Here is a 70,817-nt window from a genome sequence, read left to right as displayed (position 1 = left end):
ATGCAGTGAAGATTGACATCTGTATGCTTCTTGAGTTTACAAATCTCATTATCAGAACGAAGCTTTCAGATGCCTATGGCCTTGTAACAAAGGTACTTTCAGAAGTCAGAAAATTGGTTTTTGTTCCCTATAAAATATTGAAACACCCCAATAAAGTAGTAATCAAATGAAAGCAACTTCTTTTGACATACTATATCACACAAATATGTTATGAAATTCTCAGTTTTGAAAAGAGAGTAATTCTTACTTTACTAGGGATGTCTTTGATGGTATAACTTGCAATATATAACCAAGTTTTTTGCTGGTAGTGCCTGCCAATTGCACGAAAACTACTGGATACAAATGATGAAGTTATCTTAAGCTCTTATGACAGATACTGGTCCTCCCTGTATGAGCTTTATTCTCAGGTAACACTTTGCTACCCCACTTCAGGCTTTATCGTCAGCTATGCTTTCCCCCTCTTTATCTTTGATTATGAGATTTTTTTATATGCAGATCCTGAACTCTACAGTGGACCCATCTGGAAGAATTTCTCGTGAGTCAACTGCCTGCCTTGCTCTGATGTTGTCTCGGGTTATCTCTGGGTTGAAAGCAAGTATGTCATCTGAAGGCACAAAGGCTGTTGATGAAAGTCTCCTTAAGATTATTGATCACGCAAGGAGGTCACAGTTGCTGGAGCTCTTATGTGAATGTCTGATAACCTCGGGTTCAGACATAATATCAGGTTCTACGAACATGGTACCTGCTGCTTGTGAGGCATGCAAGGCTATTTGGTATCTAGCTCATGCTGTTGACATGTCCATTAGTGCACACCATTTTTCATTTCCTTTAGCTACCGCATGGCGACAAATTCACTATACGCAAGAGCAAGGTTCAATGGCAGATTCAGACTCTACCAATCTGATAAACATATTTGTCAAATCATTTCTGGCCTCACGACCAATGCAGGTTGCAGTTTACCACTGCTTGCATAATGGTCTAGAATCAGCTATTCATGCTTGTCTTCAGGTAACTTTCAGATGCTGGTTGACTATGAATCTATACGTTTTCTCAACACCTTTCTTCTCCATGGTGGTGCATATTTTTTGTAGGCCTTGTGAAAATTTAAGATAAAATAGAAGTGTGCATTTATTTTAAAGAAATCCATTCATCACGCTGCATTTGGCACAAATGCATTTGGCATGGTTGATTGAGCATCCTTTTGCACCAAGAACTGTTAGGAGCAGTGTTCCACAAGGCGCTATTCCGCGCTTGCCTAGGCGTTCTTATGCGCTAGGTGGTGGGGTACCGTCGGGCCTAGGGAGTAGGGGGTAGGTAGTACCCTAGGCCGCGCCCATGCTTTGGCAGTGAAAGGCGGATGGGATGGGACGTCAGGCGGCAGCGCCGGAGGCTGGGACGAGTTTGCCCGCGGTGGCGGCGGAGTTCGGAGGCGGGGATGGCTGGCGGCAGAGGAGGAGGAGGAGGCTGGGATGTCAGCCCGCGGTGGCAGCAGAGGCGGAAAGTAAGGTGGGGCTATTGAGACTCTGGCTTGGGCTGCTTCGAAAGTCCTTCTATCCAACTTTAAGCCCACTGGTCCCCTGTTTTTTCTTTACTTTTGAGGTATATATATGTGAATGGCACCCCTAGATTACAACCTTGAAAAGCCTAAGCTCTAGATGGTGGGTCACCGCCTAGAGAGCGCCTAGCGCCTTTTCTAACCTTGGTTCATTGAGAATCTTTATTATCTTATACATTCATACTGTAAGTTGTTACTTCCCAGTTGGATATGTAATAAATTATGGAATCAACAGTTGATCCGATTAGATTTCATGAGGGGTAGCATTGGCACAGGTAACTTGCTGAAGTAACTCCTTGGAGTTGAAATCTTGGTCTGGGGTCAATATTGTGATAGCCTCAACCTAGTATTATAACTTATAAAGCATGCCACTTATAGTTAGTTGCATTGTCAGCAGCAACATTATGAAAAATCCCATTTCAGAATTTCTTTGGACAGATTAATTGGTGACCGAACAAATTACTAACATTGAACATTTCACACTCTTCAGTTTGCATGCCACATTACTGCAATTCGTTTTCCACTGCCATAAATTTGGAATTATAGTGTTTTTTCTTAGTGATTTTACATCTACTGTATTGATTCTTAATGCATCTAAATTGCTTTTCAGCTTATCTCAAGGGCCTGTCTGCAGAATGTTTCTTTCTGTGCCATCATTTGTCGTCCATGGAATTTACCATCTGATGTTGATGCAGTAGAATATGGTGGAGATGGAACAATTGTGTCTGACACGTTTTCGTTATTGTCACTGTGTGAATCATATTTTAATAAGGAATCTAAGCAGAATAGCAATCAGAAATGCAAGCTATCCAACCCTCATGCTTTGGTAGTGCACTGCTGCCTTGCATTAGCAGCAATAGCTGCATGTCTCAAGTCAGAGGGGGGGTTTTCAGCATCAGTTATCCTAACAAGCTCCCAGAAAAAACAGCGGTCCCGGCTCTCAGTTCTTGCACAGCTCTCATCAGTTGATGATACAGTCAAGAGTTGCCTGCAGCCACACTGTGCATCTGCAATGCTCGCGCTTTCGTCACTTGTTTCGCTTGAAAACAGAGGTCAGACCAGATCTTCTCTTTGTGAAACTGCCCTTGCTTTGTTTCCTCGTATGGCAACACTGCACACGCTGCTGAAGCTGTGGCTATCTGATGGAAGTGAAGCACTTTGTCGATATAATGCTGGCCTTCTAAATCTTTTCGGACTCCGTGATGGAAGTATTGGGATGTTAGAGACGAGATTGAAATGGGGTGGGCCATTGGCCATTGAACAAGCTTGCTCAGTTGGCATCCCACAGATCCTAATCCGCTTGCTTACAGATGGTTTCTCAAAAGAGACATCTGACAGGAAAGGTGGTTCAACGAACCGCAGTGGGTTGTCTCCTCTGGGAGTTGTCTGGACTCTCTCTGCTTTATCTCAATGCCTTCCTGGTGGAGTTTTCCGTGAAGTTCTGTATAGAAGGGAGCAGTTAAAGCTCTTAACTGAGCTGTTGTCTGATATACACCTCAAGGCATTGGCAGCCTGGACGGGTCTTGGTGGTGGGAAGAGGGGAGTTCGAGAGCTGATAAACGCAGTTGTTGATATCTTGGCATTTCCATTTGTTGCAGTGCAGAGTTCTCCAAACATGCCATCAGCATCTGCATCCATCAATAGTGGCTTCCTGCTTAACGTTGCATCGCCTGGTGGACGAATCGGTACCGAGAACAAGGAAATGCTCAAAACTATTGAGCAAAACATGCCTCAGTACATTCAAGTTCTGCTGGAGGTCTGATTAGTTGGCTCTACTTTTTCCTGTTTATCAGTGAACAATTCCATGATTTGCTCTCTTCTTCAGGTTGGTATTCCCGGATGTATGCTTCGCTCTCTTGACTATGTTGACATGGAAGATCTAGCTAGGCCCTTGGCCATTGTAGCCAAAATGGCAGGCTACCGACCACTTGCTTTGCAGCTTCTTAAAGAAGGGCTTCTAGATCCTAGTAGAGTAGCAGGATTACTCGAGGGTCCTGTTGCAAAGGAGACTCTGCTTGATTTCCTTATGATTGTTTCTGACCTTGCTCGGATGTCAAAGGTTTGTCATTTCTTGGCATCTCTGCAATTTTCTTGGATGTCTAGGAAAGATGTTATACTGCGATGATGAATTGGATTTACAAACTAATATATGATGATTGTGCCAGGATTTTTATGCACCCATTGATAAAGCTGGACTTGTTGGATTTCTGAAGAACTACTTGTCTAATGACGATCCTGATATAAGAGCAAAAGCTTGCAGTGCCATTGGCAACATGTGTCGCCACAGCTCCTACTTTTATAGTCCACTTGTAAGGAAGTATAAATATATTTTTATGTTTTTGCAGACTGAAATCGTATGCCAGTGGTATTAACTTTGCTGTTGTCTGGCAACAGGCAGCAAATAAGGTGATCCAGCTTGTGGTTGACAGATGTTCTGATCCTGACAAACGCACACGGAAGTTTGCATGTTTTGCTGTAAGTTTGTTAAAATGCCTATAAAAGAGTTTAACTTATTTATCCAGTTTCAAGAGGAGAGCCAGACTGACTGAGCTACTTGTTTAATTCTTGCCATGTCAGGTTGGCAATGCTGCTTATCATAATGACATGCTGTATGAAGAACTAAGGCGGTCCATACCTCAGCTCACTACGTTACTTCTTGGTCCTGAGGAGGATAAAACCAAAGGCAATGCTGCAGGCGCGCTCAGTAATCTAGTGAGGAACTCTGACATACTTTGTGAAGACATTGTCTCCCAAGGCGCAATTCAGGTTTGTCAAGTCTTACCTATTGCTCACTTTCATGTTCAATAAAACTCTGTATCGAGTGGCTTCTAATCCAACTCTGGTTCAATAAAACTGTCGAATGAAAAATGGATGGACGGCCATAAGCCAATGGAAGAACTTGGTCAAGTCTTTGTTACATAACCCATAACCGAACTTATTTGTTTTGCAGGCACTGCTGAAGATGGTTGGCAGTTACTCTACGGTTGCCCTGAGCCCCAGTAGGCGTGACGCTCTTACTGAATCGCCACTAAGAATCGTGCTCTTTGCCCTGCGCAAGATGTGCGACCACGCCATCTGCAGGAACTTCCTCCGATCTTCAGAGCTCCTCCCAGTCATTGTTCACCTACGGCAGTCACCCGATCCAACAATTTCCGAGTATGCTTCTGCCATCGCGAGCAGGGCATGCCAGGCCTGACGGTTCATGTGTTGTACGAGACAGGGCATGATCATGCCACAGCGTCCCGAATCTACAGTCCATTTATAGTTGTTGGAGTCGTAATGCTGTCAGTATATGGTCTTACAGATCAAGCAAGCTACCAGATTGTGCATAAGACATTTTCCAACCTAGTCAGGTCAAGTCCTTGATTCACTGTTTGTTGTATATTAAGGCTTGTTGGACTGTCCGCATCTTGCTGACTCGAGCTAACCATCGATCAGTCCAGAACAGTGACAAATTCCCGTCGCCCAGGTGCACCACGATGGAGATCGGATCGGGTGAGGTTGCTTTTTGCAAGTGCTGCACCGGAAGCTGCTGCTGTCTTTTCTTTCTTTTCTTTTTTTTTGAAGGAAAGAAGCTTCTGCTGTCACTGCGTGTTTGCTGTTTTTTTTTTCTTTTTGATAGGCACTGCGTGGTTGCTGTTGCCATCTTCTTCATTAGCACTAGCAAAAGCAACATGAGCGTTAAGTACAGTAGGCTGGCTGGTGACTGGTGTTGATTTAGTGAGAAAAACACTACTGCTGATTGTCAGCAGAAAGTGTGACGGGTAGATGAGGAGAGAAGTTGAACTCAAGCCAAGCACGAAAACCTATGTACCTGCGGTGTCGGCAGATTGGAGAATGTTGATCGAAATGAGTTCCATGTTTCCAACAGGACACCAATTTACATTAAAGAATATTAATAGTGAATGCAAACTAAATGTTGGAAGAGATACAAATTCAAATAAAATATTCACTCGGCAAGCTATATCTAACCCGTGTGGTGTGATATGTAAAGGTACAGGTTACATTTTTGCAATGCGAATACACACAAATTTAGTGCTTCTTTGGAACCAGTTATTCACAACACACCCTACGCAAGGTTAGGATGTCCGATGTCTGGCATCCCAAGTCCCACCGGGATTGAAGTCTATGGCGTGAAGCAGGCAAGCGATCCAGCCAGTCACTTTGCCTTGTTTGACAGCCAGGATATCCCTCGAATCTGATCATCCATGGTTGGATAGATAGATTGATACGAGCAGTTGGCTTTGTGCTCCGACTGCCACAACGCGCAATTTCATGCCTCCATCTCTGGCACAACAAAACGACCTGTGCGAACAAAAGGACTTGACGAATAGTTTATTTCTCGAGAAAAAAAACTAGCAGTTTACAGAGCTGTTACCGTATCAAAGGAATGACACCAGAAATAAATTAAAATAAATAAATAAATAAACAACAACTCAGATAGGAATGCAAGTTCCTCGTGCATCCCTGGTGCTTTTGGATTGCACAAGTGGGGTATATTGGTTTACACTGCTTTCTTTTCTTTATTCGTAATACCACCTGGTTGAACTACCTCACTACAACCACCTAGCCAAAATTTCTTAAATTGAATGCCTTACGGGGCAAAAATAACATTGTCATCATGTCAATCAACTCCACTCCTCATCTTGGTTACAATGGTCTGCCTTCTGACGTCTTTGGTATTTAGCCCATCCCCAGGTCCTTGATCTTCATATGCTAGCTTGTTTCTGTCCCGGAGTCACTCTGGAAAGCTAAATCATATATTTCACTGTATGTGTCGACAAAATGAACTTCGAGACCTTCCTTCACATTAGAAGCAAGTTCGTCAAAGTCCCTTTTATTAGCTGACGGAAATATGAGTGTCTTGATTGCACTTCTCCTGGCAGCAATGGTCTTCTCTTTTACCTGACAGACATTTTTCTGTAAATAAGTGATATTTCCTTGTTTCATATACAGAGGACATTGGCTGGCTGGTTATACAACAACATAGCCTTTTTTCCCAAGCAAGTTGGGGTAGGCTAGAGATGAAACCCGAAAGAAATAAGTTCAAGGTTCAGGCACATTGATAGGGAAAAAAATGTAAAGCCAAGCTTGAGTAGGGAATACAGAGAAAACATACCCCACCGATTGGGAGGATTCTCCCAGTTAATGTGACTTCACCCGTCATTGCAAGGTCCTTCCTGACAGGATTTCCCATGGCTAAGGACAGCATTGATGTTATCATGGTGCATCCAGCACTAGGGCCATCCTTAGGGGTGGCCCCTGCAGGAACATGCAAGTGCAGCTTTGAGTTTGCAAAAAATTGATTATCCGGCTCTTTCTCCAGTAATATAGCCCTGCCAACTGTTTGGGCAATCTGAGCACTCTCTTTCATAACATCTCCAAGCTGCCCTGTGAGCACAAGGGCACCTTTCCCTTCCCCTTCCTCCACTCTTGTTGTTTCAATGTACAAAGTAGAACCGCCCATAGCAGTCCAAGCTAAACCCATGACCACTCCAACAGGAGTCTGTTCATATATACGCTCAGCCTGGAACACAGGCTTCCCAACAAAATCACCAAGGTTTGATGAATCAACCACAACCTTCTCAATTGCCTTGTCTCCTGCACCTTCTTTTGCTCCATCTGTGTCCTTGTCCTACAGAATACATGGATCAGTAACTTTCTTACAAGGTGACGCATAACATTGTAGTATGATATTGTTTCACGCTCTCCTGAGTCCAGAGCAATATAGATTATCTTATAGGTAAGTTAAGTGAGCTTGGGAAAATCACATTCATGGTTTTCAGAGCAAAGCAATGCATACACCCGTCTTCTCCCTCCCCAAGCTCCGAGCCATGGCGGTGGCCGGATCCTCCCTCCCTCTCCTCTCCTCTCCTCCCCTTCCTCTTCGCCTTCCCTCCTTCCATGCCAGCTCCTCGCGGCTCCGTCCGCGGATCTGCGGCGGCCAGCCCTCCACCCCCTTGTCCTCCCTCCTCCCGCGGCCCTTCCATGGCAGCGGCCCGATCCGGGCGCCACGGGCTCCGAGGTCCGTGCGGGCGGGCGGCTCGGAGGAGCAGGGCGCAACAGGTCGGCGTGGCGCAAGCGCAACGTTGCAGGGAAAGGAGCGAATGTCAAATCCATGCCCCGCGTCGGGCTTCCTCTCTCCGGGGACACGTGTCGCTCGGGGAACGCCCAGTTGCTCCCAGCCCACCCTCTCCACGGTGTATAGGAGTAAGAGTATTAACAGGGAACATAGCAGTACCAAGATAAGCATCAATATTTTGTTTGAAGAAAACATAGAACTACCTCAGATACACTGTCTGTTTTGGGTGCTTCAGTTGTATGCACTTCATGAACTACTGCTTCATTTGCTAAATTTACTTCATTAGCTTCCTCAGAGGCACGATTTATAATATTATTGGTGACAGAAGCATCTTCCATGGCAGAATCCTTCAAAATCTCATCTTTTGCTGCAGCAACATCACCACTACTAGTTTCCTCATTTGCTGTGACACTGAGAGCCTCCTGGTCTGGCTCATTTGATACCCCTTGACGAACAAGCTGCAGAGCTATCTGCAAAAGTAAAAAGTTTGTAAGGTATCTAAAAGGTCAGAGTATGACCATATTGGCGAGCAAAGAATATGGGTGTGTGCATCGACTCTAAAACTAGCAGTAACCTTTCATACAAATAACTTGAGATTGCATAACCATTACCAAAAATTAGCCAATGTCATCTCCCCAAAAAAAAACAGCCTTACATTTTTTTGTCAGGGGGAATATGCAATACATTTCTCCACAACAATATTTTCAAATCGTCTAGTCGAGTAGTCGGACCTAGTCGCCATGGGACCGATCAGACGACTAGTCGCGATTAGTCGTCGATCAGGCCGATTAGTCGAGCCTAGTCAGTCCTAGTCGTCTGTATAGTCGTCCTAAGTGTCCCATGACCAATATGATATATATGCTATATATTACTTAATATAAAGCAAGCATGAAGGCAACAATGATGGTCGATTTTTCACTTACTCGTGAGATATGATTTGTGAACTGTCCAGAACTCTGTATCCCTATCCCATAGTCCGTATCCAGAACTCTGGAGCAGGCGGATGGCTCGTGGTCTGGAGCTAGGAGCTGCTCTGTCTCTCATCTATATACCAAAAACCTAATGGGCCACCTCACCAGCCCACCACCGGCCGAGGCCCGTAACTCAAACAGCCCACAAAATAACCCTAAGTCTGATCGTTTTCTAACCTGATCGGTGCGACTAATCGCGACTAGTCGGCGATTAGTCGGACGACTAGAAAACTAGTCGCTCAGACCTACTCGGTGTCCCTTATCGAGGTCCCCGGACCGATAAGCCCGACTAATCGCGACTAATCGTGGATTAGTCGGACGACTAGATAACATTGCTCCACAATTCTAGTGTACCGAGGAATGCGGACAGAAAATAATGTTTAAGTGCATCAAAACTCAAGATGATGTCACAACTTTTGTTTTAAATTTACCATTGCTAGCAAATACTAATGCACAACAGTAGTAGCGAACACACTGGAAAATGCTACCAGATAATTCAAACAAGACAGGATTGTAGCTCTCCTTTTTGTAGAGCACTTAACCTTTCATTTCTTGATGTAAGGTAAAAATAACTGTCAGATAAGTATGTGGAACTTTAAGTCGTGCACCTTACGGTAAATTTTCTCAATCTGCTTTTGAAGGTTCCGCACCCCAGCTTCTCGGCAATAATTTTCAATAAGAGCAAGAAGAGCAGCATCTGTAACTTCAACCTGTACATGTTTGTGACTGAACCGTTAATTCAATATATTGATAATAAAGCAGAACCAGAATTAAAGAGTTTATTGGGACGCTTCACATATGGCTGATGAAACTATGTCATATAGGTTAGGTGATGCAAGCATATGGATATTATACAAACATCAAGTTTATAACATGTTGGCATTGTTTTTCCTAATCGAGTTTACAACAAAATTTCCCTTCCTTTTATGTTGTTTGGTTTGTTATTTACGAAAGTAATTCCAAAGTTCCTTTTAGAAACGAATGTTCTATAAATTAATGATTCTTTCTCATGCATATAATATTAAATGACAGGAATATTATAAGAGGGGTGGATACCTGTTCAGGCTTAATGCCACAAGCCTCTCTTGTATTCTTCTCTAGATAGTCCCGAGCAATATGCATCTTCTCATCAGTTATATATCCAGCTATTGCAATGATCTCCATCCTATCCAGCAATGGATTTGGTATCATCTCTATAACGTTTGCTGTGCAAACGAACAGAACCTAATTTTCATAAACAAAATTATAGAAGATGAGAAGAACATTACAAACAGAAAGTAGCATAAAGAAATAGTCAAGCGTAACTGAACACACTCCAAAAATAGCAATAATAGAAGATTGGAAATACAGCATAGTGTGAAAGCCAGGCATTCAAACTGAATCGAAGACCATCCTACTGTTACAAATCTCATTATATAGAATGGAACATAATACTAAGAATGTAGATTTGTTGATCACAACTTACTGTAGTACACTAGCACGTAGCACCATTGATGTGAATGATGTGATAGCACAATAACCAATAATGTGCATACCTAACGATTGTAACAAGCACCAAAAGAATGCAAGATTACGAGATGACGATGGCAACTATCAATCTGTTAATACTAAGCTTTGTAGTATATGCTTCGAGATAAAAATGTCACAGCAATTATTTTTTTTAAAATAACATGGAAAAAAGGTTAAATTGTGAAGCCACCCCACACAGATACAGTCAAACAGGCAAAATTCACGAGGGAACAAGGAACTAACCTTAGATAGGTCAATAGGAACATCGAGGTAGTGATCTAAGAAATTAACATTCTGCTCAGGGTCGAGAAGTTCCAACAATGCACTAGCTGGATCACCAGAATGCCCCCTCCCAAGCTGACAGCCAGACAAGTAACCAATTAGAATTCATGAAGCATGCACTCAATTGTCACATCGGCCAACAAAATAACTGTGGAAAGTGCATCCTGTGTCAAAGTATATCACAGGCCATGATGCAAGTATAAGACCATAAACAGTAGTTAGGAGTACCTTGTCAATCTCATCTATCAACACTAGAGGATTTGCTGTCCCGACTGATTTAAGACATTGCACCATCTTCCCTGGCATTGCACCAACATACGTTCGTCGATGGCCCTAAGATTGTTGACAAGTTACTTATACAACCACTGGATTTGTAGGAGATATAACAAATGCATATGTACAAGAAATATCAGGAATATTTGATGTATACCTTGATTTCTGCCACATCAGCCAAACCTCCAACAGAAAACCTATAGAACTGACGGTTTAGTGCACGTGCAATTGAACGACCAATACTGGTTTTACCAACTCCAGGAGGCCCAGAAAGACATATGATCTTGCCTGTTGTAAAAGAGGAACAGAGTTATAGCTAGAATAACTACAGATGGGCAGTGAGGAACAAGAAATCAAATTTAGCGAGCATAGTGTGTTACTGTTACAGCCCAGATGACCATGGGCCGCCTAGCCCAGCCCTAGTCTATGCAGCAAGAGGGAGGGGAGGAGGGGACCCAAGGGCCTCACACGTCTACAGTAATTAATTAGATTAAGAATTATCCCAAAAGGTCTATTTGTTAGGCAAGTATCTTGATAAGTTGGAAAGTAGAGGATCGTGTTTATAAGATCCCATCAATAGTTTATGTTGAGAGCCAAGTCGAACATCCTCTATAAAACCCCTTCCCTCCTGTACCCTTTATGGTTCAGGCAAGATAGAAGGGAAATCCCTCACTCTCTCTCCCCCTCCCTCCCTCCCCAGTCCCCACCATAGCCTGGGGCTGCACAGTTCTAGACTCCAGAGTAAAGTAGATTAACAAGTATGCCAATAAATCTAAGCCAAGTCAACATGTGACTACTTCCTCCATCCCAAAATGTAAGGGACTTTAGTTTTGTCCTAAGTGAAGCTTCTCTAACTTTGATCAAGTTTATAGGGAAAATATATATTAAAATCTACAATTCCAAATAAATGCACTATCAAGACATATTTCATGGTGGATGTAGATGCAATTTTTCTAGAAATTTGGTCAAAGGTAGACAAGCACATAACAGTTATGTGAATGATTACCCAAAAAAACAGTTATGTGAATGAAACAGAATTATGAAAACTCCACCATTTTTTTCATTGAGACACAGTTGAGGATGCATTAATGCAAACGGAACAATACTTAAACTTCTCTACAAGCTCAATACACAGATAAATCAGAAAATGGTGAGTATGTATCAAACCTTGTGAAGTCCCTCTTAACTTCCCGACTGCTATGAATTCCAGTATTCTCTCTTTAACATCACTCAAACCATAATGGTCCTCATCGAGAATTTTCTGAGCATGGTGGACATCGAAGTTTTCATCACTGCAACAGAACGATAAACACTAATGAGGCACAGGCATATGCAAGATTTCTCCTGAAGGAAAGGTAGATAAATACAAACCTATAATTTCCCCATGGCAATACTGTCAGCCAGTCCAAATAATTACGAGTTACGTTGAACTCACTAGAACTGGCTTCCAAAAGCTGCAGCTTGGTAAGCTCTTCTTCAATGACTTGAAGAACATGAGGAGGACACTTGTCCTTCTTTGATTCTATACGTTCTCTAAATTTTGCTGCAACGCATAAACAATAAGTCAATTTGAATGGTCCATGGCATTTGTGTAGCTATATGGATGATAAAAGCATAGTCAAAGCTCATAAGTATCATAGTCCGGAAACAAACCAGACAATGCTGTTTTGTCATCAGTCTCTAAACCCAGCTCCTGTATACATGACATAAGCAGAGTAAGGTGTTATTGGCCATCAGGCTTTTCATTAAAAAAAAACAGCATGGGCAGATTCTACTACAGTATTAATTTTGACCATCACAATGTAAGGAGCATAGGTAGCCGGATAGGAGCAGCAGAAAATAATGTAGGTACCTTCTTGATCGCCTTAAGTTGCTCGTTCAATAAGTAACGTCGCTGATCTCCACTAATCTTTTCTTCAATTGCTTTTGCTATGGATTGCTGAAACAGAAGCATATTAAATATCAATAAGATTAGACAAAACATGATAGCAAAGACTGGAGGACAACAAAATGAATTACCTGCAACTTACTAATCTCCATTTCCTTTTTTACTAACTCCAGAGTCAACTTCAAACGCTTATATACCTGTTCCAGATACGTAAAAGATGGATCAGAGAACCACCCAAAAAAAATGGATAAAGCAGATAATCAAATTCCAGCAACAGATGAGTAATTCCAAACTCTTGTGTATACTTAAGAAACTATAATGCATTCAGAAAGGATGTCATCTTCTGGTGTTACACCCAATGTTTCTTGTGTGGTTTTGGCCATTATAGAGGAGCTGTACCAGTGGTCCTTTGCCGGGGCTCGAGGAGTGTCACACCCCCTCGCCCAGGACCTTCATGCGGTCTAGGTGTTCTTTTTGGTAAGGTCCCACCCCTATGTCTATCTGTAATAGTCTATAGGCGTCCGTTGTAAGGGCACAATACAGGCCCATAACTGTATCACCTGGGGTTTCTACCCCTCCCTTTTCTTCTTAATATATTGATGCACAGTTCTCCTGCGCGTTCGAGAAAAAAGGATGTGATCTTCCAAGACAATGTAGATGACTGCCGTATTCCCAAATTCATTTTCTGCAACACTTCTCATGCTCTTTAGGTTGGTTTGGAACACAATAATCTTCTGCCAAATTTTATGACAATGTTGAATTGATATTTCCAAAGTTTATGACAAGTGATTTAGGAAGGCCGATGGCCCTGGGTGGACAAAACACACAAGGAAACATTTAAAAAGAGTGGAGTTTAAGCAAAATTTCTTACATCTAATTCCTCGAGCACCTCCTGGCAAAGCAACTTGTTGGCACCAGAGATAGCAGCACCAAAATCTGCTAACCTTGGGTAGTTGAAATCACCAATGTGCTGAAACAGAGAAATGGAGTTCAAAATTTACGGCTGTTATTAACACAAAATCCAATGGCATCCTCCAAAACAGAAATGCATATCGTCAAGGAAATTAAATTAACATATTGGTTGTATGATCGAGGATTTCTGTGGAAACTCTAAATGGACAGGTCGCTGGTTCTATTTTATTGGCAATTTGGAATTACTGGTAGGGTACATGTAACAGGCAGGCAAGAAAATCTACCTCTAACAGTCATATTCCAGTGACTTCAGCCTGGTACTTTAATACCCTGTCTATGATCCATTATCAGAAACAAAATAGTGTGGTTATATTACGCACGCAGCCTAATACTGGATCATTCTACAGTGCACCAAAACAAAGCACCAATTGCATGCAACAAGTTTGAAAAGTCATCTCATGTTGCAACACTTCCAACTTTCAAGCAAATGGTAAAAAAAATGCATACAAGGAAAAAAAAGTTGTAAGACCTGTGTGTAGGTTTGCACGTGATCCTTCCAAAGGGAACTTGTCCTTAGAACCTCCCGTAAAGTTGATATAACTTCGAATGAAGTAGCTTTTATAACATCATCATCCTTGTTGTAGGGCTTTTCCTGAAAAGCACAACTTAAATAAGACATTGCAAAATATATTCCAAACAAAACATGGAAATCCTACGCTGGGTTGGTTAGAGAGAGGAAAAAAAGACCTACATTGGGCTCATGGAGAAATCATGTTTAAATAAAATGTGGTAATTTACCACAAATAGCAGTATAGCACACAGTAGTATGAAATACTGAAGCAAGCATGAGCACAGGTGAACAGAAGTACCTTTAGATGATCAACTTTAACTGTTAGCGGATCCTCTTCAACCTACAATTTTTGGCATATTGGTGAAAACAAAATAACTTATACCCACATGAGTTGAATGGCATGCAATCTGAAGTATCTCACCATCTCCGTTATCCGTAAACGCCTGTGACCAAGTAGCACTACCTGATCCCCTTGAATGCTTGTAATCTACCAAAAAAAAGAAACTAATTACAGACCACATTTTTACAAGACTAGGGAAACATAATTCTTTGATGGGGGTATTTTAAAAATAGTCAAATTACCTGAGCAAGCGTCCCAACTTCATGAAGACGCTTAAGCAAATCTTCCCCTTTCAGATCATCAATGCTTTTCTCTGAATCTGAACCAGTCACAATATTAGGGTCAGTGCCTTCTTCATCTTTCACAAGAAAGGCACCAGCATAAGAAGCAGATCTTTTGCGATTTTCTATTAGGGCTTGCAAGAGCTTTTGGTCCTGAGGTATTTTCAAAGAAGAGGAAGACAACAAATCATTTTCAAGGGAAATGATGAAGCAATGCATTAAGAAAGACATGAAATTCATTTCACAAACTCCAGGTAGAGAAACATACCTTTACATAGATTGGCATGTAAAATCCAGGAAAGAGTGGTCGATGTGGAAGAGGTAATGCTACAACCTATTTGAACAAATGAGCATGACAGCGATAGAGGGTTATAACTGGTGGAATCACATCATTAGATCTCAACACGCATCAACTGTTCGCTTAAAAGATTTTTGTACTACCACTTTGAAGTTCAATATCGAGCTAAGAGGAAGTCATGAATATATTCACAATTCATCATTCCATCATGAAACACAAGACTAGAAAATACATGGAACGAAGACTAGGCCTGTTAGGCTCAGACCAAAGGAGCTCCGGTATTTATCCGGGTGCATTCAAGCTGTATCATAAATTTTAGCACAAAATTATAATCCGAAGTTTCTGCATGTCAAATTGAGTAACGGACCTGATATCGAATCAAGCACACTACTGAAGCTGCACCGAAATGCAATCTAGTAATAGCGTACTACTGATTCCACATTTGCAACAATTCCAGGCGAATGGCTGGTGCAAGCAACTAAGCAAGTGGACTCTAATCCAGACAAGCAGGGCGCGTACCGAGAGGCAGTCCTCGATCTGAGGGTTGGTGGGCACGATGGCGGAGGACGCCTTGCCGTCCGCCTCCCCCTCCGCAACGGTTCCATCCTCGGCCTTCGCCTCCGCCTCCGCCGCCGCCGCTTCGGTGTCGCTCGAGTTGGAGCAGAATCGCGCCCTCCTCCCCAGAAGCACCGAGCTGCGGCCGCCCCTCAGCGTCCCCAGAACCCTGAGCAGCGGGGACCTGAGCTCCGCCGCCGCCGCCACGGCCGGTGCGGCGGCGAACCGCGCCGGGAAGATGGCGGAGGCAGCCGCCGCCGCGCGCAGCATGTTGATGCGGGAGGTTTGGCAGCGTGATTCTAGGGTTTTCCGATGGGCAGCAGCAATGAGAAGTTTCGGATTATTTTGGTTTGGGGAGGAAGAAAGGGAGGAGAGCGAGGGAACGAACGAAGCTACCAAACCCTTCCAAAACCCTCGATTTTTTATTAATCTTGTTCTTGCTGCTGCTAGAAGCTAACCGAGAATAATGTCCTCAAGCCAGGCAGGGCATTCAACTTTATGGATTTAACAATAGAAAAAGCGTTCAAAATATAATGCACGTATAGCCATTCACCTTCTTAATTTATATAAATTACATGAAAATGAAAGTTCCATAAAAGATTATACTCTTTTACAATGATTTCGAAATCACGTGAAAACATAAGTTTGATGCGCTCCAGGCAATCATGTAATTAGAGCTTTGAATTAGGTTTTGTATTTAAATGGTCGATGAAATATTGACGAATTCTCTCCCTCGTGTTTCTCCTAATCATATCTTAAATTTCATTTAGTTATAGATATGTGAGGTGGATTATTGTTGACGATGGGTGAGTACCACGAGCAGAGATTCGTAGAACCCTCATTTAGAGATTCGGCCACAGGTGTAACCAGTGGCGGAGGACGAAATCAAATTGACATATGGCGAAATCCAATATATTTCTCTAGGCTCAGATAAGAAATCAAGGAGTGCAAATAGTTGCAGTCATGGGCCTTGGCACCATCACAGGTGAAGAGCACAGGTATTCCTGGAGGAATCAAGGTATGGCGAGCGTCATACCTCACCATATCGGGTCCTCCACCACTAGGTGTATCACGCACTAGGATTTAATCCGTGGATGTGTTCAAAGGGCACAACGGTCTAGACAGATTTAGACCACCTAACGGCGTAACATTCTACATCATGTGTGTTTTATGGTTGGTATTTGGTGGTGTCTCCTCCCTCCGAGTGTGCTAGCTCTCGAGAATAGTCAATCCCTTTATAAGACGCCCCTCCTGTACTATTTATAGCCTTCCCCGAGGTCTCTAGGGAGAGCCTTTTACCGCCTTAGGTGTGAACACGGTGCCCAATCGGGGTGCCGGCCAACAAGGGGGGCCCATCTGCTGGATAGGGCCAGGCCCGCGGGATAAGCCTATACCTGCCCCGGGGCCGCCTCTTGAGGGACCCCGGGGGTGTCTTCTAAAATCATCCCAGGATCCTTGCGTCTCCCGGGGTCTTACTCCTAAAACAATCAAGAGCCTTGGTCGCACCGTCTCGAGGCTGACCTGACGCAACGAGCTGTGATAGTGGCGGGCCCGCCTCCGTCGTCCTTCGCGCGGATGATGTGATGCAACTCAGAGGAGCGTCCTGCGAGTTGGTCACAACGTTGTCCATAAACACATCTCCGTAATCACGTCTGGCATCAGCAGGCCGACGCGGTAAATGCCATGTCTGCCGGTTTCTTTACCATGAAGGGATTGCCCTCACGCCGGCGGGGGCTCAGCGGGGGCTCCTATGCATCTTTTGGAATGTGGTTAAATAACTCATCTTGACAAATTCCATTAAGGCCCAGTTGATGACCCATTTAATAAAAAAATATTGAATCACATTCCGAAAATGTTGAATTGATATTTTGAAAATGTTGAACGTCAACATTGTTTTCTCACTTCTTCTCTGGGGCAAGTGGCAACTCCGGGCTTCAACGGGCGCAGGGGTGCGTGGCGGTGGTAGGGGTGCCACGGCACAGGGCGCGTGCGGCTGCGGCGTGCGTGGCGGTGGTGTAGGGTGCGAGGCGGTGGCGGCATGTGCGGAGGCTGCTCAGGGCGCGCGCGGCATGCGTGGCGGCGGCTCAGGGCACGCGTGGCGGGTGACAGTGCCCGGGAGCAGGAAGGAGCATGTGGGGTAGGGTTAGAGTTGAGGGAAGGGATGGATGACTAAGATTGGTTGCATAAATCTCAAACGTTGAAAGATGGGTAAAAAAAAAACTTCCAAAGATATAGGATCCTTAGGGTGCTCGACCTCCCAGCACTGGCCCCCTAGAGCTACGTACCCAAAGCCTTAGGGCACCCGCAACGGCCGGCAATTCAACTAGCGATTTGATTTTTTAATCAGTGAACAGGAGCTACACAGTAGTCGCTAGCGCCGAACTCCTCGCCGATCGATTTGGAGCGCTGGGAGGAGAGAGCGCGCGGGCCCGGAAGAATAAATGAGCCGGTGACGTCGCTAGCAACCGGCGAGGACCGTTGCGGGTGCCCTTAGCTCTAGCCCACCACCTGTTATCGAGTATTGAGCCAGAGCGGTCTTCTGGACCATGGTTTGTTTGGTTTGTTCTTGTGCTAAGAATAGTAATATTTTGACCATTAATTACGGTGTCAAACAAAACCAGTTTACAAAACTAACTTCAGAACCCCTACGCTAGGAACCCTGAAGAATCTAATGAGACTTTGACCGCTTGACTAGAAAATGATTACTGTAGCAACACTGTAGCCAATTATCGATTAATTATCATCATTAGATTCGTCGCGAAAAGTTACACATATTCCTAAAGAGGTTTCGCAAATAGACTTCATTTAGAACTCCAAACAGGGCCCATCTAACTCCGATTTGTCCAAAGCTAGGGTACCCGCCGTTCTCGTGGCGCTGACAATGTATTTGGCACATAAGTAATAAATTGGTAATATGTTATACATTTTTATTATATTTTTATCAGATTCGGCTACTTTCTTTTTACTAGACAATTAAGTTGGTATAAATATCAGATATGTATAATTGTCAGTTCGTTAATTTGTATGCTACGTGCTCAAGCCGTGAACGGAGGGCTGGTCCGACTCGCATATAAGATAGACTAGGGCCCACTGTCAATAGCACAAGACAGACCAAATTTTAAAAAAAAATTAGTCAATGGCACAAGACAGACGAAACTAAAAAGTTTGATAGAAATCTTATTTGCTTTAGAATTAAACTAGCATAATGACCATGTGTTGCTACCGGTAACATAAATTTTATCCAAACCTACGAGAGATCGTGAAATTTTTACTCTTTCACTACGTGTACGAATCATGCCGTGACCGTGTGAGATATTAATTGTCCAGTTTTCGATTGAGATTCAGATTAATTTGTTCTGGTTCCATTTAGGATTTCAATTGCAAATATACTTGTGTGTGCTACGAATAAAGTTGGTATAAATATCTGATACGTATAGTTATTCATATGTGATTGAGTCGTAGACGGAGGGAGTTGATCCGACTCCCATACGAGCTAGACTAAGGCCATGTGTTAGATCAAGAACACCGACTAGAGGGGGTGAATAGGCGGTTTAAAATCTAAAACCAACAACACTAGAGAAATTTAATTAGTAACAAAGGAAAGCCCTATGTCATGCTACTACTATTTCTAGATGGATTTGCAACCTAGGGTGACAAGATACAAATCAAGTTCTAGTAAAGTAAATTACTCAAAGTAAAAACAAAAATTAAAGTGAGCAAGAGAGGTAACCAAGCTTGACACACGAATTTATCCCGTGGTGTCGATGACTTGCCGGTCACCCCTAATCCACGTTGAGATGGATTCCAAGAATCAACCGCTCCTTTATCAAGAACCTCTTGATCTTGAGCCGGCTTGAATCAAAGAACCGCTCCACACCTCGATTCCACTAGAATTGCTCTTCACCACTCCGGTGAGGTGAGCACAAGACCTATCACAACCGAAATCGGGGCTCCTCAACAATCTCCTTGGAGGAGCTCCACGAAATCCTCTTCTCCAAGCCGTCTAGGGAGCGGCAACTCCCAAGAGTAACAAGTCGATGATGCTTGCTTGAAGTTTCCATAGTGCCACAAAGCTCAAACTCTTGATGTAATGCACTAGGAAGCCCTCACACTCTCAAAAATGCAATCTCTAAGTAAGTGTGTGTGAGAGGGATGCCTTAGCTCTATAGTGTCAAGTATGCAGTCCAAATGGCCAAGAGAGAGACCCAATGGCCGGGCATTGGGTATATATAGACATGCCCTCAAAAACTAGCCGTTACACTCTTTTTTGCGAAGTCGCGGACCGTCCGCTGTTCAAAAACCGGACCGTCCGCCGTTATAAGCCAGAGAGTCAGAGTGCATTTAATGCGTGTCAGAACTAGCCGTTACAGCCCTGGCGGACCGTCCGCGCCCCATGAGCGGACCGTCCGCAGTTAAGTGTTCCACACCACCAGAGACGAACATCATCTCTGGTACAACTTTGAAATTAGCCGGCGGACCGTCTGCGCCCCAGGAGCGGACCGTCCGCCGTTCATCCTTGAAATCCACCAGAGACAACAATGTCTCTGGTACAAAATGTCAAATAGTAGGCGGACCGTCCGCGCCTCAGGGGCGGACCGTCCGCAGCACAGATATTAAGCCCAACCAGAAAAAACACCATCTCTGGTACATTTTGAGTTAGAGAGGCGGACCGTCCGCCTACCTGGGCCGGACTGTCCGCCAATCACATCTAATTTCCACCAGAGCCAAACATACTCTCTGGTACGGGTGCGGACCGTCCGCGCTCCAGGGAGCGGACTGTCCGCGCTCCAGGGAGCGGACTGTCCGCGCTTGTGCAGTCAGCTCTCAAACTTGTTCTTTTCAAATTTTGTCAAAGCGTTGTTAGCCCTCATGCATGCACCTAGACATTTTGAGCAAAATGGCACTAAAGACCCGTCAAGCACGAGTACACAACCCATCTTGATAGTAAGCACGAGTACACAACTCATCTTGATAGTACGGCTATCTATCCAACAAATCCGGTCAATTTTCATCCACTAAATGCCTTGTGACCGGTAAAATACAAAAGCCCTATTTTATACCTTTGCCTTGAGCCCGAGCTTTGCATATCATCTCCAAACTTCACACGTTCACAACCAAATCCCTTTCATCTGTGGATCAACATATGCTCATTATCTCGAATTAAATTGTTAATCCACAAAATATTATCATTAATTACCAAAACTCGAATTAGGAGTCTAGATGTTTTCACCATGCCAATGACACAAAACGGACCAAACCAAAAATTAAGGTGAAACCTTACTCGCTTTAAAAATGGCATAGACATTTATGTTCTTGCGTTCCTACGGATGGTATAAGTATTGAATATGTATTGGTGCTCGTGTGTTAATTTGTATGGATTTACGTGATCGAGTCGTGGACGGAGGGTGTTGGTCCAACTCGAATACGAGATGACTTAATTTGAGTGGAAAGATCAAACTAACATATCAAATTAAAAATTTAAGTGGAAAGACGCTTTAGTAATAGGCATAGATATATAGATTTGGCGTAGTATTCGAAGTTCAATTTTGACAATGCAATTTTTAGGTAGTACGAAAGTACTTTCACAAAAGATATACTACCTCCTTTCTCAAATATCATACATTCAAGAAAAATGATGGAAGTGTATTACTAGACTCTTCCGTTTCTAGATTATAAGAATATATAATTTATTGTGATAAGAGTTTTAAATGTTTGATCCTATTCAAAAAGAGTTGATTAGGAAAAAAGGTATCAAATATGTGAACACCCGGTTGTTATTATTTTATATTCTGCGTGACACTGAACACCCCAACAGTTTCAGTATCGAAAATCGCTTATTCTCCCTAAAAAAAACGATAATCGCTTATTCCATGAGGCTTCCGAGATTTGACCATCGCGTGTGCTTTTCCCGTGCCAACTTCATCGCTGGACCACCTTCCTCGGCTCCATCCCATAGGCCTCTGCACTTCTTGCCTCGTCGAAGACATGCCAGGCGCATCGGCCTCGCGACGGCGGAGTGCGCCGCCGGTTTCCTCTCCGGCCCTGCTCTGGAAGAAGACGGTGGAGGTGGGTCTCCGCCTCTTGTAGAAAAAGACCCAAGTAGTAAGCTTTAATTGATCATTATCATGCTTCGCTGGACAAAGAACTGTAAAAATTTGGCGATGTATTATCTGGCAGTTATTGGGGATTTCGTTGATTCGCATGCTGAAATGGCCCTTTACCGTTTTTTCTGGGTACTGTTCAGTTGAACGTTTCCCTTACTGATTTCGAGTGGGTTAACAGTGCTGGGATTCTGGCTAATCGTTAGTAGGCGAACTTGCCAAAGTTCCGTCGGTGGTTCATCTCTCTTCAAGATGAAGCCTCTTTCTGTAGTTTGGGTTTGTCAATCCTCATACTACTACTTATATTTCTAAGAGAGTTAAGAAATTCAGACAAATGCACGTTATAATGTGCCGAACTGATGTCTAGTTTAATATGATGTGCTATTCACAGATCATGGATATCGTCTCCCTCCGAAGGAAATCCAAGAGATTGTTGATGTGCCACCAAATCCTAGTTATTATATCTCCCCTCGCAGAGATAGGATCATGTTCCTAAAACGTAGAGCTATGACTCCATTGTCAGAGCTTGCTAAACCTGATAAATCCTTGCTGGTATACGGATCGATCCAAGTTCTAACACAAGAAGTCGAATGTAAGTGATGGAAATCTTATCATTTTGTGAGAATATGAATAACTTTGCTTCAGTTAATTTGCATCTGTCTTTCTTAGGTCCTTTTATACCGAGATCAAGATCCATCTGCTGATGGATGATGGAACTTTGGGTCCAGAGAAGGTGGTTAACGGATACAATGGCAATGCAAAGATTAATTTTGTAGGATGGTAATTTTCCCATTATAATACAAAGATTCATTCTTTTAGTATGCAAAAGAGTTATGTCATGCTGTTTTTATTCCCTAATCATGTCCTCTGTTCTCTTGTTTAATTTAAATAAAATTGTGACTTCTTCTGTAATTCTGAATTCCAGGTCACCAGATGGGCATCACGTGGCATTCACTGTGCGCTATGAAGATGAGGTGATAAGTTGATGCTTTAGAGTCTGATGAAACAAGATCACTTCTTTAGTGGTTTAATGGTTGATGATTCTATTGTCTACTTGATGGCTTGATGCATCTGAGTAGGTGGACAGTGGCAGCAATTTGGCATTGTGGATTGCTGATGCAGAATCTGGAAAAGCTCGACCTCTTTTTAAATCAGCAGACATCATGTTAAATGCTGTTTTCGAGCTGTGAGTACCAATAACTTTCTAGATGGACTGTCTTTTCTGTTCTTTTCTCGCCCATAAATCACCGTTCTTATTCTGATGCTTTTCAGATATGTATGGGTGAACAATTCATCTCTATTGGTTTGTACTATTCCTTCATCACGTGGAGGTCCACCAATGAAGCCGTTGGTTCCTTTTGGCCCAAGGATCCGGTCTAATGAGCAGAGAAACATTATTCAGATGAGATCCACAAAAGAAATGCTGAAAGATTTGCATGAAGAGGAATCGTTCGATTTCTATGCAACCTCTCAGTTAGTATTGGTTACATTAGATGGGACAGTGAAAATGATTGCCCCTCCTGCTATATACATTTCTCTTGATCCTTCACCAGATGAGAAATATTTGATGCTTACTTCTGTCCACCGCCCATATTCTTGTTGAGTAAAATGTACTGGGGGTCCTTAAACTAGTTGATCTGTTCTGTTTAGGTCCATGAACTTCGAAAATGCATTTATAGGTCCACAATCTATTCAAGTATGTCATCTAGGTCCAAAATATCTCTGACCACCATTGACTGCCTACGTGGACAGTCACGTCCGATCCAACGGGGCCGCCTCCCCCATCCTTTCATCTCCTTTGCTCCCGCACTGCCGGGCTGCTGCAGCCCCGCTGCTCGGCTCCCTCCTCGCGCGCCTCGGCCATGGGCGCCCCTGCTCCCTCCCCGCGCCGGCCATGGGCGCGCCCCTCCTCCCTTCCTCCTCCGGCTTCAGCTCCACGCTGCCGCGGCCTCTCCCCTCCTCCCTCACCGCGCCGCCCCGGTCCTCCTCCTCCTCCCTCGCCGCGCCGCCCCGGTCCTCCTCCTCCTCCCTCGGCACGGAGGCCCGTGGCGCGGAGGCGCCCCGCCGCCAGCCGGATCCGCGCGCGGCGCGGCGTTGCCCCGCCCCCGGCAGCGCGGACCGAGCTCGGGCCGTCTCTCTGGCCGCCGGCCATGGCGGGTCATGGCGCGGCCATGGCGACGGCGGCCCCTCCTCCCTCCCTCTCCCTCTCCCTTTCCCCCTCTCCCTCCCTCCTCCTTCCCTCTCCTCCTGCTCGAGCTCACGGGGGGGGCAGAGCAGGGCGCCGCCGCGGCCCCTGCTCCGTGGCGAGCAGGGCCGGGCACGCGCGGCGGGCGACCTCCCTCCCTGCTCACGCAGAGCAGCGAGCCGCGCCGCCCCTCCCCACCTCGAGCTGGCCCGCGCACTGGCACCGGCGGCGCGGAGGAGGTGCGGAGGACGGCGGTGTCAAGGAGGTGGCGGCGGGCCTCCCTCTACTCCAGCCCGCCGTGAGAGCAGCGAGGGGGCGCGCCCGTCGCAGGCCGCCAAGCTGCGAGGAGGGGCGCCGGCCAAGGCGGGAGGTGGCGCCACCGGATCCCCGCCGAGGAGGTAGGAGCGCCGGATCCCGCGGGATCCTGTCCGCGCCGCCCTCCCCGCCACCCTCTGCGAACGCCATCCGCGCAAGCTGCTCGCTCGAGGAGCCAAGCCGCCGGGGGGCAGGAGCGGGCACCGCGAGCTCCGCCGCCGGGGGCAGGGGCTAGCGCCGGCCCGCGCGCGCGCGGAGCTCCGCCTCGCCGCCGTGGTCACCCCGCCGCGCACCCGCGCGCCATGACCGCCGTCCCGCCGCCGCGCAGGGCCTCGCGCAGGCCGGGGGAGGAAGAAGAAGGGAGGAGGCCGACATAGGGGCCCCACATGTAAGGATCCACATCACCGCACAGTCAACCTGCCACATCAGCTTCTAGGGTATGGCGTGGCTGAATTGGACCTAGATGGCACACTTGAATAGATTGTGGACCTATAAATGCATTTTCGAAGTTCATGGACCTAAACAGGACAGGTCAACTAGTTTAAGGACCCCAGTGCATTTTACTCTTCTTTCTTCTATAGTTTCGTATAAAAGGTTCCCAAAAAAGGTTGAGCTGTGGACGGTTGAAGGTAAATTTGTCCGTGAAGTTTGTGATTTGCCCCTTGCTGAAGATATTCCTGTTGCAGCTAATAGTGTCCGTAAGGGAAAGCGTTTGGTTAGGTGGAGGCCTGATATGCCTTCAACATTATATTGGTGAGCTTAATGTTTCAATTGATGATGCAGCTTCACTGCAGTAGATTGCTTTTATAGTCCTGACGAGCCAAACTGACCAAACATGATCTTGTAGTATTTATAGAACAAGTCCATTGTACTTTCTGTTGTATTTGGTAGTTATCTTATGAATCCATTCACCTTCATGGTGATTGTGCGAAGGTGACCACTCTTTATATATAATAAATCGGTGGCTTATGAATGTGACAACATATTTTGACCTATTATAAAACTATCGACATAACCTAATTAATCATATACATACTTAATTCTTTCTGGGTACCATTGTTATTTTCTGAAATTCACATATCATACTTTCAAAGGGTGGAGACACAAGATGGAGGAGACGCAAACGTTGAAGTATCACCACGTGATATAGTCTACATGGAACATGCCGAACCTTTGGATGGTGAAAAGCCTCCAGTCTTACTTAAACTTGACCTTCGATACAGGTACCAAATACTTAAATTTAAATTTCCTTAGAAATATTTGGGATGTGATATATGAAAAACTTAGCCTAGTTGCTTAGGTCCTTGTACTAAAACATAACATACATATATTTTATTGAGCTGCTCATGCCCTTGCTGCTACAACTATTGTTTTGGTTGTCAAATCTACAGAAAGAGCTACTGGTGCTATGGATCGTTCACTCTGGTCTATGAATACTGGTACAAGACACGCATAACAAGAACATGGGCTATATCACCTGACCTCAAAGATCATAAACCGCGGTTATTATTTGAAAGGTCTTCAGAAGACGCCTACTCAAATCCAGGTTCTCCAGTGATGTGCAGAACTCTGGCAGGCACTCTTGTGATTGCAAGAATTAAGAGAAACTGTGAAGGAAGCTACATCTTACTGAAGGGAAGTGGTGCCACACCAAAAGGAAGCTCCCCATTTCTTGATCTTTTCAATGTGTATGTTTGTCTCCATCAAGCATTTATGTTGCACATATCATGTCCTACTTGCTATGTCTTTGAAGTAGAATAACATAACCTGGGACATTACTTATTTCCTTACAGAAATACTGGAGAAAAGGAGCGGATATGGGAAAGTGACAAAGAAAAGTACTATGAATCTATCCTTGCAGTTATATCATACCATCCTAAATGTGAAGTGCAGCTTGATCAACTAAAATTACTTGTGTCTAAAGAGTCAAGAAGAGAAATCACCCAGTATTATGTCAAGATTTGGCCAAACGAGAAGCAAGTCCAGATTACAAATTACCCACATCCGTATCCCCAACTGGCACTGTTGCAGAAAGAAATAATCAGATACCAGCGGGAGGATGGTGTTAAACTTACTGCTACATTGTATCTACCTCCAGGCTATAGCCCATCAGAAGACGGGCCTCTCCCATGTCTCATTTGGTCTTATCCAGGAGAATTTAAAAGCAAAGAGGCCGCTGGGCAAGTCCGTCGCTCACCGAACAAATTTACACGCATTGGCAACAATTTTCCTCTTCTTTGTTTAGCTAGAGGGTACAATATGCCTTGCTTGATGTTATCGATTTATTTATGGTCTTGTTAAAAAAGTTGCTTTGCAGTATGTTGAACTTGTTTATCATACAAGCTTATAATTGGTGCATCCCACAGGTTTGCTATTCTTGCCGACCCAACAATCCCTATCATTGGTGAAGGAAATCAAGAGGGAAATGATAGGTAGTGTTATACTCGGTAATATATAAGATAACCATATGACTAAACAGCTCTGCACTATGGAAATATGGAGCTTCAATTTTGGAGTTAATTTTCAAATACTGATTAATCACATACCCATCCTTTCGAAACTTATCTTTGTTCATTTTCTTCTCCAGCAAAGCATTAAAGTACTAGACATAATGCTATTGCATCCTATTTTGATTGAGTTGTGAAACTTCGTTGTTCTTTCTAGGTACATAGAGCAACTAGTTGCTAGTGCGGAAGCAGCAGTAAATGAAGTTGTGAGAAGGGGGGTAATATTTTTTTACCGCTTTTATATTTATGCAAATAGTTTCTGACTCTCACATACTTATTGTGCTTACCTGGTTTCATTTGTCTTTTGGAAGTAACTAGCATGGGAATATGAAGTTGCCATTAAGAATGTAAAGGGTATTATGTTACATGCTGCTCATGGAGAGTTCTAAGCATATAAACTATTTCTTCAGGTTGCTCATCATGACAAAATCGCTGTGGGTGGTCATTCATATGGTGCGTTTATGACTGCTAACCTCTTAGCACATGCTCTCCATCTCTTCTGCTGTGGAATTGCTCGCTCTGGAGCTTACAACAGGACACTGACTCCATTTGGCTTTCAGGTGCCTGACCTAACTGCATAATGCATCCTTTATCTAAGCTGAACATGTTTATGTTGCCTTTTAATTTGTCTTTGTTTTTTTATTGAAGAAAGAGACAAGGACACTATGGGAGGCTACCGATACCTATATTAAGATGAGTACCTTCATGTCAGCTAACAAAATCAAGAAACCGGTTCTACTGATTCATGGAGAAGATGACAGCAAAGTAACATCAGCAATGCAGGTATCGGCCGTAGCTTGCGGGTTATTCGAGTACTGGACGTTTTTTTTTTCAGTGGCTTCATTTGCTACTCTGGAACTAAACTCTTTGCATAATTTTGTAGTCAAGACAATTATATGATGCCTTGAAAGGTCATGGGATGCCATGCCATTTGGTGATTCTCCCATTTGAGCAGCACCAGTATGCTGCAAGGGAGAGCATTATGCATATAATCTGGGAGACTGATCGGTGGCTGCAGAAGTACTGTGCAACTAATCCTGGGAACATCAAGGATCTGGAAACAATTGTTGGCGCATCACAATCACCTACTGATGCTGTGCTGTACCATGAAGCTTTGACCTTAAATTTCACTAAGATATCTAGTTTGGTAAGGATTTTTATGTCAATAAGTTGCCTTTTTTCTTTAGTATAAAATTAATATGTTGTTAGTGTGACTTTAAGTGTGCAAGTAATACCTGGATGAGTTATGGCTTCTTTGATACGGGTTTGGAGTAGCAATAATTTAAAATCCAAAAACTGGTGGGACCAGAGAATGATATGCTGTAGAAAGTACATGTTTGTGGTTGGGACAAGGGACATACTATTCTTTTGTTTGGGTATTCTGAGCTATTGAGGTTTAGACTGAAATACATCATACTGAAATGCTTCCCCATTACATTTTAATGCCCCAGTTTATGGCTGAGGAATCTGATGTCATGTTATTTTGCAGATCAAGTTGGTGCGGTTGACCTTTGCTCAAATTGTTTTTAGGAAGTAAAAAAACAGCATTCAATGATACTGATTGGTTTATATGCACAGAACAAAATCATCCTTATAGGTAATTGCTTTCGTGGTCGCCGAGATTACCAGAAGAGTATTGCTTCATTCATGCTCTTAGCAGGTTTGGTTTTCTTATATTCTTGTAACAAGAAGCTCAAAGCCACTAGTCATACTTGTATAGATTGTTACACATCATTGCTTTGTCGATACACATCTCTATAGCTGATAGCTTGGGAGCTCCATTCTGAAACTTGTATGGGTGGTGCTTTTGAATAGAGGCTTACCTGTTCTACATCTCCAGTTTTCAATGTGGTGGTGATGTTGAAATGGATCTATAAGGCCAGTAACACGTGTTTACTGGTAAATACGTTTTACATTAAAAATAGTGGTGAAATGTTTTATCAGAATGGTTTCTTATATTAAGCAGAACCATGTGAAAACAGCAAAAGAGAAAGCAGAGGAATTGCTTTGGTAAATATTTTATTTTACGACGACTGCAGAACCATCCTCTACCACCAGGAGGTCCACCGCATCGTCTCGTTTGCTTGCTCTGACTGGACTAGACTAGATGCCTAACCTGCCCGGCCGTTTTCATATGTGCTTTGGTGACTAGAAATATTCCTAGGAGCTGAGGATTACTTGCTTTGATAGGTTGTTTGCAAAGTCTTTCTGATCTATCTCACCACACAGTAAAGAACCCGAAGAAATTAACTTGGCAAGATGCACGTGAATAACCGTTGCTGAAAGCTATTATTGTGGTCTTTTGACCTTTTGATGCTGAGTTCATTGGTATCTACTATTTGTACTGTTAAGCTGAGATTAACTTGGAAGCACTATATATCTACTTTGTAATTTGACCAATGGGACAAGGACTGGTGGTGGATGGCAGGACTTTAATTTGTTTCCCTCAAGCCATTCTCTTGGACTTTGTGATACCTTGCGCGCGCGCGCCACTGTTTGGTTACAAGACAAAGCAAGGAGAAAGCTAATTGATTATAGAGAGAGCGGTATGGTCCCTGTCATCTACAAATAGTTAGAACTGTTGTATCATGTGGCCTTGTTTGGAAACCGGGTGATGCCTCCCAGAGGGCATGCCCCTTGATCCTTTTTTTTTTGCTTCGTAAATGGGGCGCCCTCAACATCCGAGGCACGTGTCTCCAATCCTCTCGAAGCCTCTCCTGCTACAATTACAAAAGGGGAAAAAAGGCGATTCGGCCGCCGGGGACGGCGGTCTCCTCCGCCTCCGATGGCCTGCGGGCCGTCGCGAGGTGGCGGAGACCACTTGTCTCCTGCTGGCTGGCGAGGTAGGGTCTAGGTTTAGTCCTAGGGGTTCTAGGTCTAGATTTCCAGGCGACGAGGCGACGGCGGCGGCGTGGAATAAGTCCTCTCGGGTTTTTCCTCGCCCCGTTGGTGCTCCACTCCGGTACCGACGGCGAGCCCGTGGAGGTAGGTCTCCCTACGTGGAGTCTTTGTACAGGAGTTCGTCGACGGTGGCTCGTTGCCTTCGCGGGATGGCGGGGTCGTCGGCTTTCTGCTTCCGAGGTGCGGAGGTGGCTGCTAGGTTTGTGGAAGATTGGTGGTTGGTTCGGGCTCGAGGTTCCTGCGGCGTCGGTCGTCGTCGACAGCGAGCTCTGTTCCAAGATCCAAGGTGCTCGGGGTGTGGCCCCGGCCGATGGGCGTCTCCGCGACGGCCTCATCTCGTTCTTTGGGACGAGTGTCCACTGCGGCTTCTTCAAAGCATTCATGCGATCTGGTGTGGTGCGGCGGCCGGAGCCGGCAATCCTCCGCGGTGGGGATCTCCGGCGAGTTCGGCCTGCAAAGGGGTCCGGGGACCTGGATGTAATTTTTGTTTTCTTATGGACCTTTGTGCAATCTGGGATGGTCAGCTCTACTCCGTATCCTTGTACGGTCTACATGTATCTGTACATTTTCCTTAACTATTAATACAGGTATTCCTACTAAAAAAACATCCGAGGCAAATTTAGCTTACTTGTAAGGGAGAGATAGAAGAAGAAGATGGCGACCAAAACAATAATACTACTACCAAGCACTAGATAGATGGCAGCACAGCACTAGTTGGCCGGAATAATCCGCATGCTGTTGGGCTCTTTACCGTTTCACTGTCGCATTATACTTATTTTTGGTTAGGCATTGGTCTGCGCGCGTACCACTACAGGCAGGATAGGTAGCACGCAGTAGAAATGCAGGTCGTTTTCGATCGAGGAAGGGAATCGAATCGATTGGCAATTGGTCTGAATTGAATTTGGTTGCGTTACGTCAGTCGCAGGCAGCTTGTATTAGTATCTCTATCTTGTGATCCTAGAAGACTCGTGCCCGCCACAAGCCTCTGCATATTTTGCCCATACACGCAACGTCCATGTCATTGTCGCCAACCGATATACGTATCGTCGCATGCAATGCAACTTGGCGAGTGGACATCCATTTCGATCATATATAATTTCTGTCAACTGAAAACAGTAGCGACCAAATTAAATATATATACCACGGCCGGCCCATAAATCCGATCTTTTACACACACACAAAGGGTTTCCTTTATCGGCTGATATTCACCAAAATTTTCGATATATCCCTTCTGTCTCTAGGGTCCGATAAAATTAAATATTGATGACCAAATTTTTTTTCTATTTATCTTACTTCTACACAGATAGCCCAAATTCAGCCTCGTGACGATCCCGCACTCATAATGTTTTATTAATGTTTTTATCTTTGAACAAGTGATGTTTAATAGTTTAGAAATAGTTTCAAGTCAAAATCTACAAAAAAAAAAATTCGAAACAATTTTATGTTTTTTGAATTTTGTCCGATATTTTCGATATATCCTGTTTATCTTATTTATCCATGACCTCCCATAAATTTTTATTTCCGATAATAAAAACCTTCACGCGCGCTCGCCCACACACAGAATAGTGCTTTGGTGCTAGCTAGCTTTTGCTGTCAATAATGTTTTTATCGCCTCGCCTGCCGAAAGTTGGATCAACTGGCCGGCTGCAGTAGTAGATCAAAGCGGCTGGGGGAATATAATCATTTGCAGATGAGATACGCCGCCGGTGAGGTCTGACCATCACAAGTAGCCATTCTTTGCACTTCAATTCAATTCTTCGTTTCATTATTATTGAGACCTTTTCATTTCTTCGATGATCGGTTGTACAGCTTGCAGCAAGTCCATCTCAAGCGAGCGGCTGCCTTTTAATTAATTTGGTGGCTTGGCTTCCGATGATTTCCAAGGGCCAACAAGCTTCGATATGATGGCTCCTACCTCACCTCGAAACGTACAGTTAGTGACAACCAAAAGGAGAGGATCGGAGGAGGAGCAGTGGTTGTGAGCTGGACTGAAGCCCCGGCCTGCAAATCCCAGACGAAAGCGCCAAATAAACCGCTTTCGCGTCGAGTCGTCGTATTTTTATTTGTAGCTAGCTATAGCTAGGCTCCTATTTCCTACTGTATTTGTGATGTCGAGTTTCTTTATATATACTGTTGCCTGAAACAGAAACGCTTCGGTGTCTTTCTTTTCTGGGATAGAGATAGATAGATTGATGGCCCCTGCCCCTGCATGCGGCTGTCCGTAGTAGTCTTTCGGCACTAGCTTGCTGAAATTTGGATACTGCTGGTCACTGTGGATGCATGTAGGCCACCACCCGATCGATATGATCCTTTCTGTTACCATGACCACATCCCTCGTTGCAACTACCCGCCTTTTCAGGTGCACGGCAAGTGATGTGTCACAATATATTCAGAGAACCGTATAATAATGTTCGTTGTAGATCAGAGATGCGTATATATCTTCTGAGAAGTCAACCATCCAGTAGTTTTATTTAATTTTGTTGCGGAGCATTTTACAATGATTATTGAAAAAAATAAGAGCTGACAGAATCATACAGTGGTCAAGGTAGGAAGTGCCTGGAGGTTAAAGTAGCTGGTGGTACAAAAATATGGGACCAAGTACTAAAAAGTGGTGTCGAATACTAATTTAATTTGAGTTTTGTAAATACCTTCCATTGATCAACGGCAAAAAGAAATTCAAGCCAAAAAGTACCTGAACGTACCCATTGGTACTTTACAGTCATTCTAACAAAACACACACACACTCTCTCTCTCTCTCTATATATATATATATATATATATATATATATATATATATATATATATATATATATATATATTGATGTTGGTAATGACAAAGTAACTAGAACCATTGGGATCACTCTAATGTTGGTAATGACAAAGTAACTAGAGCCATTGGGATCGCTCTCACTCTGTTCGGCAGCTCCAGCAGCCTCCAGCCCGACAGTATTTTCCTCTCACACCGCTCTAGCACCAGTTTTCAGCCACTAGTATTTTTCTTTCACACCACTCCAGCCACCAGCTCCAGCTCCAGCCCAGCGAACAGAGTGTCTATCTTCTCCTAGTATGCATCATTAATTACTGGATAGAATGATAGAAATTGTGAGATAGATATAGTGAGGAATCCGGGGCACTTTAATATATAGCTAGCAGCAGCCTTGCCTGAGTTCACAAAAATGGTAATTACGAGAGAGAGAGATGAAGAGATGGATGCATGATAGGAAAATGATAACCAGCAATAGCAATAACGACACCTGCACGGTGCCCGATTGGAATAATCGTCGGGCAAGTACAGTACGGTGCCTTCGGCAGGGGCCTTGGGCAGGCTTTCAGGTCGCGCAAAGGTTCCATGTAATCGTGTTCAACGTGTGTGTCTTGGGTTGGTTTTTTTCTCTGTAACCAATCTCTATGTAATTGTTTTTTCTCTTAATAAAAAACGTGCTCAGACGCAGACACAGACACAGACACAGACGTGAAAAAAATATAGTACGGTGCCACCAACCCTAGCTAAGGTATAGCCTGCAGGTAGGTCTATATATCCCATCCACGAAATGACGACACCGTGAACTCATAAGGTGAAGGCTCTGGGGTCGATCCCTCGCATCATATCATTCTTCTGCCCAACAAAGTTGCTATAGCCTTTAGTAGATTTCTTTTTAGGTACACATTGCATGCTCATGACATTTTTTTTCATAAATTAAACCACTGACAATGTGGCCGGGCCTATTCTCTGTAGGTCCACACACTAACTGTTATAAATGGGTATCCATAAATAGTTTGTAGCTACTGCTAGATATTTCACTAAGCTAGTTTTTTATTTTATTTTTCATATCTCGTGATACCGATTGACTTGTGTTTATGCTTTGGATTTCTCAACAAGCTCCGTAACTATTTATGTGTGTACGTATGACTGAAGGCCTTACATAAACATGAAAGCCATCTATATATATGATATATATTTTACCTGAGGTCAGAAGGTGAGGGAGGCACGTCGATCTTTCTTTATGTGCTGTGTGAACACGAAATATTCCTCTACGTACATTCATACGCATGAACAAGGCATGAAATGAGCTAGCTCCCTATCTTTCTTTAATTGTTTGAAGAATACATGCACATATGGACGAAATAGTCCAATCCCACCAATCATGCATGCATCCCATAGGTTAACTTTGCTTGGAACAACGTACATGCATTCTCAGCAGCACAAGAAGTTCTCATTATTATATATATAAGTACTAGTAGTCTATTAGCAACTTGAGATTTTCATGTATGGGCTAGGAATTCTAGATTTTTTTTTAAAAAATAATTTGTGGATAATGAAAGTACAAGTAGTGCAATAATCGTACAAATGTTTGCTATATTAATTAGGGCCGGACGGGCCGGGACGCATATCTCGATCTCTATATCTATCTCCATATACACTATTATTAAAGCAAGCAATGATTTTTTTGTTAGGAGTGTATGTTGAGATAAGTTAGGAGTCTAAAATCATTTAGAATTAGCGTGTGGCGAGTAAAATGGGAAACGTATGAAGTCCTCAACCGACACGAGCACATACTATGTTATATTATAACATACATATGGTATATAATATATATATATATATATATATATATATATATATATATGCTAATTAATATATTTATATGGTTTCTCGTAACAAGGTACGCACATATTTGCTTGGAAGTAGAACTCGACGACAAAGATAAGTGTGGATAATTTGACATATAGTATTTGTATGCATCGTTGTCATCGATAGTAGTAGTCCGGCCACCAAAATATAATAATTAATAAGCGAGCGAGTTTATCCCTTTTATGAGAATGTTAACGATCGAGGATGCATCGAATTGCCCAAGGTAATTTGCCCGTAGTGTACGTACATGTCATTTAAAACGACGACCACAAACCTAGTCAGAATCGTATATCGAACAAAGCTAGATTACATGGTCAAATTTCACATAGAAATTAACTTTGCACGCCTTTAATTAATTTTGTGATGATGAGTTTCAGAGTTTGTGTGGTAGTGTCCGGCGGCAGGCTAGTAGTACAAGCAGCCAAGCTACTGCATCATTCTGAACCGAGCGAGCTCGATCAAATCAAAAGATACAGGGTGTGTTTAGTTCCCACCCCGTAAACGCAAAAACGCAAAATTTTACATCGAAATCTTGCTAATTTGAAGCACTAAATGAAGTCTATTTATAAAACTTTTTGCATAGATGGGCTGTAAATCGCGAGACGAATCTAATGAGCCTACTTAATCCATGATTTGCAACAGTGATGCTACAATAACCATCCGCTAATTATTGATTGATCATAGATTAATTAGCATCATTAGATTCGTCTCGCGATTTACAACCCATGTGTGTAAAAAATTTTGTAAATATACTTCATTTAGTACTTCAAATTAGCAAAATTCCGTCGCAAAAAAAATTGCATTTACACCTGCCTGAACTAAACAGGGTCACAACCAACCAAACAACTAATAAAGCGAGCTGGGTGGCTCTGGCACATACTACTGCATACTAGGCCCTTGTGAACCCCAAGGGCCATTATATTATCGGCCATCAGACTGAATGTTGCTGAATGCTGGAACCAAGGAGAAGAACCAACCAACGCCACTTGCTTTGGGCTCTGTTTGGTTCACACTGCGGTTTCTTAGTGCACGCAATCCGAAAAAAGAATCTCGCATGCATGGAGTGTTAAATGAAGTCTATTTGCAAAATCTTTTTAGGGATGAGTATAATTTTTCGCGACGAATCTAATGATAGTAATTAATCGATGATTGGCTACAGCGATGCTACAGTAATCATTCTCTAATCATGCGGTCAAAGGTCTCATTAGATTCTTCAGGGTTCATAGCGCAGGTTCTGGAGTTAGTTTTATAAATTAATTTTATTTAATACCGTAATTAGCAATCAAAGTTTCCTAATAGTACAGAAAACCAAACAGGGCCTTGGCGCGGCGGGCTTCCCCCATCTAGTAGATCCTCGTTCCCACTGCCACCTGGGCCCCGCCCACCACCTAATATAAAATTGACTGCGGGCGGGGCCGGCCCGGGCCCGGGCACCTATATATATATATAAACCAAACCCCAGCTGACTAGCTGAGCTGCCCGCCCGCCCGCCTCCGAAGCAAATTAGCTGAGGCGTTGCGTTGCATTGCATTGCCCCAAGCTAGCAAATACTACTTGACACTGCAATTAGCTAGTTAGCAGCTAGCTAGCTGACGACGGACGGACGGACGGACGCAACGACCGTGCCCGCCACGCGCCATCATGGTCGTCGTCGACACGGGGAAGAAGGCCGATCATCTTCAGGACGAGCAGCAGGTGGTGGTCCGACAAGCTGCTGCTGCTGATGTTGTTGTGAATGATGATGACCACCACCAGCAGCAAGAGCAACTAATACTGGTGCGCAAGATCTCCGGTCTGGCCGCGGCCATCGGCAAGCTGCCGTCCCTGCGCCCCTCCCCCGAGGTGAACGCGCTCTTCACTGAGCTGGTGGCGGCCTGCGTCCCGCCCAGCGCCGTCGACGTCGACAAGCTGGGGCCGGAGCTGCAGGCGATGCGCGCCCGCCTGATCCGCCTCTGCGCTGACGCCGAGGGCCTGCTGGAGGCGCACTACTCCGACCTGCTGGCCGGCTTCGACAGCCCGCTCGACCACCTCGCGCTCTTCCCCTACCTCTCCAACTACCTCCTGCTGAGCGAGCTGGAGCACGGCCTGCTGGCGCGCCACGTGCCCGGCCCGCCGCCGGCGCGCGTCGCCTTCCTGGGGTCCGGCCCGCTGCCGCTGAGCTCCCTCGTGCTGGCGGCGCGCCACCTGCCGGCCGCGTCCTTGGACAACTACGACATGTGCGGCGAGGCCAACGAGCGGGCGCGGCGCCTGGTGCGCGCCGACGCCGACCTGGGCGCGCGCATGGCGTTCCGCACAGCCGACGCGGCCCTGCTGACGCGCGAGCAGCTGGCGTCCTACGACGTGGTGTTCCTGGCGGCGCTGGTGGGGGTGACCGCCGAGGACAAGGCGCGCGTGCTCCACCACCTGGGGCGCCACATGGCCCCCGGCGCCGCGCTCGTGGTGCGGAGCGCGCACGGCGCCCGGGCCTTCCTGTACCCGGTGGTGGACCCGGAGGAGATCCGGCGGGGCGGCTTCGATGTGCTGGCTGTGCACCACCCGGAGGGGGAGGTCATCAACTCGGTCATCATCGCGCGCAAGCCCGTCGCCGGCGGGGTGGTGGAGCACGGGCACGGGGCGGCGGCGCTGATGAGCGGGCGGCCGTGCCTGTGCTGCGAGATGGAGGCCCGCCGGGCGGCGCATCACAATCACAAGATGGAGGAGGCCGTGGCCATGCCCATGCCCATGCCCATGGGGGATTGAGCAGCTGCCGCCATGCATCCTCCTAGATTAATCGATCCACCGATCCATACCTACCTACGCAGTCTGCAGCGCCGCCATCCTATATTCCTATCCTAATCCTATCCTATCCGCCAATAATCCAAGATTATTATTTGTTGATGGATGATGAATTACTACGTGTTCGTGTGAGTGCTGGAGAGCGGGCCGTTATCAATTAATTACTAGCACATGTATGTATGTATTGTAATAATCGGAGAAAATTATATCTTTGTTTTGAGGTACGCCAGGGAGGCGTTCGATCGATCTGTCCGCCAGATGCTGCTGCTTTTTATATGATGTGTGTTTGGAGCCTGGGCTTCTCCGGCCAATGCAATTAATTAATTAATTAAGCATCCTCCATCTGTTGCTCTCTTTTTTCTTTGGCCTAGCAGCAGCTGAGCTCATTGTGTTGATTTTGTCATGTTCATGTTCATGTCCATCATGGATTGGACTATCTTCCCGAATGATTGGACTAGTGCAGATGCTCGCTCTCGATCGGCAGTGTAGCCAAATGATGATTGGACAGACTACTAGATATGTGTGCCAGCCATTTCAAGCAGGATCACTACTGCTGAAAAAGAAATTAATTAATTTGGCTCCAGAAACCAGCAATATTATTCTTTTCTTCCAAAAAAAAAGAAAAAAAAATCTAAATTACTTCCCTCGACTATAGCCAAAATCTGGATAACGCCCTAAACTATTGTTTGATTCATTTTACCCCCAAACTATAACATTTGGTTGAAATTTTACTACATAATAGTACACACCATAAGACATGTTAGAATAATAAATCATAATTTTTTGTCATTATTTTGATAGATTAGGATATTTAATAATAAATTAATCATTAGAGTTCAAAATTATATGATAACTAATGGGGAAATTATAAAACTTTTTTAAATATGCATTGTGATGTCCACTACTACCCTGCAAAATTTTTCGCGAACGTGCCTGGGCACGTATTTCATTAAGACTACCCTGCAAAATTTGAAATTAAAATTCAACTTGTGTATGGAGAAACAAAAAAGATAAATTATGTTATGGGATAAAATAAACTAAATGCCATAGTTTAGGGGGTAAATTGAATCGAGTTATAGTTTAGGGGGTTATTCAAACTTTGACTATAGTTGAAGAGAGTAAATTAAACTTTTTTTTCAGAAAAAAGAAAAGCAATATCGCGCGCACACACATCTTCACTGCATTAATCTTCAGACCACGAGTGGCGGACTCTTTTTATGAACCCTGAGATAATTGTCTAAATTAAGACGTACTATGCTCCAAATTAAGTTGGCATGTTAAATGTCCCGTGGTGCTGGCATCATGATTGCATTCCAGTTATCAACATAAACCACCTGAGGAGCACTCAAGCTTCCTCCAAACCATGTCAAGTTTGTCAAGCCTAGTCGCCGTGTTCGGTTGGCGAGACTTTAACCAGTATATTCTTATGTTATTATGTTAAGTGCTCTTGAATTTCATACTTCTATTTTTTTCAGTCGCATCTGTATGTCCTACCAGCAACTTATTTCTACCCGTATACCCTTCCATTCAGGTTCCGTTGATAGTTAACACGAGCAAAGCCCTGACAGGTGGTTCTGAGCAATGTAAATGATCATATTGCCCATGTGCCCTCTATCCAAATTCCCCAAGTCAAATAAAAACCCGGCACCTTCCCCTCCCCCGGTCGGATCGGCCCGAGCCTCCCGCACCGACGCCGCCGCCCTTTGCCGCCGCCGCCGCCGTTGGCCGTCGGCGTTCGCCTCCTCCGGGCCAGCTCTACCCAGATCTGGGCCGCCGCAGCGCCACCCCCTCCGGCCCCGGCCCTTTCCTCGCCCTGTGGCCGCCGGTCCCGCTCGACGATCTCCTCTTCTTCCACCCGGTCCCGCCTGCCGCCGCCGCCACGTCGGCCAGCCCAGACCAGCTCTGCGGCACCAGGGACTTGCTGCTGCTCAAGCGCTCCTACTCCTTCGGCTTCGAGCGCAGCCTCGCCATGGAGGCCGCGTCCACGGCCTCCCCTCCCTGGCGCTACCGCGTCTCCTCCGGCGCGCGGCGGCGGCGGTGATGGAGCCACCTCCCGCGGCCGCAGCTTCTGGAGCAAGCGCTGGCCATCCCCGTTCGACGGGGGCAGGGGCTCCGCGGCCGCCGTCCGCGTCTTCTCCTTCCGCTCCTACTGCTCCGCGGCGGGCAAGTCAACCCCCTCCTGCCGCCGCGGCCACGGCGGGGCCGGGAGCGGGTTCTTCATGGCGCTGGCGTCGGAGATGCCCTCGATCCTGGCCGCGGCGAGGCGGGGCCGCGCGGCCGCCGTGTCCAGCCGGCTCCGGTGTGAGGACCCCGGGGCGCTGTTTTCCTGTTTTATTTGTGGTCAGAGTTTTTTTATTAGATCTGAAATTAAAAAAAATGGACCGGCGGTGACCTCAGAACTCCAACTGTTTTAAAACCTCCCAAGAGTACACAGGTTTTTTTTTTTGAAGTGAAGAGTACACAGGTTGATATAAGGGCATACAGGTTAAAAACTTTCCAGTGCAACATTTCCTCTGCATATGGGTAAAATTTGTCTTTTCCCATCTCCGTTAGCCACCGTTAGTGCTAATTCTGTCCAAAAAGATACAGAGGTAAAGATAAGTTGACGGTAAGACATACAGGTGCGACTGAAAAAAAATAGAGGTATAGGTGGGAAGGCAAGCGGGCTACCACCAGATGTACCTGCCAGCAGAGGCTACCAGATCCGATTCAAATATAACGAGTGACTTGCGCCAAGGCGCGCGTAATTTATTTTCTTGTTTCTGTTTGGCAATATAAGTTTATATAGAGGTTTGTAGTAGATGTATGGACAAATGAATATACATAGATAGAAATAAAAAATTTATTTTCAAAGCAAAAAAGTAAAAAAATAGTAGCTGAAATCCGACGTCTCAATGTCACCGTCGAAGGCGGCCGGGAGCGGTCCTCGGGCATCTCCTCACCATGCATTGCGCGGCTATCACGCCCGACCTGCGGCACCGCGACGTACTGGAGCGAGGCCGGGTCGCCCGCCGGTGAAGGCATGAACTCGCCGCACCTGTCGAGGGCGTGCCCTGCGGCCCGCCCAAACTCGCCGCGTGGCTCTCCGGCCTAGCTTCAGTACCGTCGTTGCAGTAGAGCACACACCCATTTGGAGGCCACCAAAATTACCGCTCGAGACTTCTAGATTCAGATATTTTGCAGTGACCGAATGGAGAGCTGACGCATGTACCATTCATGTCTCAAGGCCTCAAAGGTAACGATGGCACGGCCAATCGCATACACCGTCAATTTAGGATCGAATGGTGGGAATTTTTTTTACTGACGTGGCCGGTGTGCCCTTGCACGGACATTCGGAGCATTCACATATAGAAATTAGGGCCGTGATTAGATTGAAAAATTTTACCCCAAAAACCGTCACATTGAATATTTGAGCACATGCATAGAAAACTAAATAAAATCTATTTACAATTTTTTTACACAGATAGGTTGTAAATCGCGAGATGAATCTAATGAGCCCACTTAATCCATAATTTGCAACAGTGGTACTACAGTAACTGTTCACTAATTATGAGTTAATCATGAATTAAGTATGCTCATTAGATTCGTCTCGTGATTTACAACCCATCCGTGCAAAAGGTTTTGTAAACAGATTTTATTCAGTATTCCGAAATAGCAAGATTTTCTTTCATCCGTAGCCATCAGATCGCGATCGGACGGCCGAACTTTTTTTTTTGGCCGACGTCAGGTTGGCGCGGTATGCACGTCTATACCTAAAATATTGATCTAAATTAGTAATAGAAATATATTATCCGCTACTATATTCGAACCAATATTGCATCGATGTATTAAATTAAATCTAAAAGTTACAGTGAAGCGGCATAGTAGTTCAGAGTCTGAGTGCGCGCAAATCCCAAGCATTTTAGTATACAGGTACAGATAATTTTTTCTTAGAAATTGATTTTTTTTGTGTTAATAGGTATATTTGATGGATTGGGTTACATTAATTATTGATTTTTAGGGAAATAAGTAAGATTAGCAGTGAATGAATAGTTCAATTATATTTTGTGTGTTTACGAAGTGAAATCGAAACCCAAAAAATAGTAGGACTGCCACATATGAATGTAGTATACAAAGTCTAGTTATTATTTTTATATGTAGAAAATAGTTAAATATATTTTATATTGTCAAATAATGGAAGAAAGATATTTTTTTTGAAAGATAGACCCACTTAATAGAACCGTAGGCTCCACCAAACAATGTGTGCAGGTCCCACTTGAATAGTACGTGGGTCCCACGTGAGTCCCGCCTGAATAGTACGTGGGTCCCACGTGAGTCCCGCCTGAATAGTATGTGGGTCTCACGTGGGTCCCGCCTGAATAGTACGTGGGCCCCACCTAAATAGTATGTCGGACCCGCATGAACAGTGCATGGGTCCCACATGGGGCCACAACTCACGGGAGCACTCCAAATCTTGGCACTTTTGTATAGGTATATAACTAGAGCCGTGATTAGATTGGAAAATTTTACCAAAAAAATGTCACATCAAATATCTGAACACATACATGGAATACTAAATAAAATCTATTTACAAAACTTTTTAGATGGATAGGTTGTAAATTGCAAGACGAATCTAATAAATAGAAACATGGCTGGGTTCCTGCCAGATTCAGCCAGCCCAGCCAGCCAGCCGTTCAACCGAACAGCCCAAACCGAGAAGGAAGGCTGCTGGCCCATGCGTCGCTGCGTTGGTATTGGGGCCCAACCCAAACCAAGGGCCCCTCTTGTTGTTGTTGCTGCAGTTCCAGACCTGTACGAGTCTTCCTCCCGACGCGATGGGGTCAGTTGTCTCAGTCGGTCCAGGCAATTTTTTATTTTTTTATTTTTTATTTCTGTTTTTTACAAAAATATATTTTCGAGTTGGAAATTTACAGAAATATATCACGGCCGCCCCGCTGCTGGACAGGTCCCTGTGAACCGGCCGCCCGGCAGCTGGGCGGGCGGCCTCCCAGGGCGCCCGGCTGCGGGGCGGCCGGCATTTTTTTTTGCAATTTAGCCTTTTTCGCAAAATAATTGAACATATGTGTCCTTTTTGTAACTTTTTGCAGAAATAGACCATGTGGGTGGGCGCTGTAATATGTGGCGCCGAGATAATACGTCTTGATGCCATAGATCACGGCGCCGAGGTGCCACGCACGCACAAGCAATCTAGTGAATCTTCGAACTTGCCTTTAATATTTTCGGACATTTCCAGGGGACTAGAATACTGTGAACTACACATCAAATATAATCCGTGATCGCCGTGCTGAGCAGTGGCAACCTGTGATCTCGTACTCGTAGATAGATACACTATGGTCCCTATTTTGAGTTATACGAGCGTGTCACGAAGTTTACTCTGTATGTGGTAGTCGTCATCATCGTCGGCGGGATCTCGGCCGCTAACTCCTCCCGCAACTAACTTGTCCTTCATTAAATCATGGAAAAAATTCGCAAGAGATTCCCTTATTTCACAAGCATTATAGAACCCACAAACATAACAAGTTCACATCAATAATATCTATAGAAACAAATGACAAGTAAACTACCACAATCATAATCCGAACAGTCAAAACAGTCCATAATGCCGCCGGAGAAACAAGTGCAAACAACTAACGACCCCTACCATTCCGACCTCTCTTACGTTGTGCGTGTACGTGATCTGTAGGGTAGCTATGACGTTTCGGTGGCCCCACGTTTCTGGCAGGACGGCGTAACTGAGCCAGAGGTGTATGCAAGCTGAGATCATCATCCTGGGCAGGCGTAGCAAACAACCGTGTAAACTCGTCCAAGGAGGCCGCGGCGTTGTCTTCAGACCACCCTACAGATCACAAAAAAAAATTTAAGTAACATTCAAAAGGTGAATGCAATTCCGTACAAATTATTGTACGTACCCTGTGTTGGAGGAGGTGGTGGTGGTGGATAGGAAGAAGCTCATTCATATCCTCCTGGTGACGGCATAGGGTGATACGAAGACGGCCCCGCTCCAGTGAACTGTTGTGATCCTGAGTATAAATAATAACGTATGAGCCTTCGACCATAAAACATAAACAAATAAAATTATGCACCACATATTTACCTAAAGTCCCTCCAGCATGTGGCATAGAGGTAAACTGGGTTCCATGAAATGGAGCCCCTTGCGAGGCACCTGGCCCTCCATAGGGCTGAGAACCGGGGTACCCGTACCCTGTGTGGAGTCATATTTAAATAATGCATATAAACATAAGGATCGGTAAATATCACACCATACCTTCTGCCTGTCGGTGGTATAAGGGAGGCTGCTGTCATGCGGAACCACAAGAAACCGACGTCGACGCTTGCGACGATCCGTAGGAATCCTCGTACTCCGTCCGCGTACCAAAGGCCTGAAGCATACCTCGGGCTCTATCACGTTGAGTGGTCCAGGCCTCGAGTTGTGCCGGCACGCTCATCGTAGACTCGCCATGAATCTTCATTACATTCAGTGAGCAATCTAATTCAAGCAGCCTGCATGCCTCGAACTGCAACCAAAAAAACTTAGTATACAAATATTAAAAGATCGAAAATGCCGTCAACATTTACTCACCGCCCCAGCTAATGCCTCATCCCTGTGTCGTGCATAGCAATCCTGCGAAGTCGCAACATGCGGCTATGGATGCATGTCAACATACGTCAAACGGCAACGAGTCTTCGGTTCGTACCAGGTCAGGTACGCCCGAAACGAAGGCTCAGTGTGTGGACCGGTATCCTCAGCCAACTGCTCGTCTGCATCATCCCACGCAGCCACCCATAGTTGTAATCGAGTGACCCACATTGTCGAGAAAGGATGCCCAGCCCTTGATAAACTTCTCGTTAAATAGAAATTAGTTTCACGTTATTAGTACATGAGTGCTCATACATTTTTGTTACCTATGATCGTGGCGCTGAACACGATCCAACGCTGAAGACACAGGGAAAGACTGGCGTCGACCGAACTGCCTCATGACTCTATCCGGGTAGTGGGCCTCAACTGCAACGTCGTACACCAAAGCTGCAGTAGTCATCCATAGGACCTGGTCCTGTGTGCACACCGAAAATATCACAAGCGGTGCACGTGCGGCTATAGCCGAAGGACTGTATGGCTCCCACATAATGTCTTCTGGGGTTAATCGATCAAATTCGGCAACAAACTCAGGATAAGACCGCCGGGTCTGTACATGTGCCCATATTTTCTGCAAAAATAAAAATTATATGTCCACTAATCAGTCCTAATAATAATTAAAATGATTGCTAATCTACTGTTTCAACAAAATAGTTTCTATAATTTTCTAACATTCTCTACAATTTTCTAATATTCTCTACAATTTTCTATAATTTTCTACAATTTTCTACAATTTTCTATCATTTTCTACAATTTTCTAACATTTTCTACAATTTTCTAATATTATCTTGCATTTTCTAATACTTCTCTAACAATTTTCTAGTATTTTTTAATACTAAATCTAACACTTAATGTACTATATCAACGCTAATCGCTATAAGTAAATGCACCTAAATGTACCACTAATCACTCCTAATAATAATTAAACTGATTGGTAATCTACTGTTTCAAAAAAATAATTACAACATAATCTATTTATAAAATGTGGAAAATTTTAGTTACCTAAAGTCGCCGGCTTGAAAATCCGGCAGGGCTTCGCCGCTTTGCCTCTCCTTCACTCCTCCTCTCCCTCCCTATTTTTTCTTTTTTTTGGATTTTTAGCAAGGCAAATGAGAAGGGAGGGGCAGCCAACACCCTTATATAAAGGGGGAGCCGGCCGCCCCCAGCCGGGCGGCCTGGGAGGCCGGTCGCCCGGCTGCCGGGCGGCCGGTTCTCAGGGACCTGTCCGCAATTTTTTTTCCTCTTTTTTTTTCAGATTAGCCCCTGCCGCCCGGCAGCCGGGCTGCCAGGTCCCGGCCGTCCGGCAGCGGGGCGGCCGGGGTATATTTCTACCTGCTGTAGCAGCACCGTCCAAATTAAACCGGCTTAAATGCACTAACCATTATTTTAATAATTAATCAAGTTCCTGTGCACTTAAAACGGTGTAACTTGACAGGCTGTCGGGTAAAATCCCGATTAAACTACTGTACTCCAGGATCACAATTGCACTTAGACCCGTACGAAGACGAGCACAGGTGATACCAGCATACAGAAGTCTTCAAATTAATTTACAACACATGTTTTACATAAAAGTCTTAATACAAGCGACAGAGTTTAAAACACAGCGGAAGTTTAAAACTGAGTTCGAAATACAATACGGTACCCACGATGATGATAAAAGGTGAGCTCCACATTCTGCCCACCGATGTGATGCCAACCTGCCCACGGGGCGGCAGGGGTATATTTATGTAAATTTCCAACTCGAAAATATATTTTTGTAAAAAACAGAAATAAAAAATATAAAAATAAAAAAACCGCGTCGGTCCAGTGAGGAGTCCCCCACTCCACTTCACTCCTCGAATCGGATCAACTACAAGTCTACAACTAGTAATCATTCACACACAGCAACAGCCAACAGCCCACAGCACGGGGGCATTCCGATCCGCCGGAACCCTAGCAAGGAGTTAGGTATCCATGGCCTTCTGGTGGCCGCTCCTCGTGCTCGCCGCCGCCTACTCGCTCTGCCGCCTGCTCCTCTTCCTCATCCCGCCCACCGTCCCTTCCATCGACGTCGACGCTTCCGATGGTACCGCCCCCATTCTATTTCTATCCCATCTCCATCTTATTCACATCTTTAATTCTGAGGGGGTTCCCATTTGCCTTGCCGCAGTCTTGGCCAAGGAGGACAGCTTCATTTACGTAAGTCCACATGTTGCTCTTGTATTCATTCACTTGACTCACCCCGGGAATACTAGTAGTCTAGTACTGCTGCCAAATTGTATAGTCTCTTTTGAACCACCAACCAACTCAATGTGGGTGCAGTAAGCTTGGGTGCTGATTTGCTTCCACTTGGGCCTTTTCCTCTTGTCCAACTCAATGTGGGTTACATCTTGTTTATCAATTGCTAGCAGCATTCTAATTTGTTGCGCCGCTGCAGATACCAAGAAAGGGCAAAGCAGCTCAGACCGACAAGGTCCAATGCTACGAACCAGCAACCATGAAATACTTGGGCTATTTCCCTGCACTGACTCCTGATGAGGTATATATGTTCCTGTTCCTGGCCTGCTATACTTAGGTCGGCTCTCCTTCCTGAGTACAAACTAGAGATTTAGCGCAGGCCTTATTGTTAGTCATGTTGTTTTCTGAAATATTCTCTCTTCTCTGACCGCCAAAACGAATCAAGCTTGTTATGTACTGCGGCTCTATTTGGCTTTGATTGTCGCCAATTCTTCTTCGACTAATTAGGTCAAGGAGCATGTTGCACAAGCCAGGAAAGCTCAAAAGATATGGGCAAAAAGCAGCTTCAAGCAAAGGCGCCAGTTCCTTCGTGTCCTTCTCAAGTATATACTTGAACATCAGGATCTCATTTGCGAGTAAGGCCCATCCTTTTCTTCCACTTGCTCTGACATCCTCACATCTACAAGAGTAAGCTCAATTCTGTTTATGTTGTGCAGGGTATCATCTCGGGACACGGGAAAGACTATGGTCGATGCTTCATTAGGCGAGATAATGACCACATGCGAGAAGATTACCTGGCTTTTGGATGAGGGTGAGAAGTGGTTAAAACCTGAGTACAGGTTAGAATCCTCAAAACTAATCCTACATGTTGGCTTGGGACCTTATATCCTTGCTGATAGAGGTAAATAAGTGCTTGTATGGATGACTGTTAATAACTAATTAGTAATTGCTTACTCCAGGTTTGCTTTTGCTTTCACTGTTTATGTCTGAGCAATAACTCATGTTTACCTTTCATTATGATTCGAGACAGAGAGCATTTTATGTTTAGGAATGGTTTCTTTTTTTATTGTCTGCCTCCAATTAGGTATATTTTTTGACTACTTGCTTTTTATGCTGCTCAGATCAACTGGGAGATCAATGCTGCACAAGAGAGCAAAAGTTGAATTCTACCCTCTTGGAGTGGTTGGTGCTATTGTATCATGGAATTATCCCTTCCATAATGTTTTTAATCCAATGCTGGCTGCAGTATTCTCTGGTAATGCAGCAGTTATAAAGGTAAACATCATGATCTAACACCAGAACAAGTCTTTTAAATCCTTTGTGCACAATTCATCTGTTAATAGTCAATTGCCTTGCCTTGCTGACTAGTGCTTGGCCCTAGCTGTGGAACCTAATGTTTGTTTTTCTTCCTGTAAATGCTAAAAGGTTGAAATTCCTTAAATCACCTTGCCTAATCTGTTCTTTAACAAACCATTTCCATGGACATATCGTAGACTCATAGATCAATTAGTAAAATTTTTCTTATTAAATAATCTTGATATCTGTGTGTATTATGTGCCACCATTGAAGCTGATGGCTATTATTTTTGTGCTATGCCTTCTGCTATTTTTTATTAGTTAACCTAATAGAGTTCTCCAGAAAGTAGTAAATTGCATATTGAACATATGTTGGCTCCTAGAAAGCACCCTTCTCAAATAAGTGTAGAAAAATTCTCTATTGAGCTTTTCTTGGATGGATCTTTTCATTTACACCAAGTGCAGATAGAATGTTAGCATGGCAACACTGCAGCACGTTGTGACATTAACATCTCCCCCTTGTTTTTCTAAGTTAAATGTATGTAGACTGTTATATACTTATATCCACCTTTCTGCTGTATGTAGGTATTATGTAGGCCTCTGTAATGTGTTGATTCATCTGATTTCTGATGTACATTAAACATTACTCAGATTATTCTGATTGGTGAAATGGCCTTTTACAGGTCTCTGAACACGCGACTTGGTCAGGCTGCTTTTATTTCCGTATCATACAAGCAGCTCTTTCAGCTGTTGGTGCACCTGAGAATCTGGTGCACATAATAACTGGGTATGGGTGCAGTTTTCTATATTCTTAGTTTACCTGCTAACTGCACACCGCTTACCTGGTCTCTTTTTTTTTTTGTTTGTTTTAAGTTTTGCTGAAACAGGCCAAGCTCTTGTATCTTCAGTAGACAAAATAATATTTGTGGGATCACCTGGCGTTGGAAGGATGGTATAACTCACATCTGAAGTATTGTTTTATTAAGTAGATCCAACTATCCATATTCTTTATTTTGAGTATATGTCATGATATGGATTCTGTCTAACCACTAAACACACCTGTGCTTGCTAAATCAATTGATTTTCATAGTTACTACTAGGTTCAGTGTCCAGATAGACCTTGACCAATTGCCACAATGTGACAGACAAAAGGACTTTATGTATATTAGATATTCTGTCTGCAGCACAATGTACATCTATTTTTACTAGTGATTATATAGCCAGGACCTATCTCCTAGCATATACTTTTTTATATATTTTAGATGCCTGTATTAAAATGGAATCATATATTTCTGTTAATAGGTATTTGTACCCTCCATTTCCTCTGTTCTAAAGACTTAAGTTTTCTGCTTATTACAGATCATGCAAAAAGCATCGGAGACTCTAATACCTGTAACTCTTGAGCTTGGTGGCAAAGATTCCTTTATTGTGTGTGAAGATGTAGATTTACCCAATGTAAGGGTAGTTTATGTTGCCTATGACATGAACAGCATATTTTCTTCAACAAGTCCCAGCAGTGTGCTGAAACTAATCTGTCATCTTTTCCTGTTTTCAGGTTGTTCAAGTCGCCATTAGAGCTGCTCTGCAATCTAGTGGGCAGAATTGTGCTGGCGCTGAAAGATTTTATGTCCACAACGATATCTATTCCGCCTTTGTTTCTCAAGTAGTGAAGATAGTCAAATCTATATGTGTTGTAAGTACACGAACCATATGCCAACTTTTATTGCATTACCTTTTTGAGTCTTGTGCTGCTTCACAGGATGGCAACCTTGTGCTGTCAACTCTGTATTATTATCTATTATTTGTCTTACGAACAAATGCAAATATGTGCACTAACACGAGACTATGAGTATGCTTTTCATATTTGTAACCTCGTGTTTCATATTGTGTTCTTTTCTGTTCCATGGAACCATATTTTCTGACATGTGCCAGTTAAAACTTATCTTAATTAAATAGATGATCCTAAACAATTTTAGTAGATAATTCCATATGGGTGTTCAGCAATCAGCAAACATCTTTAGGTGCCTATACATTAATTTCTTTTTTTCGTTAACTCTTGTACTTTTGCCATAGTGCTTATGGCGTGTCCCTCTGTTTCACTTTATTACTTTTTTAGGGTCCCCCTTTATCAGGCAGATATGATATGGGTGCAATCTGTATGATAGAGCATTCTGAGAAACTTCAGAATCTTGTTAATGACGCTATTGACAAAGGTGCCGAAATTGCTGTCAGAGGGAGTTTTGGCAATCTTGGTGAAGATGCAGTTGATCAATTTTTCCCTCCAACTGTCCTGGTGAATGTTAATCACACAATGAAAATTATGCAAGAAGAGGTAAGCTCGAGTTGATCTATGATTTCCTTTAGGACCAGTGATAATACTGTTAGTCTTAGCACTGTCTTTTGCTGATCAACAGGCATTTGGGCCAATTCTACCAATCATGAAATTCAGTTCTGATGAAGAGGCTATTAAACTTGCAAATGATTCAAAATTCGGTCTTGGTTGTGCTGTTTTTTCTGGCAACCAGAAGCGTGCCATCAAAATAGCATCCCAATTACACTGTGGTGTAGCAGCAATCAATGATTTTGCATCAAGTTATATGTGTCAGGTAACTATGTAATTGATGTTATGTCTGTCTTTTGTAATAGTTAAAACTCAGAATTGATGCATGGTGCTGGTGATAAGAAGCTGTCTTTTTTTTTTTTTGCAAATTTCCTTTAGTAGGCCCACTTATCCTATAGCATCTATTGTTCATCATGCCTGTGTTGCGTTTTCCTGTTTTGTGTTATACCACTAACACTTCTGTTTCTGTCTTCAGTCATTGCCATTTGGTGGTGTTAAAGACAGTGGATTTGGGAGATTTGCTGGTGTAGAGGGCTTGCGAGCTTGCTGCCTTGTGAAGGCTGTCGTAGAAGATAGATTCTGGCCATATATTAAAACGATGATCCCAAAACCTATCCAGGTCAATTTCTTCCCCCAAACAAATAGTCTGATCTGCACAGTCTACTTGATTCTGCTACTCAGACGCTGGTGATTTTGCAGTATCCTGTCTCGGAGCATGGATTTGCGTTCCAGGAGCTGCTCGTGGAAGCTCTGTATGGCTATAGCGTTTGGGACAGGTTGCGGTCCCTCGTGAATCTGGTAAAGATGATTACTGAGCAGAACTCTACCCCAGCTCCAGCTCCAGGTACGAGGACGAAGAAAAGGCGATGAGGCTGTGCCAATTTGCCCTTATGACGCTTCTCCCATCAGCGATGGGCTTGTCGGGGATGCAGGTTATGTGCTTGGCAGCCTGCACTGTAAACGGCCTTAAGAAATTAGAAGTAGCCTCCTTCCATGACACAAGAGGAAATCAAAATCGACAACGAGATCCGTGACTGGTTTTCGATTTTGGTCTCCGAAACAACTCTGTTGTGTTGGTGCTTGCTGCTTGGGAACATAGCTTTGAGAAACTGTTGCCTGGGCAATGAATGAAGTGAAATTCTAGTAACTATGGTTGTGTTAGGATGTGTCATGTGCTGCTCGGACACCATAGGTGTTTGAGTGTCTGTGCGGTCAGCATGCAGCTCCATCGCCATGTAGTACGTACTAGCAGCAGCGCGTGGAAAGTAGACAGAGTGACTAATTTTCAGCAGCAGGGCGCTCATGCACTGCACGCTAGTAGTAGTTGTGTTTATGAATGGTGAACAGTGGAGTGGAATCAGGGCTCAGGCTATGGCTGGGCATTCGGGTAGCCCGAAAATTTCGGGTCGGGCTTTTCGGGTATTTGAAATTTCGGGTTTTGAAAATCGATACCTGAAATTTGCCCGAAATAACAAAAACCCGACATTTTGGGTACCCGAAAATTCGGGTTCGGGTAATCCCCGAACTACCCGATATCAAGAGGGCCGATAAGGGCTCGCCGCGCCTCCGCCACCATGAACTCGGAGCCGCGCGCAGGACCCTGCAGCGCGCTCGCCCGTCGCTCGCCGAGCAGTGCCCGCGGGGGCCTCTGCCACCGCCACCGCGGCCGGGATCCGCTCGCCCCGCGCCGCTTGGAGTAGGGGAGGCTGGCCCCACCCCACGCCCGCGCCGGCCGGTGCAGCTCCTCCCTCGGCCCAGCATAGGTGAGGAGGCCGCAGCTCCTCGCTCGCCGGCCCGGCGCAGAGGGAGCCGGTGAGGCGGCCGCCCCGGCGGCCACTGCGGCGAGGGTGAGATCCGAAGGTGCGCTGGCTCGCCTGCTCGCCGAGGAGGGAGAGGAAGGAGTGGGAGGCGCCGGATGCCTCCATGGATCCGGTCGGAGAAGAGGAGAGGGAGGGCCGGCACTGGATCCGGCCGCCGGGGGTCGCCGCGAGCAAGGGGGTCGCCTCGAGCAGCACCGTCGGAGGAAGCAGGCCACGGTCGCGTGCGGTGGCGCGGTGACGGCGGCCGGCGGGCGAGGGGCGGTGGCGCGGTGAGCCGATGACGGCGGACGGCGCGCGAGGGGCGGACGGGCGACTCGCGACTCGCGAGGGGCGGCTGGGCGCTGTGGCCTGTGGCGGCGTGACTGGGGTGGGGCGGTGGCCGGTGGGGGACGGGGGGTGCCGGGGTGGGGTGGGTGGGGCGCTGACCGCTGGGCGTAGGTTAGGGTTAAGAGGATTCATGGGCTGGGCTGGGCTGATTTCATACAATGAATAAACATATCTATGGGCTGGGCTGATTTCGGGTAGTTCGGGTACCGTAACCCAATACCCGAACTACCCATAATAATTTCGGGTACCGTGGGTTAGAATCCGAATCGGGGTTCGGGTTTTTTGGGTTCGGGTTTTTCAAGTTTGGACCCGGGTTTTTCGGGTTCAGGCTTCGGATTTCGGGTATTTTGCCCAGCCATAGCTCAGCTGCCTCCCAACCCGAGCAAGCGATCGATCGAGAGCGTGGGCATGAATGCTACTAGCTACAGGCCACAGCTAGCCGCCGGCGGCCCACCTGTGCTAGCTCTAGCTGCGCGGCCAAACAAACCAATTCAGGAGCAGGAGGGCAAGACCACCGCCTGATCAAGAATAAGGATGAAAATGGACGGAAAAAATCCCGTCCCATCCTGCCCGTATTTCTATATTTATCCTGTCCGTTTTCGTATTTACGGAAAAATACGGAAATGGGACGAGAAGCGGGAGAGGGTGTATCCCGCTCGTATTTGCGAGATTCTGTTTTTAGCCGGGATAATCCCATATTTTTCCTGTATTTATAAAATCTAGAAAAAAATAAATAGGCACACAATATATCCTCTCATGTTTCTTAACATCAATACATGTTCCTCAACATCAATACATATATTTCTCGATTTAATCGTAGGAAACAAGAAACATTGATCATATTTTTGAAAAATAGCTTGTGTAAAGGAGTGTCTAGTGTTATATTCATGAAAAGTGAATGGTGATTAAATAATAATACATTCCGGTAGATTTTTTGGTTCCCGCCCGTTTCCGTGACTGTTATATCCCGTTTTCGCTCCCGTACCCGGCTATTCCGCTCCCACTCCCATTTTCCGTAATAAAAAACAGAAACGGAAATGGTTGAGGGGTTTTCCCGTCCATTTTCATCCCTAATCAAGAATGTAATTTTACTTTGTGCAGTTAATACATATCTCTCTTTGCTCGAAAAAAAGGGCTGCGCTGGTGCTTTATTCGCCAGTTGAAATGTTTTTCTCTTCTTCTTTTCTTTTCATGAGACAAAATCATATCATAGTAGTACTATTGGGGCATTCTACGCAGGAATTGGACTAGTTTTCCTTGTTATTCTTGCTTCCTTGGCATTGATTGGCATGTGGTTCGACCCCTAGAAATTAAAAGAAACATCTCTTCATTTGTTAATTACTACTCTGGACTGTATAGTATAAATAAAGTTAAGGAATTGTCGATTCATCTGTTCTACTTACTCCTATCTGCTTTCGATTTATTCTCTATTACATAACAATATTAAATCAACTGAAATTAAAGAGAAGGAAGCAAGCTGGCAGGCACGAGGAACACACGGGGGCGAGGAGTCCAGCCATAGCAATGCCATGTGCAGAGCATAGGATGGCCTGACCTGATCCCTGGGTGGGGCCCAGAGACAGCCGCACATGACTGCCTCTCTGCCTGCAGGTAAAACCAGGTGAGGTGCGCTACGCGACAAGGAAGGAGGTGGGCTGTGGGGGCCCGCCACCACATTCCGCCCGGGCCCACTACAAGTGCATTCCCTCGCTTTGGGCTTTGTAGCCTGGAGTACCGCCGCCGCCCGCAGGCCATCAGAAAACCTGGGCCATGGATGATGATGTATCGCGTCTTTTTTATTTTTATATTTTTCAATTTTTTTTACAGAAATATATTTTTGCTTTTAGATTTTACAGTTCTATACCTCTGCCGCCCGGCAGGGGGACGGCAGGGGGACTACCGCCCGGCAGGAGGACGGTAGAGACCTATATGTAAATAAAAATAATTTTTTTGCGCAGAGGTCCTTGGCGGGTGCCTGCCGCCCCACCACTTGGCGGCAGGGGGCCTGCCGCCCGGCAGGGGAGCGGCAGGCTCCCGCCCCAAATATAAAACTCCGCCCCTTCCCTCTGCGCCCTCATTTTCTGCCCACGAGATCCAGAGAGGGGAGAGGGAGAGAGGAGGGGTGAGGGAGGTAATTCCACCGACGAAGCCCTGCCGGATTTTGGATCCGAACCGCAGGTAACTAATATTTCTCAACTTTGTCATTCCAGAATTTTTGTATGTTTAATTTTATGATTAGTATTTTTTATTATTACAAGCCCTTAGGGTTCAGATTAGTGGTTATAATTGAAGCCATAGCATATTTCTAGATATTATATTAATTAAAATGAAGTCTTTGCATGGCCAGATATGTCGAGCAAAGTGGCGTTTCAAGTTCATTACGGTGACTTTTATAGAATTACTCATAATTCCTATTGAGTAAATCTATCAGCATTGGAAAGAAGACAGTGCAGTCTAGATAAACCCCTAGAGAGGAGTTTTGAGTCCATACGGAAATGTCTTCATAGGATGTTCAATGTGAATCTAAAGACCCATTTGCTTACGGTTCATACCTTGACTTCCTAGGAAACTAATGTGGATTTCTGTGAGTTGACGCATATAAGTAGTACGGAAGAATGGCAACATTACATGTACGCAGCTCTTGAAAGTGGGTGGCCTCTCGCATTGGTAATTCAAATTCACCAGAAGACCGGTGATTTAGGTGAAGGGTCAACACACACAACATCTGACTGCAATGAAGAGATGTGGAAGATGATAAAGAAGAAGAGAACATGCAAGCTCCAGAACCAGAACCACAAGGTTTGGCAGATGAAGGCGAGCGGATACCTGGAATTGTGGAGGAAATGGAGAAAGAAGACCAGGATGCGCGAATAATGGAGCAATGTGGGGACTCATCGGACGATGAGGACGACTCATCGGACGATGAGGACGATGAGCGCTTCCCAGTGCTAGGTGAATGGCGTGAAGAGAGTTTTGGGAATCCAGTGGTACAAGATATTAAGAGTTCGGAGTTTGAATACAGAGTGAATGAGGTTGTACAAGGGGCAAAGTATCGTACCATTGAGGATGTGAAGGATGCAGTGAAGCTCTGGGCTGTATCTCTGAGGAAGGAATTTAGAGTACTGAAGTCTAGCAGCAAAGAATACGAGGTGAGGTGTGCAGATAAAGACTGTACATGGCGAGTGCATGCATACAAGGGAAAGTTAAAGACATACTGGGAATATTCAATTGTTACACCACATACTTGTAGATTGATAGGTGTTGTGGGACATCATCGTAATATCACATCAACTTTCGTGGCTAAGAAGATGTATGGGGTGATTCTTGACAAAATGGATTACGAGCCTGTATTGATAATTAGGGACATTGAACAGAATTTCCAGTATGTGATCAGCTATGCAAAGGCTTGGCGGGCTAAACAAAAAGTATTTGAGATGAGATTTGGCACTTGTGAAGCATCATATGACAACCTACCTCATATGCTTGAAGCAATTGTGCACAGAAATCCTGAAAGTACTTTTGATACATACAGTGTACCGAGCTTGTCAGGGGGGCCAAGCATTCTGCTGCGAGCTTTCTTCTGCATTGGAGCATGTGTGAGGGCATTCATTTACTGCCTTCCTGTTCTGTGTATTGACGGCACTTTCCTGACAGGGAAATATAAGGGAACAATATTGACGGCAATCGGAATTGATTGCAACAAGCAGATAGTTCCCATCGCCTTTGCCTTTGTTGAGAATGAGAACACAGAAAGCTGGTACTGGTTTCTTGAACGTCTGAAGATTCACGTTGTTGCTAGAAGGCCTAATGTTTGCCTTATCAGTGATAGACATGCAGGTCTACTTGTAGCTATAAGGCAGCTCCAAGAAGGTAGTCAATTTTCACCTCCTATATGGCCAGATGTTGTCAATAGGTGGTGTGTGAGGCATATGGCTGCTAACTTTTATGAGCGGTTCAAGAATAAGGATCTGATAAATTTATTCAAGCGATTGTGCACTCAGAATCAGCAGAGGAAGTTCGATGCTTTATGTGGTATAATTGATGACATGAGCGCTGAATTGCTTAAGAGCCAGGCCTCATCATCTAGCAGGAGACGTTCTACAGATTCATTAGTTGGACATGTTAAGCCATTTTCACAGTGGATTGATGGTGCGCCTAAAGAGAAGTGGTCACTTCTGTATGACACAGATGTGAGACGTTATGGGATCGAGATGACCAACCATGTTGAATGTTACAATATGGTAATGCGTCGTGTTCGTGGATTTACTCTTGTTGGCATTGTTGAGTTCATCATGTATGGATGTATAAGGTATTTTAGGGAGCGATATGCATCAGCCGCTTCCTTACTTAATGATCCAGGAGTGCATTTTTCAGAAGGGTCAATGAGTACATGGAGAAAAAAATTGAAAAGGCTCGATTTCACTCAGTCATATCGATGGGCACAAAGGAGCAAATATTTGAGGTTTCATGCAGGGATAGGACCGGACAGGGTGTCCGCAGACAAAGGGTAATTCAAGAAGTTTTGATAACCATTGATGGGAGGGTGTTCTGCCGATGTCAGAAGCCAAAGGTGCATCACTTACCATGCTCCCATGTCATCGCGGCTTGTTCTGTATCTGGGTTAGACGCAGCGTCATATGTTTCTCAATATTTCACAAAATAAACCACAACACAGACTTGGTGTCATGAGATATACGGCATCGGTATTCTAGGCCCATTCACTCAAAAAAATCCCCATCCAATGCTCATCCCTGATGCAGCTACGAAGCGGGCCATAGGCTGACGGCAGACACGTCGTATCCGGAACAGAATGGATGAGTCCGAGGCTGGAAAGAAGAAAAAACGTTGCAACTTGTGTGGAGCGGACGGTCACACTTGTAAGAAGTGCCCACAACTTTCAGTACCCACTGCTGTTGCCGAGACTGGACCTTCCGGGAATCCGACGGATGGATCGGCTCCACCTACAAGAATTCGCCGCATCTAGTTGTGCACGTAACAGCTTGCAATGTATTTGTGTGTACGAAACTAAGTATATTATGTATTTGTCTCGAATTTGATTGTAACGAAAGGAACCTTCAATGTAATGTGTTATGTGGTATTTTGTTTAACGTTCTATTTATATTTCGTTCATTGTATCTTATATGGTATTGTATCATAAATATAATCATTACAATCAAACATAGCAAACATATAAGTATTGCAATTAAAGGTACACGCGTCCCGTCACAATTTACATCACAATCTAAAACCGATGTCCATCATATGTTACAGATCATGTCATGAAATCATCTAAGTCGTCATCCCAGTTGACAGATGGTGGTGCTGTAGGTGGTGCAACATTACTTGACGAACCTCTCGACTTTCATTTTCTCTCTTTTCTGGTTCTAGGTTCATGTACAGGGGGAGGAACATCAGGTGTTCGAGGCCATAATTTGGGGGGGGCATGAAGTCATCCATATCGTCATCACAGTTAACACAACTAGGTGCTCGAGGTGGTGCAGCATGACTTGACGAACCTCCGGTCATCTGTTCTTGCGGAGACCAAGAACTATCACCCGAAGATCTTTTCCACCTCCTTCGTCTAGTTTGCGGCATAACTCCACGGAAGATACATACCAATTTACGGAAATTTGGTATCGAATTGTTAATCAACTCCGTGTCCTCGGGGTAATCCTAGCATATAATTACACAATAATTTTACTATTTCGTAAATATGGACTACAAATGACGGACATGATTAGAACTGAATAAGAGTTACCTCAATGTGCATCTCATACACCTCTGGCCGCATCCATATCTTACAAGTAGTTTGTAAGAATCCAATAACATAAAGATGATTCGCTAGTTCACATACCCTCATGTATATCTTCCGACGTTCTAGCAGGTGTTCCTTTAAATCTTGCATTGTAATACCTCGAAACAATGTCAAATCTTTAAACTCAACTAATTTGGACAACACCATCTCTATCGTACCATCCGCTAATGGATCCAACTTCTTACTGATTACAAGATGTGTCATGATATCAAGAAATATACTAGATTTTTCTTCGGTCCATGAAAATCCAACAGAATTGGAGGCAGCCATTGCCTTATGCTGCAATAACAATAAGGTACTGTCATTCTAAATTTACTATTCTATATTTCACTATCCAAAAACTAAATCTATTCTAATTCATAATTATTTTAGAAATAAGTCTATAATAATTGAGAAATATTGGTTACATGCGGTTCGGATCCAAAATTCGGCAGGGCTTCGCCGGTGGAATTACCTCCCTCACCCCTCCTCTCTCCCTCTCCCCTCTCTGGATCTCGTGGGCAGAAAATGAGGGCGCGAGGGAAGGGGCGGAGTTTTATATTTGAGGCGTGAGCCTGCCGCCCCCTGCCGGGCGGCAGGCCCCCTGCCGCTCCACCACTTGGCGGCAAGGGGCCTGTCGCCCGGCAGGGGGGCGGCAGGCACCCGCCAAGGACCTCTACGCAAAAAAATTATTTTTATTTACATATAGGTCCCTACCGCCCCCCTGACGGGCGGTAGGGGTATAGAACTGTAAAATCTAAAACCAAAAATATATTTCTATAATTTTTTTTTGAAAAATATAAAAATAAAAAAGATGCATGATGTATCTATATAAAAAAAGGAAGGATCCGGCGATCCGAAAGCCTGTCTGCTCTCAGACAGACTACTACTACTATACTGCTGTTGTATTATGTAATAATAAAAAAAACTACTATACTGCTGTAAGAAGAGGGAGGCTGCAGAAGCTAATTACAGTAGCTGCAAGAGCAAACACCTCGTGTGGCCTACCATACATACATAATGCGGTGTATGCTAATGATACAGCGTTGTGTGATGATGATGGTCATTATATTAGATAGATTGATCTCTCGAGCACATCCGGGCGTGGTGCTCCGATCCCTGCTGATGATCCGATCCGCGCCATTATATTAATGAAACCCCAGCCTCCTCGTAGCCCTCGACAATGTATGCTTGAGCAACACCGTCGAGAAACTGGATAATAAATTTGTAACAAATATGCCCCATTAAACTATATTTTGTGATTTTTAATTTTTAATGATTGTATAACAATATAATTAATGGGACTAACAACGTTCATACTTATACAGGATTTTAGATTCCATAGATGTAGCCCAAACCATACGCAAGATTTCTAAATCGTTGTCAAGGTATCCAAATCATAATAAAAAAATCAGATACAGAATATATTTGAAGTGTGTCCAAATGACAGCCGAGACAAATTGGACAAGTAGAAGCAAAAATCAGACGACCAGTTAAACCGATAGGTCAGAAAATCAATGGATCAATGCAATGCTGAGTTAAGTGAAGAAAACACAGTAGCATTGGTTAAACCAATAGTGCAAGAAAAGACGTTGGTGCATGGTACTCCAATTGATCAGAGAGCATGGCAAGCCGCAGATGAGTTTGAGGGAAATTTCTTTAGCATCGGTTGAACCGGCGGTGGTCGGATGAAGTGTTGGAGTAAGCGTCAGTGCAATGATGCAAATAGAAGTTGGCATGTCAAAGGGGAGCCAACTGCTATATTTCAATAAATAGAGTAATCGGTTGAACCGACAACCACTAGTCAAAACGTCAGTTCAACCAACATATTGCACTTTTACTGACCGTTGGAGCAACGACTCTATGGAGTGGTTGGGCTATATACTCCCTTCTCTCGTCCATTTGAGTTTGCTAGAGTTAGGAGAAGTCACAAACACACTAAAAAACACCTCCAAGCCATAAGAGTGATAGTTGATCACATCCATAGACCTTAGCGCATTTATTGAAAGTGTTAGTGTTAGGTTAGCTCTAGAGAGAGTGAAACAGAGCAAGGTGTTGTACCTTGTGAAATGGTTCTAGAGTGAACTACAGTATATTCATGGTGTGCCACCCCTTTGAGTCTTGGAGACTCGCCGACAAGTCTTCGAGCCTCCAGGAGCGGCGTCGATGACGATGTGCGGAGGACATGGAGACCCCCTTTTTTCGTGGAGAAGCTTCTTAGTGAAATGCCGTATCAAGGTGACAGGGGAACTTGATGTGACCCTTGGCGGCATAGCTTTTATGACAAGTCAAAGGGGTCCCTGGAAGAGACTTGGTGGCGAGGAAGCAATACTCTTGTTGAGTGCTTCAATAACATGGACTAGGGGTGGCTTAGTCCCAACCGATACCATATGATGAATCCTTGTGTCAGGAGTTTGCTTCCCCTTACATCCCTTTCTCGATGTTTTCACATTTTATTCTTGCAACTTGTATGACTTTATATTTTTAGAGGAGCATCAAGTTAGATTGGCTATATATATGTTGCAAAAAGTATTTTGGGATTAAGATTTCACACTAGGTGAACCGTAGTTGCACATCTAAATAGTATAATTTTGTTTATATTTTGTGCACTTTTAGTTGGAGCCGTAGGTTTCTTTTTAAGTTTGTCTAATTCAAGCCCTCCCCCTCTAAGACTACGAGAACCGATTTCTTTCAAAACTACTCTATCAACTATACCAAATGTCTCTCTTAGAGCATTTCCAAGAGACCCTTTATATCTTCTCTAATTTATAGAAATAGAGATTTTAACAAAGAATTACCCTCTAACAGTCTCTTCAATTGGATATCCAAATATAGATATCCTCTATTCTGAATTTCATGTTAGCCAAAAATGAAGAGCAAGGATAACTCTCTAGACTGCGCACAAAGATATAGAAAAGCTGTTGGAGAATACAAAGATATGAAAAAACAATTTTTACTCATATAACTCTTCAAATGATGATTTCGAGAGTAGATTTTTGAAAAGTTCTGGGAGACGCTCTTAACTTGCTAGCTACTACTCTCTCCATTCTCTTTTGATAGTTATATTTTAAAACTCAAATGCTCATAAATGATAGCTATATTTGCTATTGGCGTATGCTGTGACAATAGATAGCACTAGTAACAAGGAGTTCCCAGTTAAAATATTGAAGGACCAACAAAAATGTCTGTGTTGCATTTATTATATGATAAGTAAAATTATTTTTTTTGTCATTGTGTCAAGTTAAAATATAGCTATCAAAAAAGGGAGTATACAGTACCAGTTGATAAATTAAAATTATTCAGGCTGTGGCAACAGATGACTTCAGCTTACCCCTCTCTCTCTATATATATTATCATAAGGTCGACTAAATGTCATTAAATAAATTGGATAAAAGATCAAATTACTCCTAACTCCTAAGGTGGAGAAAGATGGATAAATTGGAGGGGGGTAGCGGTTGGAAAAGTAGACCTCCGGTAGGCCTTTAGTCCCAACTCCCAATAAGTACCTCCCACGGAGTTCAGTAGATTTTAGTCCCAACATGCACTTTTAGTCCCTTGAAACTAAAGTGCATGGAGAAATGCATTAGTCCCATGAACTTAGGCCCTATTTGAATTTTTGGGCTATTTTTTAGCCCCCATTAAATAGCTCTAGAGAAGCAAAAAAAGGACTATTTCTGAACTATTTCCAAATACCTCACTAAAAAAATATCACCCTCAAGTGGTGCTATTTGGGGCTATTTCGGATGGGTCCTACTAATTCTCTCACGCTCTCTCTCTCTATTGAAAAAGTGGCAGCCAAATTATTAGAAAATTGCTTTAGGACCAAGTAGCCCTTGGATCCAAACACCTTAAGGGCTATTTTATTGAAGGACTATTTTCTTGAACTAAACTTAAGCTCTCAGAATATTCTTAACTATTTCTCCAAAGGACACTTCTACGTGGAGAGGGGTCTCCGGATAAACTTCCGTCGAGACCCCTCCCCTCCGCATCATCGCTAGTAAAAAAAGAAAAAAACGAGGATCTCGTCTTCCTCCCTCTCTCGTCTTCTCCGCCCGACCTCCCTCTCTCGTCTTCTCCGCCCGATTTCTCGCCTTCCTCTGCCCCCCCTCGCCGCCCCTCCGCCTCCGCCCCCGCTACCGACCTCCCCCGACGCCGGCGAGGACCGCCCGGGTCCAACCCCTTCCCCCTTCCCTATCCCGACCACCTCTGCTTTGCCTCCCTTCGGCCCGCCACCGACCACCCCCTCGCCGGCGTCACCTCCGACGCCGGCGAGGACCGCTCGGGTCCAACCCCTTCCCCCTCCCCCTCCCCCTCCCCCTCCCCCTCTCCTCCCCCATCCCGGCCACCTCCACCGCTCACCCCCGCCGCCGACCCCGCCCACTGGTTGTCCACCACCACTCGGCCGGCGGCGCCATCGCCGCCGGCCTCGCCGCCCACAACCCGCCTCCTCCGCCGGGCCGCCCGCCGCCCACGGCCATCCCTCTAAGGCCTGCTGGTCATGGAAGATCCCCGACCCCGAACCCCTGGAAACCCCAAAACCTTAAGGCCGCCGACCTCTGCCACCGCCCGAGGCCGGCGGCGCTCACCGCCGGCCGCCGCTGCCCACAACCCGCCGGTGATGGTCTCGTTACCTTCTTCTTCCCATTTGTTACCTTCTTCTCCTTCCCCTTTGCTTTTCTCCTGTAATGGGAGGGGCTCCCGATTTAGCTTAAATCGAGAGGCCTCTCGATATAGGATTATCGTTCTCCAAATTAGATCTATTTCAGACTATTTTCTTGAACTAAACTTTAGCCCTCAAAATCAAACAATACTCGTACGTACATACCTTCCTATTTGGACTATAAGGCCAATCTCAATGAGAGTTTCAAGGAGGATTTTATGATATTAGATATTATCATTTTTGCTAACATGGTAAGGTGAGAGAAGGATTGAGTTTCATAAGATGTGACGAGAGTTTTATCACTATGAAACTCATCTGGCACAATTACCTAGTTCTTAGTCTTAGTAACTGTATTCATGAAACCCGCATGGTCTAATAGCGTCGATAGCTACGTTACCTAGGCAGCAGACAAAGGGATCAAAGCGACTAGAGTGCAGGCTTTGGAACTTGAAGTCTTGACTGGCCTAATATCATCCTTCTCCTCTCTGATTGATTTGCAATGTACTCTCTCTCTCTCTCTCTCTGAGTACAACAAGACCATTTTATGCCAACTTGTGGTTTGTTTAATTTGGTTCCAAAAAGCTAGGTCGTGATTTGTTTAGGAAAATAGAACAATAATTAATGAGGCCGGCTCCACTCATAGTTTTTGCCATTTGCGGAAGTGGAATGAGCGAGAGGGCAGGCATCAGTACTGCATGCATCCACTGGCACAGTACAAATTAAGGCCTTATTTAGTTCTAAAAATTTTTCTACAGTCTAACTGATTAGCACGAGATGATGAATCTTTTAAACTTAATTAATAATAAAATGTGCTACAGTACCAAAATTAACAACTTTTCACCAACTAAACAGGGCCTAAAAACCAAATTCAAAGATGCATCACCAAAATAAAAGTCACTGTACGTAACGTGGACTGCTGGAAATCGCTCAATGCATGGATCGATCTTGAAATTCTGCTGCATGCAGTACGTACAACAATCATGCAGTTTTCAAATGCAAATGCTACTGTCCGGAGAGAGAGAGAGAGAGCCAATTAAACAATCTGACAATAATCTCGTACGCACGGTTGTCCTACTGGTAATTAATTATGCATGCTAGCTCTACCATCAAGGTTGCTTCACTTTCTCTACCCACCTCGGCCTCGCTCGCTATTCTTTCCATGGAAAAGATGAGAAGGAAAGCCCTCAAGGGGGGAAAAAGTAGAATGAAAAGCTTCACGGGAAAGTCGAGTATATAGTATTCCGATGCCCTTACTTACAATAATAGTTTAATAAACCGCGACTTACAAACTTTTTTTTTGAAACAATGGCAGAAGTCTGCCTTTTAATTAAGGCAATGAAATCATGTACAAGAAGCATAACCAAGCAGCAGAGCACACAACTTTGGATCATCATTGTCGAGCATGATTGCATAGCAGCCAACAGCTCCGACTCCCAAGGGCCGACTCCAAATGATTAGTGATGCCAAAACAAGCGGGGTCTGAATCAAGAGGCCGTGACAGATCATCGCTGCCAAGCTCAAAGACCAAAAGCAGCTCCAACTTATTGCCAAGGACCCACGCCCAACCCTGGGGTTTGCCAGACCTCCCGAGAAAAAAAACAGGCGCCAAAGAGGGAGGGGGGGGGGGTCACCTTGTGTTATCGTTCCTGAGTCACGCCCCCAACGCAACAGCTCTGACTTCACGTCGCAAGTCCCACCCTGTCATGTCGATCGGGTGCCGGGTAGCGTAAATTGTCCACCGGAAGTGACATCATGGTTGACGAGTTCCAATAGTGACACCTTCAGGAAGGAAACAAGGCCAATAGCGCCACCGCCGCACTCATCCAAGATATGGACTAGATTTTCACCCGCGGAAGACGTGCTAAGGATACGACACCCAACAGGGGAACGGCGCCCACGGGCGTCCCAAGTTGCCCCAGCATAAACGCTGCTCTAAGATGCTGGATCCCTATCTCGCTGCCACTGGCATCATTGCCCTAACACAATCCCATAGAAGCCCTTCCAGAGGGGAATCTGCACGCCAGATGCACGTCACAGCGGCATAGCTCTACGAGTAGGCTACGCATGGAGACCGGGATTCCTCTGCCGCACATGCAACACCTCCGGTCGGTATGCCTAGCCAGAGGAGGCCCCAGAATCCTCACCACAGGAATGGCTGCTGCTAGAGTTAGCGGTCGTTGAGCACCCCGACGCGGCCCGCGTATCCGCCGCTGACTGGCCGCGACGCCACACCACTGTCCGCACGTCCGCCGCTGCCAGCTCCCGGTCGTGGACCCCGACAAGGCCCGTGCGCTTGCCATAGATCCATGACCGGCCGTTGCGGCCAGACGTGGACTACACCCAGGCCCGGTCCTGAGTTTTTGGTGGCCCGGGGTGTAACTAAAAAGAGAGGCCCCCCTAACAATACTATGAACTAATAATAACAATAACAGTAGTAGTCAAAAACACTTTAAAGTGTCCAAAGCAACATTTATATCATACAATTTATACATATTAGCTTAAAATTTCTTTTAGCATTTCTCAATGTGAAATCATCGATGATGGCATTAGTGGTGATCTACCAATAATTTATTCTCAATGCATAAAGTGGCCAAACCATTTAACCTTTTTTGAGATATTACGGACCTGAAATAATTCTTCAATAGTTTTAACTTTGATGGGTGTCTTCTAGATGACATGAGGGCTCTGAAATTTTCAAAAAGATAATTATCACACGTAGATATAGTGGGTAGATGCTAATAGATGAATTCTGACTTCAAAGACGAAGGATCAATGAAGGGGCTAGTATCAGTCTATCAGATGATTTACGAGTTACGAGCAGTGAGATTGGAATCCAATCAGGGTGAGTGAATGAACAACGACAATGAGAATTCAAGGAATCGATGAGTCGGCTGGCAGCGTGGTACGCAATTGCCAATTAGACAAGCATGACTGCGTGATTAGCTTGTAGGCTTTCTAGCGTTGCTTCTTGCTTGTCGTGTGAACCTAGCCCATTTACAAGTATACGTATATATGTATGCGTGTTACCTTAGGAGGCCCCTACGTTTTGGGGGCCCGGGGCGGCTGCACAGCTCGACCCCCCTCAGGGCCGGGCCTGACTACACCCCCCCGAAGTGGACCACAGAGGCCCTATCCAGCCACAGAAACACCGGAATCAGCTCGGAGGGGCGGTTCTGCCATCCTGAAGGCGGTACCGCTGAGAGGTATCGAAGAGAGAGAGAGAGAGAGAGAGAGAGTGAGAGAGAGAGAATGACTGGAGAGGGAGGGAGCACTGCGACCGCCTTCCTCGCATGCACTGGACAGCGTGCTCGGGTGGCGGCGAGAGTGGGATAAGGAGGAGAGGGGCCGTGATCGGCAGGTAGGGTTTCTGCCCGAGCCGCCTCGAATGGCAACGCGGCGCTCCAAAGAGTTGCATCCAAAGTACTTACATACTCCTACAAACAATACCACTGCTCACAAAGAATGTTGTTTTAGCTTGTAACGAGATCAATTTAATTAAAGCAATACCAAGTACCAAAAAAATATTGTATAGGAAAAAATACATAAGGCTAATCAAATAAGTAGTAGATATTATTTTCTAGTTCCAATATATATAAATTCATTGAAGATTTAGCAAATTAAATAAATAACATAATTTTTAATACAATTGCTAGAAGTAATTAGGGGCTGTTGACACAGAATCGCGCCAACAAACTCGAATGCGCTAGAACACGCAACGATCGTCAAAACGATCAACACAGCGAAAACCCTGGGCGGACCGGTCTGACCGGTGCAATCAGGGAGCTCGCGAAGACCTAGAACAGTGAGCTCGGGAGGGACCCCGTCGGAGCTCGTGAACGTAGGGTTACTCTGAGGTCGGCAGGCCACTCAGAACGTCTTCAAACACCGTCGAGACGAAGGAAGAAAGCAATCTAGGGTTGGAAAAGGCTAGGGTTTGAGAGATAAAAAGTAATGCGATTTTTGTATTGATTCGATTGGGAACAACCTCAATCGGCCTTAGCCTTTATATTTATAGGCCGGGGAAGACGTACCCCTTCATGAGTAGGATTACATGAGGACTCTTTACAAAAAACCTAATTCTACCCGGACCGTACAGACCAGACCGGTCTAACCGGTCGACCCGATCGGTTAGACCGGTCGGCCTCGGCAGGTGCCAAATTTGTCTGTCAACATATGCCCCCCCTGCTTTTTAGTGAGTTTACAAGCTAAAAAGCAAAACAGAAGTATTCTATACAATACTGGGGCCTAAAAAATACTGCTAAGGACGATTCTCATAAACCGGCTATATTTCTTCATGCATCTTGCCACACGCTTGGGTAGAATTTCTTCAAGTACTTCCCATTGATAGCTCTAGGTAGTCGATCTCCTTGCAGCGTCTCCATCATGTAGGAATTCCCGAAGATAACTTTAACAACTCTATATGGACCCTCCCAACTTGACGACCACTTACCAAACTTATTGTTTTGCATCCCAAGAGGTAATATTGTCTTCCAAACTAAATCCCCAACCTGAAAAGATTTATCTTTTACTTTCTTATTGTAAGCTCTAGCAACCCGAAGCTTATCCTTTTCAATCTCCTTTAAAGCCTTCATACGCTTGTCGGTCACCTCATCAATATTATCCATCATTGAATTATAATAATCAACAGCAGAAAGATCATTTTGCTTAACCAATCTATAAGCGTTCAGATTTACCTCAACGGGTAAAACGGCCTCTTGACCATACACAAGCTCAAAAGGAGTAACCTTGGTAGCACTATGACGAGATATACGATGAGCCCACAATGCTTCGGATAACACTTCATGCCACCTCTTAGGATTTTCTTCTTAATAAGCTTGATGAAAATCTTGTTACTTGACTCGGCCTGTCCATTGGCTTGAGCATAATATGGAGATCAATTGAGCACCTTGATCTTGTAAGATTCGATAAATGCGCGTACATCCATGGATATAAATGAAGAGCCTTGGTCCGTAGTCAAAGTTTGAGGAATACCGAATCTATGAATAATATGCTCAGTTATAAACTCAATCACCTCTCTATGTGTCATATTCTTCAAAGGAACCGCTTCGGTCCACTTGGTAAAATAATCCGTAGCAACCAACACGAAGCGATGCCCCTTTGAAGATGGAGGATTAATTTGTCCAATAAAATCCAACCCCCAACCTCGGAATGGCCATGGTTTAATGATAGGATGCAACGATGCAGCAGGTACCAATTGCAAATCTCCAAACCGTTGACATTCTTCACATCCCCTATAATACTTGAAACAATCCGAAATCATGGAAGGCCAATAGAAACCGGCTCTCCTAAGCAATCACTTCATTTTAGGAGCCGATTGATGAGTACCACAGATGCCTTCATGAACTTCTCCCAAAACAACCTTGGCCTGATCCGAGTCCAAACACTTAAGAAGCAAATCTTCAGCGGTTCGACGATAAAGCTCATCATTAACTAAAATATACTTGAACGCTGCACGCCGAATATTTCTCTCTGCACCACGACCAGGATCTTTGAGATAGGAAATCATAGGAACTCTCCAATCCTGATCTTCGGCTTTTTTCATGGCCGAATCAGTGTTTTCTGCTGTCTGATCGGTTAGACCGGTCTCCGGACCGGTCTGAGTGGTTAGACCGGTCACGTCAACCGGTTTGACCGGTTCGTCTAGAAACTGCAACTCGGCTATCATTTGCATCGGTTTTCTAATGTTAAATTTTCCTTTTCTAACATTATAACCAGATGCTTGCTGAGCCAGAGTGTTAGCCTGTCCATTTTCTTCTCTTGGAAAATGTCTTATAACGAATTCATCAAAAGAAGAAATAATTTTGAGGCACTTATCAAGATATGCATTTAATGAACCATTATAACATTGGCATACCTTGGATACTTGCTGCACAACGAGAAGCGAATCACCAAAAACTTCAGCATGCTTCACGCCCATGGATTGTAAAATTTCCAAGCCGAATAATAATGCTTCATACTCAACTTGGTTATTTGTGCAATATTCTTCTAATTGGTTTGAGAACTCAAAAACAGCACCACTTAGAGATATAAGGACAACACCAATCCATCTCCCATCATCACAAACCGATCCGTTAAAATAAAGCTTCCATGGTGTGCAAAAAATATAGCCGATTTCTAAATCGTGCTCATCATTAATCCGATGCTCAACAATGAAATCCGCTACAATTTGGCCTTTCATAGACTTCAAAGGTTCACAAGCCAAATCATATTCTATCAAAGCATATGCCCACTTGCCGATTCTACCGCTCAAAATCGGCTTTTGCAACATATGTTTTATCACATCAGTATGACATACTACTATGCATGTACTAGATAGTAGATAGTGTCACAATTTAGACAAGTACAACTTTTCAATAAAAGTATACCTTGTTTCCACATCAATAAGTCGTCGGCCTATATAAGTAACAACATACTCCTTTCCTTCGGTCTCTTGAGTCAAAACAGCTCCAATAACTTTATCTTCGGCCGCTATATAAAGTTTAAAAGGAACACCTCTCCTAGGTGCTTTATGAACCGGCGGCGAAGACAAATAGTATTTAATTTTCTCAAATGCCTCTTGCTGTTTTGCCCCCCAAGTAAATTCGGCTTCATTCTTTAACCGAAGAATAGGAGTAAAAGCATCAATCTTTCCTGAAAAATTAGAAATAGATCTTCTCAAATAATTTACCTTGCCCAAAAACTTTTTCAAGTCTTTCTTGCAAGTAGGAGCCTCAACTTTCCTCATAGTTTCAATTCTTTTAGGATCAATCTCTATGCCCTTCTCATGAATGATGAAACCAAGGAATTTTCTTGCCGATACTCCAAAAGCACATTTGAGTGGATTCGTCTTCAAACCATACCGACACATCCTTTCAAGAGCAAGTCTTAAATCGGCTAAATGAGAATCCAAAATGGCCGATTTAATAACAATATCATCAATGTACACTTCCAAGATAACACCAAGCAAATCATGGAAGATTAAATTTATAGCCCTCTGATAAGTTGCACCGGCATTCTTTAAGCCAAAAGTCATAACCACCCACTCAAACAAACCAACAAATCCGGGACACACAAAGGACGTTTTAGACGTATCTTCCTCGGCCATGAATATTTGATTATAACCCGCGTTACCATCAAGAAATCTAATAACACGATGTCCCGATGCTTCATTAATTAGCATATCGGCTATAGGCATAAGAGATTCATCCTTGGGAGTAGCTTTATTGAGATCTCTAAAATCAATGCAAACACGAATCTTGCCCGAATCTTTCTTTTCAACGGGCACAATATTAGAGATCCAATCCGCATAACGACAAAACCGAATAAAACCAGCATCTAATAATCGATTAATCTCCTCTTTAATTTGGTCATAAATACTGGGATTGAAATGTCTAGCCGGTTGTTTATAAGGTTTAAAACCGGCTTTGATTGGTAAACGATGTTCAACAAGATCACGACCCAATCCCGGCATTTCAGAATACTCCCAAGCAAAACAATCGATATATTCTTTTAATAACTTTATCAAATTGGCTTTAAACTCAACTGATAAATTCTTGTTTACAAAAGTCGGCCTAGGAATAGTACCATCACCTAGATCTACCTTTTCTAAAGGATCAGCCGACGTAAAACCTTGGCCCAGCTTGTCTATGTCTTCTGATTCTTTAATAGTTTCGCACATATCGTTCGTACGCGCCCGATAGTGCTCAATGCGTTGCTGGAGCCACTCTGCGTTGGACCGGTCGGCTCTTATGGCCTATCCGAAGAGGACCGGTCTGACCGGACGTGGGACCCAGTCTGACCGATTATACCTGAGTCGCCTACTAAACTCATCTTTACAACATTAAGTGATTCAGCCGATTTTCCATCGGCTTTAGAGTTGCAGGAACGAAACCCTCCTTGGTGCAACTGATAAGCTCATAATCGGACAGATCCAAGCCCGATAAGCACTTGACGTTGTCATTGGCACCAATGGAATTGGAATCGACGGTAGCTATGAAGGAAGAAGTGTCACCAGGCACTATCTCAACCTCATCACCGATCCACTGAATAAGAAATTGATGCAAGGTAGACGGAACACATTGATTGGCATGAATCCAATCACGCCCAAGTATTAAACTGAAATTACCTTGCACTTCTGAGACGAAGAAGGCTGTGGCAAGCGTCTTACTTCCAACGGTCAACTCCATGGACGCAACTCCCTTGGCACCAATGGGATCACATCCACCTACACCGCTAACCGTCATGTTGGTCTTGATCAGCTCCTCGTCCTTCCCGCCAAGCTTCTTATACAATGAGTAGGGCATAAGATTTACAATAGCCCCACCATCCACTAACATGCGAGAAATCTGCTTTCCATTAAGATGTCCCCTCATGTAGAGAGATTTCAAGTGGTTATCCGATTCCTTAGGCTTCTGGAACATAGCATCACGAGGCCCAAATTGAAGATGAACCACCTCCTCTTCAGGAATTATGAGATAATCCGAAGACATATGCACAACGTTAATCTCCAAATTGTTGCGCTCCGGAGACGCCTCATAATCCACCAATTCCTCTTCTTCTGTCGCTGGAGGAGCTGGTTCTACTCCATTAACTCGAGAAACCGAAACAGGCACCGCTGATTCGGTTGTACTCTCTGCACTGGGCTCAACCGGTCTGACCGGTGGCTCAGGGCGGTCTGACTGGTCAGAAGCACCGGTCTGACCGGTCGCCGGGGTCGGTTCGACCAGTCCTTCTGCAGGCTGGTCAACTGTCTTGACCTGCCACACCTTGCCTTAAGGGATCGTGGGTCTGTATTT

General features: G+C 44.5%; 4 protein-coding genes, 2 long non-coding RNA genes and 1 pseudogene across 7 annotated transcripts in view; 5 read left to right on the top strand and 2 right to left on the bottom strand.

Moving 5' to 3' along the window:
• LOC120694918 (serine/threonine-protein kinase TIO-like) overlaps positions 1-5,390 on the top strand; it is a 10,217-nt gene extending 4,827 nt beyond the window's left edge. Inside the window, exons 14-23 of one of the 2 annotated variants that reach the window (XR_005683703.1) lie at positions 1-92; positions 309-407; positions 496-1,008; positions 2,166-3,311; positions 3,381-3,614; positions 3,721-3,864; positions 3,950-4,030; positions 4,133-4,321; positions 4,506-4,908; positions 4,994-5,355. The exon at positions 1-92 is cut by the window's left edge and continues 77 nt beyond it. Coding sequence is in view for 1 of the 2 variants with exons in the window: in XM_039978241.1 (XP_039834175.1) it covers positions 1-92; positions 309-407; positions 496-1,008; positions 2,166-3,311; positions 3,381-3,614; positions 3,721-3,864; positions 3,950-4,030; positions 4,133-4,321; positions 4,506-4,751 (2,744 nt within the window). In the remaining variant the exon portion in view is untranslated. Of the gene's footprint in view, positions 93-308; positions 408-495; positions 1,009-2,165; positions 3,312-3,380; positions 3,615-3,720; positions 3,865-3,949; positions 4,031-4,132; positions 4,322-4,505 lie in introns of both variants that reach the window. The other variant, XM_039978241.1, reaches the window with a different exon arrangement.
• A 564-nt stretch (positions 5,391-5,954) lies between these two features.
• Positions 5,955-15,940, bottom strand: LOC120694916 (lon protease homolog, mitochondrial). Its single transcript, XM_039978240.1, has 20 exons — positions 15,482-15,940; positions 14,933-14,998; positions 14,626-14,817; positions 14,465-14,530; positions 14,342-14,383; positions 14,002-14,124; positions 13,432-13,530; positions 12,692-12,757; positions 12,525-12,611; positions 12,326-12,365; positions 12,044-12,215; positions 11,840-11,964; positions 10,830-10,960; positions 10,628-10,732; positions 10,361-10,474; positions 9,665-9,832; positions 9,217-9,318; positions 7,841-8,107; positions 6,675-7,190; positions 5,955-6,460 (listed from the first exon to the last, which is right to left on the bottom strand). The coding sequence occupies exons 1-20, from the start codon at positions 15,785-15,787 to the stop codon at positions 6,272-6,274; spliced, it is 2,976 nt and encodes a 991-aa protein (XP_039834174.1). The 5' UTR covers positions 15,788-15,940; the 3' UTR covers positions 5,955-6,271.
• Positions 15,941-21,349: 5,409 nt separating this feature from the next.
• LOC120694917 lies at positions 21,350-28,458 on the top strand (annotated as a pseudogene).
• Positions 28,459-35,618: 7,160 nt separating this feature from the next.
• On the top strand, positions 35,619-37,271 carry LOC120694915 (nicotianamine synthase 9-like). Its single transcript, XM_039978239.1, has one exon. The coding sequence runs from the start codon at positions 35,801-35,803 to the stop codon at positions 36,896-36,898; it is 1,098 nt and encodes a 365-aa protein (XP_039834173.1). The 5' UTR covers positions 35,619-35,800; the 3' UTR covers positions 36,899-37,271.
• A 1,316-nt stretch (positions 37,272-38,587) lies between these two features.
• Positions 38,588-39,681, top strand: LOC120694914. Its single transcript, XR_005683701.1, has 2 exons — positions 38,588-39,368; positions 39,399-39,681. It is a non-coding gene; the product is annotated as an uncharacterized LOC120694914 (long non-coding RNA).
• Positions 39,682-42,875: 3,194 nt separating this feature from the next.
• LOC120696270 lies at positions 42,876-43,401 on the bottom strand. Its single transcript, XR_005684050.1, has 3 exons — positions 43,200-43,401; positions 43,029-43,136; positions 42,876-42,954 (listed from the first exon to the last, which is right to left on the bottom strand). It is a non-coding gene; the product is annotated as an uncharacterized LOC120696270 (long non-coding RNA).
• A 1,987-nt stretch (positions 43,402-45,388) lies between these two features.
• On the top strand, positions 45,389-50,568 carry LOC120694913 (aldehyde dehydrogenase 22A1-like). Its single transcript, XM_039978238.1, has 14 exons — positions 45,389-45,633; positions 45,718-45,746; positions 45,985-46,086; positions 46,293-46,420; positions 46,502-46,624; positions 46,907-47,060; positions 47,764-47,867; positions 47,954-48,032; positions 48,440-48,535; positions 48,636-48,773; positions 49,197-49,412; positions 49,495-49,686; positions 49,897-50,040; positions 50,121-50,568. The coding sequence occupies exons 1-14, from the start codon at positions 45,522-45,524 to the stop codon at positions 50,289-50,291; spliced, it is 1,788 nt and encodes a 595-aa protein (XP_039834172.1). The 5' UTR covers positions 45,389-45,521; the 3' UTR covers positions 50,292-50,568.
• Positions 50,569-70,817: the final 20,249 nt, after the last annotated feature.

Source organism: Panicum virgatum, chromosome 2K (genome assembly GCF_016808335.1).
Source record: "Panicum virgatum strain AP13 chromosome 2K, P.virgatum_v5, whole genome shotgun sequence".
NCBI lineage: Eukaryota > Viridiplantae > Streptophyta > Magnoliopsida > Poales > Poaceae > Panicum > Panicum virgatum.
This window is presented reverse-complemented; position numbering and strand designations above follow the sequence as displayed.

Excerpts from the sequence above, each read along its gene's own strand:
- LOC120694916 (XM_039978240.1), bottom strand. The coding sequence starts at position 15,787 with ATGCTGCGCGCGGCGGCGGCTGCCTCCGCCATCTTCCCGGCGCGGTTC. Across the intron at positions 14,384-14,464 it reads GTTTACGGATAACGGAGATG|GTTGAAGAGGATCCGCTAAC; the intron begins GTGAGATACTTC and ends CAAAAATTGTAG. Across the intron at positions 9,319-9,664 it reads GTGGCATTAAGCCTGAACAG|GTTGAAGTTACAGATGCTGC; the intron begins GTATCCACCCCT and ends AAACATGTACAG.
- LOC120694915 (XM_039978239.1), top strand. The coding sequence starts at position 35,801 with ATGGTCGTCGTCGACACGGGGAAGAAGGCCGATCATCTTCAGGACGAG.
- LOC120694913 (XM_039978238.1), top strand. The coding sequence starts at position 45,522 with ATGGCCTTCTGGTGGCCGCTCCTCGTGCTCGCCGCCGCCTACTCGCTC. Across the intron at positions 45,634-45,717 it reads CGACGTCGACGCTTCCGATG|TCTTGGCCAAGGAGGACAGC; the intron begins GTACCGCCCCCA and ends GCCTTGCCGCAG. Across the intron at positions 47,061-47,763 it reads GTAATGCAGCAGTTATAAAG|GTCTCTGAACACGCGACTTG; the intron begins GTAAACATCATG and ends GGCCTTTTACAG.